This window comes from Pongo abelii, chromosome 20, assembly GCF_028885655.2.
Source record: "Pongo abelii isolate AG06213 chromosome 20, NHGRI_mPonAbe1-v2.0_pri, whole genome shotgun sequence".
Classification (NCBI taxonomy): domain Eukaryota; kingdom Metazoa; phylum Chordata; class Mammalia; order Primates; family Hominidae; genus Pongo; species Pongo abelii.
This window is the reverse complement of record NC_072005.2, coordinates 43,182,145-43,242,931: the sequence shown is the minus strand read 5'-3', so window position 1 is coordinate 43,242,931 and position 60,787 is coordinate 43,182,145. Positions and strand designations below refer to the sequence as shown.

Here is a 60,787-nt window from a genome sequence, read left to right as displayed (position 1 = left end):
CACCATCTTACCTCACTGAAGCCTGAACTCCCGGGCTCAACTGATCCTCCTACCTTTGCCTTTGGAATAGCTGGGCCCACAGGTGTGTGCCACTACACCAGGCTAACTTTCGTTTTTGGTAGAGTTTGGGAGGAGAGGGGTGTCTCACTATGTTTCTTAGGCTGGTCTTGAACTTCTGGCCTCAACTGATCCTCCTGCCTTGGCCTCCGAAAATGCTGGGATTAAGGGCGTGAGCCACCGTGCCCAGCCTGTATTCATCAATATTTTATTAAGCCAAAGAAACAGGAAATTCGGACTATTAAATATTTGTCCGTTTTAGCTGTTGTAAATATTTCCCCCAAATTTACTTACCTAAAAATTTTTCTTATTCATTTTTTACCATTTGGAAATTTTGGATGCTTATAAATAACTATCAAGATTTACAAAGTATTACATGAAGGATCAAAAAAATTTTTTAAATTTCTTATTTTATCTTTAAGAAGCCTATTCCAGAACAAAAATAATAAAACTATTTAGCAGTTATTTCTTCAGATGATTTTTGAGTCAAATTTTTAGTCAAATATATTCGTGTCCAAAGATGAAGAACATAATGTCATGTATTGAAGAATGTGATGGAACTTCAAACCCTCATATAGGACGTGAGTCCATTTACCTAGCGCTTGACGAGACAAGCTGGGCCTGTCGGGTGGTATTAAAAGTCCGGGTTCCATGTGTTACCAAGGAGGCCGGCGCTACCTCAGGGGCCATGAAGGTTTTGGCGCCCCACCCTGAGGAGCTCACACCCATCCAGCAGGTGATCCCTTCCGAGGCTACCTGGATCAGTTTCTACTCAGACTCACCTCCTACTGGCCCTGAGAACGCACTAACTCCACCCTAGGCCTTAGGCCACGGGCCCAGTAGTGGCCGATGTGCGCATGCGCACTCATAGGCAAGGCGGCCACTCCCAGAAGTCTCCGGGGCTCCGGCGGTGGGTGGGAGGTGCGGTCCCAGTGGTCGCCGCCGTATTTCTCGTAGGTTTTTTAGGATTCTGGACTCCATTTCTCACCAGTACCTGCGGTCCTGACTGTTCTGGCTTGGACTACATATTCCACAGGCAACGGAGAAAACTTGGACCCCTGGCTCCGGTTCCGGGACCTTTTGGTTCCACCTGAAGAAGGCCGCGGAGGTCACTGCGGGAGCCTCTGCAGCCCCAGCCCGCCGTCCGCGTGGTACCCTGCGTGGCGGTGAGAGTGGCGCTGCAGGAGGCGCTCAGAGCGCGGAGGCCCCCAGGCAGGCCGGGCGAGTCTCCCGCCTCCTCTGGCCCTAGGGTGCTGGAGCTGCGGAGGAGGAGCCCGTCTCTAGGAGACAGGCGGGGAGCCTGAGAGACCGCGCAGCGGCGACAGGACCGGCTTGCCTGTGTGACGTGGGTGCAGTTGTGGGTCTGTGAGGGGTGCGTAGTCGACCTTGTGTGACCTGTACATGCCGTGTGTGTCCTTTGCAAAGCGTGCTTCGCTGGGTTCTGTGGGGTCTATTGACCCTTGGCTCCAGGTTCCCTGCTGCTTCCTGTGCCTTCCTCAGCCTAGTACGACTACAACAGAGAAATGGTCCCAGTGGGAAATCAGATACTGAGTCTTAGATGAAGATTTCCAGTGAGAAGAAACAGATAGGATGGGAAGCTTAGAAGAGTAATTTGCCCTTAAGACAGATGTGATAGATTCTGTTAAATAAAGAAGTATTCAGTGACACTTGTTAAAGCATGCAAAGAAGCCTTTATTCAGGACCATAGTGGTAGGTATTGGGATCCCGGCTGTGAGATTTTGCAGTGGGTAACAGACATTGGGCTCAACTCCGAATTCAGCATGAACAAGTGGGAATTTATAGCCAAGAAGGTTAGGGATCACTGGATGAGAAATTACTAAGAGGAAATGTCTGGGTTAAGGAAGATTCTGACTAAACGCACCTAACAGGATTATTTCTGGAGAGAGAGACCTGGGTGATAAGACTTTATCACCTGGGGGACGGTGGAGGATGAAGATACGGAGGCGAAAGGGTCTTGCTAAACTGACTTAGAATAGTTCTTTGCTGTAGCCAGATTTTACAGTGAAGTGTACAGATGGGCCTAGCTGAAGGTGTAATAGCCTGACTAAAGTTTGGTCTGGCAGGGTTTGTCAGTTTCGAGTGTAGGATTCCCTCCTGAAAAGGGTTGTTACTCCGCCCCCACCTCCCGGTTCTTGGAGTTTCATTTACCTGTTTAACAAACACGGCCTTGAATTCTGACCCCAAGAACCTGCAGTGAAGGATGATTGCAGGTTCCATCCAACATACTTCCTTCTGGTTGTGTGTATGAAATCACGCGCCTGCAGCCTTGGAGGGGGGAAACATAAGCGCTAAGTATTATGAGGCAATTTTGGATATTCCGTTTTGGATTTCTGTAGATCAAAAGCAACAAGAATATGAACTTAGCCGTGATGTGAAGGAAGTGAGCCAGAATTTAAGTTTTCCAAAATAGGAATTCTCGGTCATTGGTGTACTGTCTGTAGACCAATGCCCTTATGGGCATAAGGGACATCACAAACCCCCTGAAATTCTATAAAGAATTCCTGTAACATGTTTGTTAATTTGCATTTTTCTAGGATGTCCATAATCCAAATTATTTAGACTCAGGTTTTAGATCTGGAATCAAAGGGTTTTATACCTTTGAATGGTTTTGCAGAAAACTAATGATCGAGATTATGGGAATGGTTAAGAAAATTATACAACGTCCAAGGGATTGGATATTATACAGATAATAAGATTTATGTTTGTAAAGAATCTGTCACAGGATAAATAGCTGTGATCTAATGTTTAACACTATTTAGAGTTATAGTGGTGGATCACAGTTCTCAAACTATACATGCAGCTCTTTTTCTTTCTTTTTTTTTTTTTTTTTTGAGACGGAGTTTCGCTCTTGTTGCCCAGGCCGGAGTGCAATGGTGCGATCTCTGCTCACTGCAACCTCCGCCTCCCGGGTTCAAGCTATTCTCCTGCCTCAGCCTCCTGAGTAGCTGAGATTACAAGCATGGGCCACCATGCCCGGCTATTTTTTTTTTTTTGTATTTTTAGTAGAGACGGGGTTTCTCCATGTGGGTCAGGCTGGTCTTGAACTCCCAACCTCAGGTGATCCACCCACCTCGGCCTCCCAAAGTGTTGGGATTACAGGCGTGAGCCACCACACCCGGCCGCAGCTCATTTTTTAAAAATGGAATTTTGGGCCCGGCACAGTGGCTTACGCCTGTAATCCCAGCACTTTGGAGGCCAAGGCAGGCAGATCATGAGGTCAGGAGATCGAGACCATCCTGGCTAACAAGGTGAAAACCCATCTCTACTAAAAATACAAAAAAAATTAGCCGGGCGTGGTGGTGGGCGCCTGTAGTCCCAGCTACTTGGGAGATTGAGGCAGGAGAATGGCGAGAACCTGGAAGGCGGAGCTTGCAGTGAGCCGAGATCGAGCCACTGCACGCCAGCCTGGGCGACAGCGCAAGACTCCATCTCAAAAAAATAAAAATTAAAATTAAACAAATGGAATTTTGCAAAAACTTTTGCAAGGATTGTATCCAAAATGATTATTTAATTGGTTTTTCAGAGAAGAATGAAAGGGTTGTGGCCACATTTACTGAGTATATAATGTGTGCCCCAAATTATTGGACCTATTTTGTGTACCTGTTCCCATTAAATTTGCAGAAGCCATTTCTCTGTCCATTAAGGAAAGAATCTTTACAGTGAATTGTTTCTAGTTATGTAGAAGAAAGACAGCTAAAGGCTGTTCAAGAAGACAAAGAGTTACATGTTTTAGTCATGCTGATTTTTCATTCTAGGCCTAATATTTAGATTTCTTTTAATGACACATGTACCCTCTCCCCATAAGGATACTTTTAGAAATAGTTTATTACTACTTTGAAATATCTTGAAGTTATATTTATGATGATGGAATTAAGGCAGGTTCATCACAAAAATTTCATTCCCTAAGATAGTTTCGAAGAAGAAATTTAGAATTACCCAAACCTCCCTGCCCAGAGATAATCACTTTACAAATTTGGGTGTATATGTTTTCAGTTTTCATGCGTGAGCACTTGTGTGTGGTTTTGTCTTTACAGAAGAGAATTAATGAAATAGACAGACTCCAACTTTTAGTTAGAAAAAGGAATCTAACCCAACCATGGGTATAAAACCAGTATGATGAGACACCGTTACTTTGGACTGAGCTTCTGCACTAGGCTCCAACAGACCAGACTAAACCAAAATGAAGTCACTCATGCTAAAAGCCACATTACAAAACTGAAACTTTAAGGGAGCAGGTAGAGTGCCAAACAGATCAGTTTTTCCTGAAAACAGGAGACTCCAGTCTACCCGAGTCAGCATAATGAGGAAATGACCTCTGCTTAACCCTTGCAGAAAAAAGTAAACTGAAGTAGCCTGATGGTCACCAATCAATTTTTTTTTCTATAGTTCTGTTATTTGTTTCCACCTTACAAAATCCACTGTTTCTCCATTGCTCAGTAGGAGCTCTTATGCCATTTTGTACAATGGAGGCTACCCCTTTCATGAATCACAAAGCCCATCAGATCTGTAAGTCAATGTGTTGCAACTAGGTCTTTTGACATGGGCTTTCATATATCTCTGCATTTTAAGAGGAGAGGGACCTCCTTCAGAGGTGAAAAACAATCCAAGTTTTTACACCTTTTAGGTATTAAAAATGGGATTTAAAACTTAACAGGGCACAAATGATGAAGACATCCTCTCAGAATTAGTAATTTAGAAATGCAAAGTTACTGCAGAGAAAAGCATGGTAATCTATGATTTCCAGATGTCTTGCAAGTATGGTAATATTTCCAAAGATAGTTCAGTAATAATAACAAATAGGTATTGTGATATTTACAAATACTCACATAAATGTTTGTATTTGGCAGGAAAATAAGATTCACTCTCCTTAATATTCTTGACCTAGCACTTTATTAGATCCAGTTCTTTGAATGTATGTGAGGCTGAGTAGTATCTTCCTTGTTTTCTGTACCTGCTGGGGAGTAAGGAAAGGGGCATTTTCTCCTTACTTATCTGGTCATCTTTTTTTTTTTTAGATGGAGTTTCATTCTGTGGCCCAGGCTGGAGTGCAATGGCACGATCTCAGCTCACTGCAACCTCCGCCTCCTGGGTTCAGCGATTCTCATGCCTCAGCCTCCTGAGTAGCTGGGATGACAGGCATGCATCACCATGGCCAGCTAATTCTGTATTTTTAGTAGAGATGGGGTTTTACCACGTTGGTCAGGCTGGTCTTGAACTCCTGACCTCAGATTATCCGCCCGCCTCAGCCTCCCGTAGTGCTGAGATTACAGGCGTGAGCCACCACACCCAGCCAAAAAAACCTAATTTTTTTTTTTAAAGAAGACTTGTATTTTCTTAAAGGTGGGCCATGAAATTTGTAAATTCGGAATTATGAGTAGGAGAAAGCCCATGAAGCACAAACTTTAAGAAACAGGAAGTGGCTGGGTGCAGTGGCTCATGCCTGTAATCCCAGCACTTTGGGAGGCTGAGGTGGGCAGATCACTAAGTCAGGAGTTCTAGACCAGCCTGGTCAACATAGTGAAACCCCATCTCTTCTAAAAGTACAAAAAATTAGCTGGGCATGGTGGCACACGCCTGTAGTTCCAGCTACTCAGAGAGCTGAGGCAGGAGAATAGCTTGAACCTGGGAGGTGGAGGTTGCAGTGAGCCAAGATTGTGCCACTGCACTCCAGCCTGGGCGACAGAGCGCGACTCCATTTCAAAGAAAGAAAGAAAGAAAAACAGGAAGCAACAGAATTAAGTTCCTTTTATTATAATGGATTAATGAGCATGTGGTATTTTTTATCTTTTAACATTTGATGATAATGTTATTACAGTAGCTATCATATTTTACTTTTTTAGTGTTTTATAGATCATCTTGATTAATCTTCAGAACTGTCTCGTTAAGTAGGATATATTCCTATCCCTTATTTGCCGATGGGGAGACAGGCACTGATACGTTAGCATCTCTCATAAGGCAAAACTCAGTATCACTTTTGAGAGTGAGAAGACAGCCTGTCTTAATTTCAGCAGGATACCACGTAACTAATTTTTGCATACTTTTTTTTTTTTTTTTTTGAGATGGGGTCTCACTCTGCTGTCCAGGCTGGAGTGCAGTGGCATGATCTTGGCTGACTGCAGCCGCGGTCTCCTGGTTCAAGCGAATCTGGTGCCTCAGCCTCCCAAGTAGCTGGGATTACAGGCACCCGCCACCATGCCCAGCTAATTTTTTTTTAAATTATTTTTACTGGAGACAGGGTGCATATGTTTGTTGTTGCTGCTGCTGCTGTTGTTGTTGTTGTTGTTGTTTTGAGACGGAGTCTTGCTCTGGAGTGCAGTGGCGCGATCTTGGCTCACTGCAAGCTCCGCCTCCCGGGTTCACGCCATTCTCCTGCCCCAGCGTCCCAAGTGGCTGGGACTACAGGCACCCGCCACCACGCTTAGCTAATTTTTTTGTATCTTTAGTAGAGACGGGGTTTTACTGTGTTAGCCAGGATGGTCTGGATCTCCTGACCTCGTGATCCGCCCTCCTTGGCCTCCCAAAGTGCTGGGATTACAGGCATGAGCCACTGCGCCCGACCGGGTGCATACGTTTTTAAACCTGTCTTATTTACTAACTCATCCTTGGTACTATTTTCCTTTGATTATATGATTTAAGATCAATCTTAGTAATCATGGCATAGGATGTTACCATAGTCCGGAGAATAATATGTTTAACCTACTCCCTATTGTGCTTTTAATATTTGTGTTTTTAATTTCGATAATCAAAAATTATCTTTGATGAATGTATTGTACATATTGGTTGTGTACTTCTATCGTTACTTCCTTTTTAAAAATTCCTACAAGTGTACCTGTGAATTTTGTGGTAAAAAAATCAGACTTTTGGGCCGGGCGTGGTGGTTCACGCCTGTAATCCCAGCACTGTGGGAGGCTGAGGCTGGCAGATCACGAGGTCAGGAGTTTGAGACCAGCCTGGCCAACATAGTGATAACCCCATCTCTACTAAAAATACAAAAATTAGGTGGGTATGGTGGCAGGTGCCTATAATCCCAGCTAGCTACTTGGGAGGCTGAAGCAGGAGAACCGCTTGAAACCGGAAGGCGGAGGTTGCAGTGAGCCAAGATCATGCCACTGCACTCCAGCCTGGGCAAAAGAGTAAAACTTTGTCTAAAAAAAAAAAAAAAAAAAAAAAAATCAGACTTTTATTAAATGCTTCTACTACGCCACACCTGAAAATTGCAGTATTTGAAATGGGACAATCACTGAAAAGATGAGTTGCTTCCTTTGAAATACTTTTACAATCTATGAAGGAAAGTCAAATCTGAATAGGAGGAAGTTTAAGGCAGTGTGTGATAGAGTCTGTTTGGAGAGATTCAGGTGAACTACTTGGTGATGTCACATAACAGAGACATCAGTCTGACTATAGCAATAGTCAGGCTATGAACAAATTACACTGAGTCTATGGGCTATGTATGGTGATAAACAGGTTTTATACTACATCTTTTAAACCTTGTAGTTTTCACTGTAAGGATACTAGATAGAAAGCAAAATTAATTGCATGAGGAAATTCAGCAGCTATCTAGAGGATATCCTGACCTACCTGCCAGATTTAGGAACGAAATAAACCCTTCTGTTAAGAAGACCTGAAATAATGCTGTATTGAGACCATCATCCATTCACAGAGGAGATTACTCAGGGACAGTTCCCCATGTTGTTGGAGACACAATTCTAACATATCTGAGAACCAGTGATGAAGTGAATTTAGGTTTGGGGACCCAAAGGAACCCACAGAAGATAAGCCATTCAGTAAGACGATTTTAAATTTAGAGAAAAAATAATTTTGTTGAAATTCCCACCTTAACAAATTGGAAACACATACACATTTCAAGTTAATATGTCCGTGCTTACAATAATCGTGAAGGAAGTATTAATAATGAAAAAATCAAGAGCCACACAAAAGTATAGGGAATGCTATTTATCAAACTCTGATTATGGGAAGTTGCTAAGCAAAGGTTTATTTACTTTTCCTTTAGTTTTATTTAGTTGTTTCATGTATTCAGCCAAAATGGAATACATGGTGAGATATAAGCACTATGACTATAAGCACTTTTTTGTTTCTTGGAGACAGAGTCTTGCTCTGTCACCCAGGCTGGAGTTCAGTAGCACAATCATGGCTCACTGCAACCTTGAACTCCTGGGCTCAAGTGATCCTCTCGCCTCAGCCTCCTGGGTAGCTGGGACTACAGGTGCATGCCACCTTGCCTATTTTATGATTATCTGTCTGCCAGCCTTTCTCTCTGTATTGATGGATATGTATTTATATATTTTACAAAAATAAATGTATTGGTCAGTCTGATCTTTCTGTTGACATTGTTTCTGATATTTTTCATGTCCTTGAATTTTTCTCAATTTCACATTTAATGACTACTTTGTATTCTAGGACAATGATAGTCTGTTATATATTTAACTAGGAAGCTTTGCTAGACTTAGAATGCTGAACACTCGCCATCTGTCTCCAATATCTTGACCAATTTCCCCAATTTCAAGACTAAAAAGAGGTTCTGGTATGGATGACGTTCCCTGTTTTTACCCTTAAAGGAGGGAATGGAAAGAGGTAGTTCTGCTCAAAGCAGGACAGGGCTGCCTAATCTGAGGTCCCCGTCTGCCTCACCAACATCGTACATTGGCCAGAAAATTTCCTACTGAATTATCTGGGTCTGGTTTCCATGACAGTATGTTTCTAATGTATGACTCTGTAGGTAAGGCCCTTGGGTAGTGGGGGAGGAAATGGGTTTATCCGGAATCTTAATCTTCCCAAATTGTATGTGAGAGGAGGTAGTTTGTAACTTGGAATGGAAGAGGAAAACAGTACTATTACCTTGAGTCCTATGGGGACCACTAAAGCACAGCTGGTCTCAAGGTCTTCTCTTCTTTCAGGTCTTGGTTCTTTTGACTTTGCTCTTCTGGTAGAGAAACGCTGAGGACTGATCAACTCTTGCCAGTCTCAAACCATGGCCTGTGTAAGTTGATATTTCTCGCCATGTTGAGGTTTGTGTGTGATTTTTTAGGTCATGTATGTCTTTTCATCATTTTTCCTGAAGTTACCTTCGTGAGACGGTGCTCAGTTAACCTAATCTCCAGTTCTCATTCTTCCTGTAAAATATGTACCACATCGCCCAGCATCCTCACTAGGTGGCCACTGCAAGTTCACCAGCATTCATGTTGTTATTGACCACATTACTCAATGTCCCCTAGGTGCCCATTCTTCTATTTTGGGCAGTGATACAGAGGAAAGGAGTCAAGTTCTTTGAGTACAGATAATATGCATTTCAGGTTGGTTTTGTCATTTGTTGTGATTGAGACAACAGTTCCATTTGACCATCCATGGGAAGTCTTTGAAATTTTCCAGACATCTGAATTTTTCAGCTAGATAAGGTGGAAATTGGCATTGAAGGATCTAAATCTTCAGGTAGGGTAAAATCTCATGTTTCGTGTGAATTAGTCTATTGGATTGGAACTTGTAAACACAGAAGTCGTGGATTTGGATAGAAAGTCCTGAAAAACAAATACCATAAAATAATGATGTCATGATAAAATCCTTTGTCAAAACAAACAAAAATGCTTATGGTAAGATTTAATGTAATGAAGTACTTGATGCTTGAAGAAATTATTAATTTTAAGGAAACCTAGTTTTCTGGAGTCAGATGCGTGAGTCAGATGTGCTATTGTTGCACCACGAGATCACAGGAAACCTAGTTTTCTAAAATTGAGAATCTGTACCATATTTTGCATAAAACATCTCTTGATTAAAAGTTTAAATTCTTTTCCAAGTCAAAATATTCCTCAGTTAACACGCATTGATTGAGAAGTTATGAGGCAGGCACCACCAGGGCATTATGTGCATAATAATGATTTAGTTTAATAGAAATACATTATTATTTTGTCATTTTCAAAAAGGTCAGATACCTAAGAAGTGTCCCAGAACAGGCAGAAAGTTTCGTTTGTGTTTCAAGCTTCTTCGAAAATATGTATAAATTCTGCTTCATTCCCCTCCCTGATAGCATAGATTTCTGGTCTGTGTGCTGGTTATATTGCTCTTCTGCTGCAATGCAGTCCTTCACCTCCTCCACTCCATTTTTGTTTTTCTTTTCTTTTTTTTTTTTGAGATGGAGTTTCGCTCTTGTTGCCCAGGCTGGAGTGCAATGGAGCATTCTCAGGTCACCGTAACCTCTGCCTCCTAGGCTCAAGCGATTCTCGTGCCTCAGCCTCCTGAGTAGCTGGGATTACAGGCATGTGCCACCACGCCGGCTAATTTTGTGGTTTTTTCAGTAGAGACAGGGTTTCTCCATCTTGGTCAGGCTGGTCTTGAACTCCCGACCTCAGGTAATCTGCCCGCCTCGGCCTCCCAAAGTTCTGGAATTACAGGCGTGAGCCACCGCACCCGGCCATCCACTCCATTTTCTTTTAATTTTTTTGAGAGGGAGTCTCACTCTGTCGCCCAGGCTGGAGTGCAGTGGCGCGATCTCGGCTCACTGCAACCTCCGCCTCCCAGGTTTAAGTGATTCCCCCATCTCAGCCTCCCAAGTAGCTGGGAGTGCAGGCATGCGCCACCACACCCAGCTAATTTTTCGTATTTTAGTAGAGACGGGGTTTCACCATGTTGGCCATGATGGTCTTCATCTCTTGACCTCATGATCCGCCCGCCTCGGCCTCCCAATGTGCTGGGATTACAGGCGTGAGCCACAGCGCCCGGCCCCTCCACTCCATTTTGTAACTTCCCCAGTAATACATGGGTTTGCTGTTTCAGGGATCAATAACATTCAGGGATGTGGCCATAGACTTCTCTCATCAGGAGTGGGAATATCTCAACCTGGTTCAGAAGACCTTGTACCAGGAGGTGATGATGGAGAACTACGATAACTTAGTCTTATTGGGTATGTTTATCGACCTGGAATGATTTAGAATAATTTAGAATCATCTGTATTGTAGGATACATTCTTTTTCTGTTATGATTTTCAGGGCTGCCTTTTAAGAAACTAAATTTATTTTCTCTATTTCTATTGAGGTGGTTTCAGCTTTGAGTCAGTAATGGCATGTCCTTTCAACACTTTCATCTTCTCTTTCAGTGACATTCACACCTTCCTCTGATACTTATTTTATTTGTCTCTTTAACCCAGTAAGTGGGTTGAACCAGTGGTTTAGCTTTGAATTTTCTGGTGTTCATTGTAGAACCATTGTCAGGGCATTCAGGTTTCTTATTTATTTTGTGCACAGAATTGCTATAGTGCTCCATTTTATTATCTGATCCATTTGCAGAGATATTAGTTTGAAAGAGGGTGCTGAATTGCCATTGTTATAGAAAGAGATAGACTGTTCATATAGGCATAGCGTGGTGGATTGGATAAATGAAACTTACTTAAAATTGAGGAGGAAGCAGTCCATTTCCTGAGACAGAATTCATTTGATTTATGGTTGAAGCTTATAATCCATGAAAATCACATGTAAAATGGGATGAATATGCTATAGATATCTCTTCTTGTATACTCTTAGTAAAATAATTGCAGTAGCGTAATGTGAACAGCTAGCATTGTGATTTCCACACTGACATTTTTCTAATTACTTTACTCATATATCAAGTAATTTAATACTCTCAACAGCTTTATTATTTTCCCAATTTTATAAGTGAGAATACTGAGCAGCAGTGTAAGTAACTTGCCCAAGGTCACACACAGCTGGAAGGTGACAGAGTCAGGAATTGATCCCAGGCTTTTTTTTTTTTTTTTGAGACGGAGTCTTCTGTCACCCAGGCTGGAGTGCTGTGGTGCGATCTTAGCTCACTGCAACCTCCGCCTCCCGGGTTAAAGTGATTCTCCTGCCTCACCCTCCTTAGTAGCTGGGATTAGAGGCACTACCACCACACCTACAGATAATTTTTATATTTTTAGTACAGACAGGGTTTTGCCATATTGGCCAGGCTGGTCTCCAACTCCTGACCTCAGGTGATCCGTCCACATCGGCCTCCCAAAGTGCTGGGGTTACAGGCGTGAGCCACCACACCCAGCCAATCCCAGGCTTTAGAGTGTGTGTTTTCAACCAATTTATGCTTGCTTTCTACAGTTAGAGGACATATAAGTTTAAATTTCTTTTGAGACTGGGCACGGTGGCTCACGCCTGTAATCCCAGTGCTTTGGGAGGCCCAGATGAGCAGATCACAAGGTCAGGAGTTCGAGACCAGCCTGGCCAACATGGTGAAACCCCATTTCTACTAAAAATACAAAAATTAGCCAGGCGTGGTGGTGCACGCCTATAATCCTAGCTACTCAGGAGACTGAGGCAGGAGAATCACTTTAACCTGGGAGGCAGAGGTTGCGGTGTGCCGAAATGGCGCCATTGCACTCCAGCCTGGGTGACAGAGCCAGACTCCATCGCAAAAAAAAAAAAAATTTTTTTTGAAAACCAGCAAACAAAAACATTGACTCTCCCTGGGTGATCTTTTTCTTTATTTCCCTCCCTCTTCTCTAAATTCTTATTCAGTATCACTTTGACCTTTCATTTATTGCAATTGTAATTTTAAATTTGACCTTCAAAGTTGATTTCCATATTTTGTGGCACTTCTTTTCTTTGTAAGCAGGACATTCCAAATCTAAGCCAGATTTAATCACCTTACTGGAGCAAGGAAAAGAGCCATGGATGATTGTGAGGGAAGAAACAAGAGGAGAGTGTACAGGTAAGAGCAATTCAGGGAGGGGCAGCCATTTTTGTATGTAAATAGCCCTCGTGGAAGTGGTCATCTCATTTGGTAAACGCATCCTTGAAACACTGGTCATAAAGTTCCCTTCTCAGCGAGGAGGCTTCTGATGTGGAGAAGAAATGGGTATCTCAGCATGAAATAGCCAGTGAAGGCCCAGCGCGGTGGCTCACGCTTGTAATCCCAGCACTTTGGGAGGCCGAGGTGGGCAGATCACCTGAGGTGATCCACCACAGTAGCTGGGACCCCAAGTGCATACCACCACACCTGGCTAATTTTTTTTTCTTTAGAGATGAGTTCTCCCTACATTGCCCAGGCTGTTGTCAAACTCCTGGGCTCAAGTGTTCCTCCTGCCTCAGACTCTCAAAGTGCTGGGATTATAGGTGTGAACCACCGTGCCTGGCCCAGAATTGTTCTATATCCCCCTGCCCAACCTTTTTTTTGTTTTTGAGATAAGGTCTCACTCTGTCACCCAGAGCAGGAGTGCAGTGGCACAGTCTTATCCTCTGAAGCATCTGGGACCACAAGTGTGCACCACTACACCCAGCTAATTTTTGTATTTTTGTAGAGACAGGGTCTCACTGTGTTGCCCAGGCTGGTCTTGAACTTCTGGGCTCAAGTGATCCACCCATCTCAGCCTCCCAAAGTGCCAGGATTACAAGTGTGAGCCATCTCGCCCGGCCTGTTCTATATCCTCATTGTGGTTATGAACAACCATATGCATTTTCCAAATCTCATAGAACTGTATATCAAGAAAAGTGAATTTTGGCTGGGCTCAGTGGCTCACACCTGTAATCCCAGCACTTTGGTAGGCCGAGGCGGGCAGATCACTTGAAGACAGGAGGTCAAGACCACTCTGGCCAACATGGCGTAACCCCGTCTCTACAAAAACTATGAAAAATTAACTAGGTGTGGTGGCAGTGCCTATAATCCCAGTTACTTGGGAGGCTAAGGTGGGAGGATCACTTGAGCCTTGGAGGCAGAGGTTGCAGTGAGCTGAGATCACAACACCACACTCCAACCTAAATATGAAAAATTAGCTAGGTGTGGTGGCACTGCCTATAATCCCAGTTACTTGGGAGGCTAAGGTGGGAGGATCGCTTGAGCCTTGGAGGCAGAGGTTGCAGTGAGCTGAGATCACAATACCACACTCCAACCTGGGTGACAGAATGGGACCCTGTCTCAAAAAAAAAAAATTAAGAAATTCTCGTCAAGGTTACACCCCAAGCCGTCTGGCCACGGTGGGGAAGAGAGTGCTAATCATAAGATTACAGAAAGCGTCCCCTCTGCAATACCTTGCCTCCTCATCAACAGAGCTACAGAGTAAAAATTGTGGATTCCAACTGAGAGACCTGCAAGACATGTCTCCATTTAAGAAAGAATTGCTAGGGAAACCCAAAGACAAAAGAGAAGACATAAATAAAGACTGGAAGAATTGAAGCTGCAACACAAACACAGCTACAGCACACAATGAACACGGCCTAACTCCTACGCAGACAAACCTCAAACTTTGCACTGAAGGTGTATTCACCTCAGTTCCTATTACAGGACACATGTCCAGCTATTTCTTTCTTCTTTCTTTTCTTTTCTTTTTCCCTTCCCCCTTCCCCTTTCCCCCTCCTTTCCTTTCCTTTCCTTTTTCCCCTCCTTTCTCCTCTCCTCCCCTTTCCTCTCCTTTCCTTTCCATCTTTCGAGACAGAGTCTTGCTCTGTTGCCCACGCTGGAGAAAAGTGGCGACATTTTGGCTCACTGCAACCTCCACCTCCTGGGTTCAAGCAATTCTCCTGCCTCCGCCTCTCGAGCAGCTGGAACTATGGGTGTGCTGCCCAGCTAATTTTTGTATTTTTAGTAGAGACAGGGTTTCACCATGTTGGCCTGGCTGGTCTCAAATTCCTGACCTCGGGTGATCTGCCCACCTCGGCCTCCCAAAGTGCTGGGATTACAGATGTAAGCCACCATGCCTGGCATCAACCTGTTTTTATAGGAAGTGTTTGGGTTATTGATTTAATCACTTTATGAGAACAAAAGAGAGAGAAAGAGAGAGAAGGGAGCAGGGGTGGGGGAGAGAAAGAGAGGAAGAGAAAGAAATATAGATTTTTTTCTTTTTCAGATTTTCAATTTCTTCTTAAGTAAAAATTGGTGGTTTGTATTTTTCTTGGAAGTTGAACATTCATCTAAGTTTTTTTTTTTTTTTTTTTTTGGAGACAGAGACTTCCTCTCTTGCCCAGGCTGGAGTGCAGTGGCACGATTGCAGCTCACTGTAACTTCCACCTCCCAAGTTCAAGTGAGTCTCCTGCCTCAGCCTCCTGAGCGGCTGAGACTATAAGCACCTGCCACGATGCCTGGCTAACTTTTGTATTTTTAGTAGAGACAGGGTCTCACCATGTTGGCCAGGCTGGTTTCAAACGCCTGACCTCAGATGATCTGCCTGGCTAACTTTTGTATTTTTAGTAGAGACAGGGTCTCACCATGTTGGCCAGGCTGGTTTCAAACGCCTGACCTCAGATGATCTGCCTGCCTCAGCCTCCCAAAGTGCTGGGGCGTGAGCCACCATGCCTGGCCCTGGCAAACTGTTTTCTGAAGGGCCTGACCAGCTTAAATTATTTACTGGATGGTAGTGTTCGTTGCTTTATCTACTTCTTGGTCAAGCTTTGGTGGTCTGCTTCTTTCAAGGAATTTGTTCATTTCATCCAAGTTGTCAAATTGATTGGCATGGGGTTGTTCATAATACTTTATGATTTATAGTGATCATCCCTTTTTTATTCCTGAAATGGGTCATTTATGCCTTCTCTCCCTTTTCTTCTCTTTGGGTGGAGGTTTATCAATTTCATTGATCTTTTCAAAGAGTCGGCTTTTGGTTTCATTGATTTTTTTCTCTATTGATTTTCAGTTTTCTATTTTATTATTTTTTCTGATGATTATTATTTTTATTCTTCTTGCTTTGGGTTTGATTTGCTCCTCTTTTTCTGTTAAGGCGAAGACTGAGTTTTGTTTTGTTTTGTTTGTTTGTTTGTTTTTAAGACAGAGTCTTGCTCTGTTGCCCAGGCTGGAGTGTAGTGGCGCAATCTCGGCTCACTGCAAGCTCCGCCTTCTGGGTTCACGCCATTCTCCTGCCTCAGCCTCTTGAATAGCTGGGACTACAGGCGCCTGCCACCACGCCCGGCTAATTTTTTGTACTTTTAGTAGAGACGGGTTTTCACCGTGTTAGCCAGGATGGTCTCTATCTCCTGACCTCGTGATCCGCCCGCTCGGCCTCCCGGTGCTGGGATTACAGGCGGCTTACAGGCGGCTTACAGGCGGCGTTAGCCACCGAACCCGGCCAACTGAGGTCTTTTTTTGTTGTTTTTTTATGCTAACATAGGTGTTAGTGTTGTAAATTTCCCCTAGGTAGTTCTTTATTAGTTAGTATTCCATAAAAGTTGATACATTGTGTTTCCATTTTGATTCAGTTCAGATTGCTTTCTAATTTCCTTCCTGATTTCTTCTTTGACCTGTGGTTTATTTAGAAGTATGTTGGTTTGTTTTCCAAACAGTTAAGGATGTTTCAGTGTTGGTTAGTGATTTATAATTAGTGCCATTATGATCAGAGAACATGCTTTTTATGACTTGAATCATTTTAAATAATAATTGAGATTTGTTTTATGTACTGTATGGGCCCTCTTGGCAAATATTCCACATGTGCTTGAGAATATTGTATATGTTGGTGTTGGGTGGAATGTTCTGTGAATATGTCATGTAGTTTCTTGGTTAATACTGTGCAAATCTTGTATATTTTTACCGTGTTTTTGTGTACTTGTTCTGGGAATTGTTTCTAGAAAAATATTTCCATTTCCAGTTATATATTTTTTTCTTTATTTTATTTTATTTTTTCAGATGGAGTCTCACTCTGTCACCCAGGCTAGAGTGCAATGGCGTGGTCTCGGCCCACTGCAACCTCCGCCTTCGGTGTTCAAGTGATTCTCCTGCTTCAGCCTCCGAGTAGCTGGGACTACAGATGCGCACCACCACACCCAGCTAATTTTTGTATTTTTATTAAAGACGGGGTTTCACTATGTTGGCCAGGCTGGTCTCGATCTCCTGACCTCGTGATCTGCCCACCTCGGCCTCCCAAAGTGTTGGGATTACAGGTGTGAGCCACCACGCCTGGCCAATTTCCAGTTATGTTTTAACTTACCTATTTTTCATTGCATTTCAATCAGTTTTTGTTTTATGTACTTTGAGAGTCTGTTATCAGGTGCGTGTTTGGGATTTTTATGTTTTCTTGATAGACTGATCCCTTTTATGTTATGACATGCACCTTCTTGAGTCCTCCTGTTTTTCTTTGTCCTGAAATCTATGTTGTCTGATATTAATATAGCCCACCATTTTTTTGGCTTGTTATATTGATTCCATCCTTTTACTTTTAATATTTTGTGTCTTTAAAGTATGTTCCTTGTAGCCATTACATAGTGCATAAGGGTTCCAATTTCTCTGCATCCTCTTCAACATTAGTTATTTTCCGTTTGTTTTTGTTTTTGTTTTTACCAGTAGCCATCCTGATGGGTGTGAGGTGATGGGTCATTCACTATGTTAATCTTTGCCTTTTAATTAAAGTGTTTTGACCCTAAACATTTTATGTAATTATTAACATGATTACATTTAGGTCTGCTACTTTACTTTTTTTCTCTATTTAGTTTCTCTGTCCATTCCTTTTGTAATTTTGATTATTTCAATTTTTTTTTCTATTTATTTAAATTTACCTGTTGGCAGGGCATGGTAGCTCACGCCTGTAATCCCATCACTCTGGGAGGCCGAGGCGAGCGGATCACCTGAGGTCAGGAGTTCGAGACCAGCCTCAACATGGAGAAACCCCGTCTCTACTAAAAATACAAAATTAGCCAGGCGTGGTGGTGCATTCCTGTAATTCCAGCTACTTGACAGGCTGAGGCAGGAGAATTGCTTGAACCTGGGAGGCGGAGGTTGCAGTGAGCCGAGATCGCACCATTGCACTCCAGCCTGGGCAACAAGAGCAAAACTCCGTCTCAAAAAAAATAAAAATAAAAGTAAATAAATAAATTTACCTGTTGACTTTTGGGTTGTATCTCCTTGAGTAATTTATTTTAGGGAGTGTTATAGGTATTATAGTACACAATATACATCACGTTTCACCAGCTAGAGGTGTTCCTTCTCAACAAATGTATAAACCTTGTATTTTTATAGGTTTATATCCACCTTACCCTTCATGTTATAATTTCCATGTATATCACATCTTCATATGTTGTAAACCTCACTAGGCAGTGGTATTAGTTTTACTTTTAACAGTCATATTAAAGAACTTAAGGAGCCAAAAATTATTTTATGTATTTACATCATCTTTTGTGATGCTTTTCTTATATTCTGATTCCGATTCAGATTTCTTATATTCTGATTCAGATTCAGATGCAGATTCTTATATTCAGATTCAGAATATAAGATTCTTATATTCAGATTCTTATATTCAGATTTCTTATATTCTGATTCAGATTCAGATTTCTCTGATATTATTTTCTTTGGGCCTAAATAACTTGTTAGCATTTTTTGTATAGTAAGTCTGATGGCAACAAACTATTTTAATTTGCTTTTATCAGTAAATGTAACATATCTTACTTGGCATTAAATGAGCATCTTAATTCTACAAATTTATTTCTTTCACTAAATTTGAGATGTTTTCAATTGCTATTTCCGGAGATATTTTTCCTGCCAAAATCTTTGTTTTTTAGTTTATAATTTCAATCATATCTTTTGATTTATTCCCACAGCTGTTTACAAATTTTTTCTTGTTTCTTTTTTTTTTTTTTTTTTTTGAGATGGAGTTTCGCTGTTGTTGCCCAGGCTGGAGTGCAATGGTGCAATCTCTGCTCACTGCAACCTCTGCCTCCCAGGTTCAAGTGATTTCCTTGCCTCAGCCTGCCGAGTATCTGGGATTACAGGTGCCTGCCCCCACGCCCAGCTAATTTTTTGTATTTTTAGTAGAGACAGGATTTCACTATGTTGGCCAGGCTGGTCTCAAACTCCTGACATCAGGTGATCCACCCGCCTCAGCCTCCCAAAGTGCTGGGATTCACACCCGGCTAAAATTTTTTAAACCATTTTTCTCACTCCATTTCAAGTTGAATAATTTCTATTGATCAATCAAGTTTACTGACTCTTAGTGATTATATGTTTCATTTGTATAATTTGCATTTTCATCCTTTTCTGTCTCCCCCCTCATGGTTGTATCTCCTATGTTGTCCATCATTTCCAGTGTGTTTTTCTAAGCTTTGTCTTAATGTTCTGATGTTGCACTCATATTAGCTAGCATGACAGGCATTAGCCATTGAGCCTGGCTCCAAGCCTTTGTATGCTACTGTTATAAATAAAGTTTCGATGCTGCAAAAGAAATAGCACTCAAATATAAAATTTTCTTTTTTTTAAATTCTTAGCAAGGTAAGGTACTTGTATAGAAGGGTACGCTCTCACTGATGGAGCAATGGTGGGCACATATTTGGACCAGGGAGGGGAAGGGGTTCTTATCCCTGATGCGTGTGTCCCCCTGCTGCTGTGTCATTCCCCTATTGGCTAGGGTTAGACCGCACAGGCTAAATTAATTCTGATTGGCTAATTTAAAGAGAATGACAGGATGAGTGCTTTGCCGGGAGTCAGGGCAGAGCAGGTAGTAGGTAACTGGAATGAGTTAGGGTGGAGCAGGTGATCAGAATGATTTAGGGTGGAGTAGGTAATCGAAAAAGGTTGCTTTAGAGGAAGTTAAGTTTAAATGTAGAAGGCAAAGATTGAACATACTGATACATTAATTCTTTGAAGAGAAATTTAGAATTCATATTCAACACTACTATTTTTATTGTTTTGTTTACTCACAACTCTAAGTCTTTGAAGACTTCCTTTCTTTTTTTTATTTTATTTTCAGGTTCATGTTACCTGTTCCCTTCCTGAATTGTTTCTCTGGAATATCTTATGTGCATATTTTTAAAATTTAGATATTGAGAAATTATAAGATAGGTGGTAAAATGTGCTCATTATAACTGTATTTTTAGCAGCTTTTTGTATTTCATCTATGACAATTGACTATTTAGACTTTTCACTTTTAGGGTCACCTTTGAAGAATATTCCTGCAAAATCATTCATTGTTTTTAATACTTTCAAAATATGTATATATACTCTTACAATTTAAATACAATCTCTGTTTCTTATTTTCCCTTGTTTCTTATTTTTATTTTTTATTCTTTTTTGGTTGCTTTAGCTCATATTTCACCCAGTGATTTTTGTAAACACCATGTCTTTGATTTAGGTGTTGACACTATTCTGTTTCCTAACCCATCACATTCTGCTTTTATCTTTATTTTCCTGCTTTCCTGTACCTTGCTCTTAAATTCCTAAATGTTGGGTAGTGATCTTTTACTTATTTTCTTTCCTTTTTATTGAGATAAATATTCGCCCTGAACTCCCTGCCTGCCGATACTGAATGCCCATGATTATGATGTGTACCCATTTTCTCCATCGTGATTTGCTTACCCTTTATGTTATAATTTCCATGTATATCACATCGACATATGCTGTAAACCTGATCATTCTTCAATGACAATCTTCCCTGAAATATGGGTGTTCCCACAACTGTAGTTTATTCCTTTCTATGCATGACCATATATACTACTTTTCTCTATATATTAAATAATATACTGAGTTTTTATTTAGTTATCTTACCCTGACATTTTCTTATTACTTCTGGTCCTACAGATGTTCAATCTGCTGGAATTCTTCCATTTTACTCTTCTATTTCCATATCGATACTTGCCTGTTTTCTTAGCATAGGATATAAATTTATATACAGGGGGTGTGGTACAGCTGGTCAGTTCTGTCATTCTAGAGCCAGTTATGCACGTATATTAATAAATCTGCATTAAATTGACAGCTTGAAATTGCCCTCAGTGGAAGTATTTACACTAGAGATCTTGGCAAACACTACAAAACAGGCCTCTGTGTGTGTGTGTGTCTTTGTGTATGTGTGCATGTGTGTGTAAGGCTGCACTCCACTGCACAAACTCATTTTTTGAGCTCTCCTTTCATTTTTTATATTTTATAACTGTATTTTCAAGTTAGTATCTGTAATAGGTGAGAATTTCTCTTAATTCTACAATACATTGACATTTTCTCATCCAATAAACAAAATGTTTTTATTTTATGTCTTCTAGATTTGGATTCAAGATGTGAAATAATCAGCGATGGGAAAATGCAGCTTTATAGGAAACACTCATCTGTTACTCTCCATCAGAGAATTCATAATGGACAGAAACCATATGAGTGTAAGGAGTGTCAGAAGTCCTTTAGTCATCTTACAGAACTCATGGTACATCAAACAATTCATACTAGTGAGGAACCTGATCAATGTGAAGAGTTTGGGAAGGCATTTAGCCATCTTACAGACCTTAGAAAGCATCAGAAAATTCATGCTCGTGAGAAACCTTATGAATGTGAAGAATGTGGGAAGGTCTTCAGTTATCCTGCAAACCTTGCTCAACATGGGAAGGTTCATGTTGAGAAACCCTATGAATGTAAAGAGTGTGGGGAAGCTTTTAGGACTAGCCGTCAACTTACTGTACATCATAGATTTCATTATGGTGAGAAACCCTACGAATGTAAGGAATGTGGCAAGGCCTTTAGTGTGTATGGACGACTTAGTCGACATCAGAGTATTCACACTGGTGAGAAGCCCTTTGAATGTAACAAATGTGGGAAGTCCTTTAGGCTCAAAGCAGGCCTTAAAGTACATCAGAGTATTCATACTGGAGAGAAGCCACATGAATGTAAGGAATGTGGAAAGGCCTTTCGTCAGTTTGCCCACCTTGTGGGTCATAAAAGAATTCATACTGGAGAAAAACCCTATGAATGCAAGGAATGTGGGAAGGGCTTTACATGTAGGTATCAACTTACCATGCATCAGAGAATTTATTCAGGGGAGAAACCTTATGAATGTAAAGAAAATGGGGAGGCTTTTAGTAGTGGCCATCAACTTACTGCACCTCATACATTTGAAAGTGTTGAGAAACCTTATAAGTGTGAGGAATGTGGGAAAGCCTTTAGTGTGCATGGACGACTTACTCGACATCAGGGTATTCATAGTGGTAAGAAACCCTATGAATGTAACAAATGTGGGAAGTCCTTTAGGCTCAATTCATCCCTTAAAATACATCAAAATATTCATACCGGTGAGAAACCCTACAAATGTAAGGAATGTGGGAAGGCCTTCAGTCAGCGTGCACACCTTGCCCATCATAACAGAATTCATACTGGTTACAAACCCTTTGAATGTAAAGAATGCGGGAAGTCCTTTCGTTGTGCCTCATATCTTGTTATACATGAGAGAATTCATACGGGAGAGAAACCCTATGTATGTCAAGAGTGTGGGAAGGGTTTTAGTTATCGCCATAAACTCACTATACATCGCAGAGTTCATACTGGTGAGAAACCTTATGAATGTAAGGAATGTGGGAAGGCCTTTAGTGTATCTGCACAACTTACTCAGCATCTGAGTATTCACAGTGGTAAGAAACCCTTTGAATGCAACCAATGCGGGAAGTCTTTTAAGTTCATTTCTGTACTTAAAGCCCATCAGAATACTCATAGTGCTGAGAAACCCTACGAATGTAAGGAATGTGGCAAGGCCTTTCGTCATGCCACAAGCCTCATATATCATGACCGAACTCATGCTGGTGAAAAGTCCTATGAATGTAAAGAATGTGGGGAAACTTTTAGTCATGCTTCACATCTTATTATTCATGAGAGAATTCATACCGGTGATAAACCCTATGAATGTAAAAGATGTGGGAAGGCATTTCACTGTGCCTCATATCTTGTTAGACATGAAAGCGTTCATGCTGATAGAAATCCCTATATGTGTGAAGAGTGTGGGAAAGCTTTTAATAGTAGCCATGAACTTAGTATACATCATAGAGTTCATACTGGTGAGAAACCCTTTAAATGTAACAAATGCAGAAGGTCCTTTAGGCTTAGATCCATCCTTGAAGTACATCAGAGAATTCATGTTTGATAGAGAAATTGTGGCATATACAGGTAGTAAAGAAAGCACATTGTGTCAATGGATTTATCCCACTGAACAATTTGAACGAAGACAATGTGGAATGGCTTTGAGATACAGTTCAGTTTTTATTAGGCATCAATTTGTATTGGTGTGAACTTTTCAAAATGTAAATAATATATGCAGTTTCTTTGGTATGACCTGTGTTAACTCAGATTCAGAGAATTTATAATGTATTTTTTTAATAACATAAAACTTTTCTGATATTCCTCTAGTTTTGGATTGCCAAAATATTCATAGTAGAGGAAAACAGAGAACGTAGGAAACCATTCTTTATACTTGCATGTAAACATCTTCCAGCAACAATCATTTATTGTTAAACGTGGGAAAAGCCATTACACAGGAAAGCTCTGTCAATATAAGCGCTGATGGGAAAGGCTATTTAGCTACTCTGCATATTTAATGCTCATGATCAACATCCGCTTCCTATAGCTGGGATGATATTGGGGAAGATATTTATCCCTTCTGGGGATCATATATAAATGATGATAGTAGTACCTACAGTATAGTGCTGTTAGAATTACATGAGTTAGATGTGGAGGTCAGAGTGGAAGCAGGTGTGAGAGGATCCCGCAGAAGAAAACATGGCTGCCAAAGTGTTTGAGTCCATCGGCAAGTTTGGCCTGGCCTTAGCTGTTGCAGGAGGCATGGTGAACTCTGCCTTAAGTAATGTGGATGCTGGGCACAGAACTGCCATCTTTGACCGATTCCGTGGAGTACAGAACATTGTGGTAGGGGAAGGGACTCACTTTCTCATCCTATGGGTACGAAAACCAATTGTCTTTGACTGCTGTTCTCAACCACGTAATGCGCCGGTCATCACTGGTAGCAAAGATTTACAGAATGTCAACATCACACTGTGCATCCTCTTCTGGCCCGTCACTAGCCAGCTTCCTCGCATCTTCACTGGCATTGGAGAGGACTGTGATGAGTGTGTGCTGCTGTTCATCACCACGGAGATCCTCAAGTCACTGGTGGCTCGCTTTGATGCTGGAGAACTAATCACCCAGAGGGAGCTGGTCTCCAGCCAGGTGAGCAACGACCTTATGGAGTGAGCAGCCACCTTTGGGCTCATTCTGGATGATGTGTCTTTGACACATCTGACCTTGAAGGAGTTAACAGAAGTGGTGGAAGCCAAACAGGTGGCCTCCCAGGAAGCAGAGAGCGCCAGATTTGTGGTGGAAAAGGCTGAGCAGCAGAAAAAGGCGGCATCATCTCTGCTGAGGGTGACTCCAAGGCAGCTGAGCTGATTTGCCAACTCGGCCACTGCAGGGGACGGCCAGAGCGAGCTGTGCAAGCTGGAAGCTGCGGAAGACATTGCATACCAGCTCTCATGCTCTCGGAACATCACCTGCCTGCCGGCGGGGCAGTCCATGCTCCTCCAGCTGCCCTAGTGAGGGCCCAGCCTACCTGCACCTCCGTGAGGCAACTGGGCCACAGCCCGGATGATTCGTAACACCACCTTCCTTCGCCCTCACCCCAGAAATCACTGAAATTTCATGATTGGCTTAAAGTGAAGGAAGTAAAGGTAAAATCACTTCAGATCTCTAAAAAACAAAAAAAGAATTACATGAGTTAGTACATGAAAAAATTACGGGAAACTACATGAAATATACTGTTACGTTCAATAAACATTAGCTTCTGTATATAATAATATCATTACTTGTGTTATTTTTAGTGCATTTTGATGAAATGAAAACCATTAACCATTCAAGTTTAATGAATTCAAAAAAGTTTTACGCTTTTTAAATTTGAATTCATTCTGGGTAAACAGATAATAAGTAAAAACCGTAAGAGGGCTTTCATTCCGATCTGTTTAGGTGAATCAGACACTTAATCCTGGAATGAAATTCAGATGTAAGCTGGGCAGTGTGGCTCACGCCTGTAGTCCCAGCACTTTGGGAGGCCAAAGCGGGTGGATCACTGGAGGTCAGGAGTTCAAGAACAGCCTGACCAACATGGTGAAACCCCATCTCTACTAAAAATGCAAAAATTAACTGGGCGTGGTGGCAGGCGCCTATAATCCCAGCTACTCAGGAGGCTGAGGCAGGATAATTGTTTGAACCCGGGAGGCGGCAATTGCGGTGAGCCGAGGTCACGCCACTGCACTCCAGCCTGGGTGACAGAGCAAGACTCCATCTCAAAAAAAAAACCTGCCTGAGAAAGCTCAATACTGTTCTGAAAACATACTGTTCCAGCCAAAACCTGTAAATTGTGATAGGTCCTTAAGCCCCCTCTTAAAGCAGTTACTTTAGAAAGCTTGCAATTATAAACCATTTCTCTGCCCCTTTGAGATGTAAATCTACCACCAAGAGCTGTCTCCTCAGAGAGCTGAGTTTGAAATGCAAACATTCAGAGAGCCAGGTCTTGCTCCAGCCTCTCAGTTCCTGTGGAAGTGTAAGGGCCTAACTTTGGTGGCTGTCTTGCTCCAACTTTCACAACTACCTCAGTCGTAAAGATACAAGAAGTTTGTTTCTACTCTGGATAAATATCAATTAGTTAAAAAAAAAAAAAAAAAACCTGATGCCTTAGTCATATGGACCAAACTCCCCCTTAACACCTTTCAGTGTCTCCTTTAGTACACCCCAGCATTTTCAACAACTCCTGATTTTTGTTTCCCAAAGTGGAGCTCAGTTCACACTGGATTCTGTTCCCTAATGCAGTAGTTGTTACTGAATAAAATCTGTCTTTACTGCCTTTTACTATTGTCTCACTTTGTTTCTTTTTCTTTTCTTTTCTTTCTTTCTTTTTTTTTTTTTTTTTTGAGATGCAGTCTGGTTCTGTGGCCCAGGCTGGAGTACAGTGGCCATGATCTCGGCTCACTGCAACCTCTGCCTCCTGGGTTCAAGTGATGCTCCTGCCTCAGCCTCCCGAGTAGCTGGGATTACAGGCATGTGCCACCACACCCTGCTAATTTTTGTATTTTTAGTAGAGATGGGTTTTCACTGTGTTGGCCAGGCTTGAACTCATAACCTCAGGTAATCCACCCATCTTGGCCTCCCAAAGTGCTGTGATTACAGGTGTACGCCACCACACCTGGACTCTTTTCTTTGAGATGGAGTCTCGCTCTTGTCACCCAGGCTGGAGTGCAATGGTGCAATCTCAGCTCATTGCAACCTCCGCCTCCCAGGTTCAAGCCATTCTCCTGCCTCAGCCTCCTGAGTAGCTGGGATTACAGGTGCACACCACCACGCCTGGCTAATTTTTGTATGTTTAGTAGACACAGGGTTTCACCATGTTGGCCAGGCTGGTCTTGAACTGCTGACCTCAGGCGATCTGCCCACCTCGGCCTCCCAAAATGCTGGGATTACAGGTTTTAGCCACTGCGTCTGGGCTTTTTGTTTCTTTTTTAAGACAGGGTCTAGGTCTGTGGCCTAGGCTGCAGTGTAATCATGTCATCATAGCTCTTGGGCTCAAGTGATCCTCTGGCCTCAGCCTCCCGAGTAGCTGGGATTATGGGTGTAGACCACCAGGCCCAGCTAATTAAAAAAAAAAAAAAAAAATTGTAGGCATGGGGTCTCACTATTTTGCCCAGGCTGCTCTTAAACTTCTGGCCTCAAGCAATCCAGCTGCCTTAACTTCCCAAAGCACTGGATTACAGGCATGAGCCACTGCGCCCAGCCCCACTGTATTTCTCTTTGACAAAACCTAAACATTCTGTTAATTTGAACACCACTTATATTTATGTTAATGTTCTGAGTAAATGTAAATGAATACTGACAAAATAATAGTATAACATCAGAGAGATTTTTGTTTGTTTGTTGAGATGGAGTCTCACTCTGTCACCAGGCTGGAATGCAGTGGTGCAATCTCAGCTCACCGCAACCTCTGACTCCCTGGTTCAAGCGATTCTCCTGCCTCAGCCTCCTGTGTAGCTGGTATTCTACTGGTATTAGCTGGGTGTGGAGGCATGTGCCACCACACCCAGCTAATTTTTGTATTTTTAGTAGAGACAGGGTTTCACCATGTTGGCCAGAATGGTCTTGATCTCCTGACCTTGTGATCCGCCCACCTTAGCTTCCCAAAGTACTGAGATTACAGGCGTGAGCCACCACTCCCGGCCCAGAGAGATTTTTTAAACAAAACGAATATGTAACTGATATCTTGTATTTTAAATCTAAGAGGGTATATGAAATTGAATGCATTCTGTGAGAGGAGAGTCAGAGTATTGATAAATTTGGACTTATTAAAATTCCTGGAGTAATGACTAAAACAACCTACAAGCTATTAAAGAGAAAATTGGAATAGTAATACATCAATCCAACATAAAGAAAGGAGAGAAAAAGGAAACATGCAACAAAAAGAAAACAAATTGAAATGCCAGGAGCTAACGCCTGTAATCCCAGCACTTTGGGAGGCATAGGCGGAAGGATCGTTTGAACCCAGGAGTTCAAGGCCAGCCTGGGCAACATAGGGAGACCCCGTTTTTAAAAAGTAATAAATAAGGCTCCGAAGCGGAGAATGGGGGCAAGATGGTTTACATCTCAAACGCACAAGTGTTGGACAGCTGGAGTCAGTCTCCATGGAGATTATCTTTGATAACAGATTTCTTCTGGGGAATAGCTGAGTTTGTGGTTTTGTTTTTCAAAACTCTGCTGCAGCAAGATTTGAAAAAAAGAAGAAGCTATGGAAACTCATCTGATTTCAGATACGATGATGATGGAAGAGGGCCACCGGGAAACCCTCCCGGAAGAATGGGTCCAATCAATCATCTGGGTGGCCCCAGTCCTCCTCCAATGGCTGGTGGATGAGGAAGGTAAATGTCTGCTCTAAGAAGCAACTGGACATGCATATTCATAGCAGAAGGAAACCATTAAGAAGTGGAGTGCTGACCATGCTGGAGCAGTAGATGAAAGTGTGTGTCTAAACAAGGACTGCTCTGTGTCCTCGCAGATGAATGAGGTCATGCTGGGAATTCCCTCTGCAGGGAACTGGCCTGACTGACATGCAGTTCCACAAATGCACGTTTGTCTCATTATCTTTAGGGTATTAAAGTGTTAATATAGTTTTTGTTGTTGTTGTTGTTGTTGTGGTTTTGAGACAGTCTCACTCTGTCGCCCTGGCGAGTGCAGTGGTGTGATCTCGGCTCACCACAACCTCCACCTCCTGGGTTCAAGCGATTCTCCTGCCTCAGCCTCCCGAGTAGCTGGGACTACAGGCGCACGCCGCCATGCCCAGCTAATTTTTTGTATTTTAGTAGAGACGGGGTTTCACCGTGTTGCCCTGGCTGGTCTCGAACTCCTGAGCTTGGGCAATCCGCCCGCCTCGGCCTCCCAAAGTGCTAGGATTACAGGCGTGAGCCATTGCCCCCGGCCTCCTCATCTTTAAATTCATAAAAAGATTGAATATGAAGAAGATAAATAAAAGGCTGTGTATTTAGCACACACACAAAAAAATAAAATGGCAGCTTTAAATCTATCAGTGGCTATATTAAATGTAAATAAATTAAATACTCCAGTTAAAAGAGATAGACGTTCGGGGTGTATTTAAAAGCCACGGACACACACGGTCTTCCGACTGCCCTATTCACAGGCTCAGCCCCTGACAGCACTGGCTCTGAGACTAAGCCCCTCGGGCAGCTCTGAGCCTCCCAGGGCTGAGCACCGCGCTTTGAGCAGCTCCGCTAACGCATCCTCCGGTTGGGAGGCGGCTGCGTTCCTGCGCGAAGCACGTCGGCTGCGAAGCCTCTGGGAAATGTATTCCGGGCTACGAGCCCACAAACATGGCGGAACCGGTTGAGGGGAGGTTGCTTGAATTCTCTCAGCTGCGCCCCCTGACCTAATAGTCGCTGGCACAAGCTGCGCCCGGAGACGTGGGAGCGTTCTCTTGTTTTCCGAGTGCGCAGACTCATCGAGTCACAGTTTATGCTTTTGTGACGCGGTGAGTCCAGCCACTGATTCCTAATGGTTTAGAGTGGGGAGGTTATGCTTGGGCGTCCTGGACGCTGGCCCGCGTGGTGGCTGTAGAAGACGCACGGATCCCGGGATGGGGCTGGAAGTTTGCAAGAGTCCATCCGAGGGGATTCTGGCTGCGAGTGTGACAGAGTATATGAAAGCCGCATGGAGGATCTAATTGTAGTGTGAGCGAGAGTGAGTGCCCGCGAGGGATCGTCACCTGAATGAAAGTCTCGGATTCACCGCCTCTTATCTTCCCTTCTTCGACTGTAAAATGGTGAAAATAAGGGTGCTTCTTCCACGACGTCAGTTTACTCGAAAATTTGGAAAAGAAAAGGCTAAATAATTGATCTGATAAATACTATAAAACAGGATTTCTGTATAAAAGATAAATTTATTATTGTATAGAATACCAAATCAGTGTGACTTTTAAATACAGGAAGAAACATTTTAAAGGAACTTATTTTGTGGGACTCCTGCTTTTGTGTCAGACCCTCAGAGTAGGCATTTATTCTGTTGTTTAGGGAACACAACAGATTTGAGAAGCCTCGGATTAAGGAATAATTTATGAAGCCCTGTTGACTACCGTGGAGAGATCATAATTTGGGGTTCAAGATTCCAGGTGAGGCGCTATAACTCCACTTTCTGAAAAGCAAACCTTGGCTCAGAGAAGTCCTGGAGACTTTTAAGGCTTCACCATTCCTCAGTGAGCCTAGTACCAGATTCATTCGGCTAATTTGTTCCAGTTTCCCCAGGCCAAAGTGTCTTTGGGATGTAAAAAAGCCTATGCTTCTTTCAAAGATCCTCCAAGTATTTCAAAACATTGACTTTGCACATAAATTTAAATGATAAAATTATTATTAATTTTTTTTTTGAGGTGGAGTCTCACTCTGTTGCCCAGGCTGGAGTGCAGTGGCATGAAGTCAGTTCACTGCAACCTCAGCCTCACGTGTTCAAGCGATTCTTCTGCCTCAGCCTCCTGAATAGCTGGGACTACGGGCGCGTGCCACCATGCCTGGCTAATTTTTTGTATTTTTAGTAGAGACGGGGTTTCACCATACTGGCCAGGCTGGTCTTGAACTCCTGACCTCGTGATCCGTCTGCCTCAGCCTCCCTAAGTGCTGAGATTACAGGCATGAGCCACCTCGCCCGGCCCAATGATAAAATTATTAAGAAATTGAGTACAAAATTAAGATCTGGAAATTTGTAGTCTTTATTTATGTATTTTTTAAAGCCAACTAAAAGATGTAATGAAAGACAATATTTAGCCGGATGCGGTGGCTCACACATGTAATCCCAGCACTTTGGGTGGCCGAGGTGGGAGGATCGCTTGAGCCCAGGAGTTTGAGACCACCCTGGGCAACATGGCGAGAGCCTGTCTCTACAGAAAATAATTTAAAAAAAAAAAGTTTAGCCAGGTGCAGTGGCATGCATCTGTAGTCCCAGCTCACTGCACTCCAACTTGGGTGACAGAGTGAGACCCTGTCTCTAAAAACATTAAATAAAGAATATTACTTAGCAATTCTGCATGTTACAACATGGATGAACATTAAAAATTCTAAGAGAAAGAAGCTAGATGCAAAATACTACATAGTATATGATTCTGTTTATGTGATTCAAAGATAAACAGACACTAAAACAGTGAGATTTTATTTTATTTTATTTGAGACAGAGTCTTGCTCTGTTGCCCAGGCTGGAGTACAGTGGCACGATCTCCGTTCACTACAACTTCCACCTCCCAGGTTCAATTGATTCTCCTGCCACAGTCTTCCAAGAAGCTGGGATTACAGGCGCTCGCCACCACACCCACCTAATTTTTGTACTTTTAGTAGAGGAGATTTTGCCATGTTGACCAGGCTGGTCTGGAACTCCTGACCTCAGGTGATCCGCCCGCCTCAGCCTCCCAAAGTGTTGGGATTATAGGGGTGAGCAACCGCACCCAGCTGAGAAGAGATTTTATTCAGTACAGATTGAGCATTCTTAATAAAAAAAATCTGAAATCCAAAATGCTCTAAAATCCAGAGCTTGATGTGCACTGACGTGATGCTCAAAGGAAAGTTTTCAGAGCATTTCAGATTTTGGAGTTTTGGATTAGGGAAGATTAACTGCTGTATAATGCAAATATCTCAAAATCTGAAAAAGTCTGAAATCTGAAACACTTCTGATTCCAGGCCTTTCAGATAAGGGAAATTCAACCTGTAATAGCCACTGCAATGGGGAAGTGAACTGAACTGGACTGGAGTGCAGTGGCATGATCTCGGCTCACTGCAACCTCCACCTCCTGGGTCCAAGCGATTCTCCTGCCTCAGCCTCCCGAGTAGCTGGGCTTACAGGTGTACAACACTATGCCCGGCTAATTTTTGTATTTTTAGTAGAGACCAGGATTCACCGTGTTGGCCAGGCTGCTCTCGAACTCCTAACATGAGGGAATTCGCCCGCTTTGGCCTCCCAAAGTGCGGGGATTACAGGCGTGAGCCACTGTGCCCAGCCAAAAGGAGACCTTTTAAAGGCTGGGGTGTGCTAGGGAAAAGCCACTGAAGGGTGCAAAGGGGAGTTTGGTCCATGTAACTAGTTTGTTAATTGCCATTTATCTGGAGAAGAAACAAAGAAACAGGGTTTTTTCTTTTTTTTTGAGACGGAGTCTCCCTCTGTCGCCCAGGCTGGAGTGCAGTGGCACGATCTCGGCTCACTGCAAGCTCTGCCTCCCGGGTTCCCACCATTCTCCTGTCTCAGCCTCCCAAGTAGCTGGGACTACAGGTGCCCACCACCGTGCCCAGCTAATTTTTTGTATTTTTAGTAGAGACGGGGTTTCACTGTGGTCTCAATCTCCTGACCTCATGATCCGCCTGCCTCGGCCTCCTAAAGTGCTGGGATTACAGGAGTGAGCCACCATGCCCAGCTCCCCCCCCCCTTTTTTTTTTTTTAAGACAGAGTCTTGCTGTGTTGTCTAGGCTGGAGTGCGGTGGTGTGATTTTGGTTTCCCGTAGCCTCAAGACCCTGGGCTCAAGTGATACTCCCATGTCAGCCCCCTAGTAGCTAGGACTACAGGTAAGTGTGACTAAACTGGTAATTAAAAATTTTTTTTTGTAGAGGTAATCTCACTATATTGCCCAGGCTGGTCTCAAACGCCTGAGCTCAAGCGATTCTCCCACCTCGGCTTCTCTAAAGTGTTGGGATTACAGGCATGAGCTACCACACCAGCCAGTTCTCAGATCTTTTTAATTTTTTATTTATTTGTCTGTTTTTTCATAATTATCAAGCAAAGTTCTCAAATCTTTATGACAGAAGGCCAAGTGGTGCAGCTTGGAACGCTGCACCCACCAAAGTTAGGCCGTTATTCTTCCAGAGGGTCTGGGAGTTATGTCTCTGAATGTTTGCATTTGGAAGAGACTCTCAGGTCCTTGAGGAAATAGTTTTGAGTGGCACATGGTAGATATACATCTCAAAGGGCAGAGAAAGCATTTATAATTATAAGCTTTCCTAGTGGTAGGCAGACAGGCCCCTGAACTCCCTCTTTAAGCAGTTACTTTTTTTTTTAGACAGAGTCTTGCTCTGTCAACCAGACTGGAGTGCAGTGGTACAATCTCGGCTCACTGCAACCTCGGCCTCCTGGGTTCAACAATTCTCCCTCCTCAGCCTCCAGAGTAGCTGGGACTGCAGGCACACGCCACCACACCTGGCTAACTTTTGTATTTTTAGTAGAGATGGTGTTTCACCATGTTGGCCAGCCTGGTCATGAACTCCTTGCCTTAAGTGATCCACCCACCTCAGCCTCCCAAAGTGCTGGGATTACAGGCATGAGCCACCACGCCAGGCCAAGACCAGTTACTTTTAAAAGGGAGTTTAGGGGCCTGTCTGCCTAGCACTAGGTTTTTAGCTGGAACAAATAGTAAATTCTCCAGGCAGCATTAAACTTTGTCAGGCAGGCATTTCAAGGGGGACTGGGGTCAGCCTAGGAACATGGTCTTAAACTGCTGGAAACTATTCTAGAATTTGGGCAAGTCTCTTAGCATAGGGGTTTGGATAGAGTTGTTATGTGCTATGTGCGTGAGTTTATAGTTTACAGAGGCCGTAGGACCTGAAATCAGCAGGGAGATCCAGTCCTCCTTTTTATTTCTATGAGGTGGACAAATCCAGAGAGAAACCTCTTAGGGTAATGTTGAAAGCTCTCTACAGTCAGTGGCACCCTGAGATTACTGTCTCTGTAGGGGTGGGAGGCATGGGATGAGGTATGGGTGTGTAGGGTGTGGTTAGGGTTGGGGGATAGATTAATATCGGGTAGGGTGATGCTGTGGGGTAGGGGAGACTCTCAAGATCATTATCTACAGGGTGAAAGTAAACAGCTAATAGTGATTGATTAACCCTGACCCACAGCTCTGGTCTTGGGCTAGAATTTTAGAGCTGGAGGAGATTTGGGGAGAACGCTGGGAGCGGTGGCTCACGCCTGTAATTCCAGCACTTTGGGAGGCTGAGGCAGGTGGATCACCTGAGGTCAGGAGTTCAAGACCAGGCTGGCCAACATGGTGAAACCCCATCTCTACTGAAATACAAAAAACAGCCGGGTGTGGTGGCAGGCGCCTGTAATCCCAGCTACTGGGGAGGCTGAGGCAGAAGAATCACTTGAACCCAGGAGCCAGAGGTTGCAGTGAGCCGAGATCGTGCATTGCACTCCAGCCTGGGTGACAGAGCAAGACTCCATCTCAAAAAAAAAAAAAAAAAAAAAAGAAAAGAAAAGAAAAGAAGGGGAGACACCTGAGAGTCACCAGAAATCGGAATTCCCTTGTCATGAATCCTTCTGGAAGCTCTGTGGAGAAAATTACACTTCCTAGAAGCCTGACCATGCCTGGACTATCTCAGTTAGGTATCTGAGACCTCTGAGAAGTGGCAGCTCCAGGTAGCTTCCATCCTGACTTTTCTTTTTGACACAAAGATAAGTAAAAGATGCTGGTCTCTCTCTGACTTCTATCTGTGTACACAGGCAGAGGACCTGGAGAGCAGGCCTCAGTTTATGTTGACACAAAACTGGTTTCTCCTAATTCCATTCTCCTTCTCCATTCTGTGTTTTTCCAGAGGTGCCCTGAGGAGCAGGGAAGCATGGCTATTGTGGATGTAAAAGCCATGTTCAAGGTGAGGGGAGATTTCTTTCTTCTGTTAACTACTTTCTTGTTTGTTTTTTCTTGGAAATGCACTTTCCACTTTGTTATAATGATCAAGTTTGGCTTGAGATTTGCCAGCATGATTTGTTTTAGGCCATATATCTACCTGGACCATAAAAGGTGGTATGCTTTTCTTTTTTTACTCAAGCACCTCCTAGGCCATGTGGGGACCTTAATATCTGTGTGTTCTAGAGAAATGTAATTCTCTGCATCTCAGTTTCCTCATGTGTAAAATGGAGGGAATGATAGCACTCACCTGTAGGTTTGTTAGAAAGACTAAATTGATACATGTAAAGCCCTTAAGTATATTGGCACATAAAATATATTCAATTTATTAATACATGAACTGTTATGATTATATTTTGTACTAAGTTATCTATGGATCAGGAAAAACAAAAATATAAAATTAATTGTGATAGATATTTGCAAATAAGAAAAAGAGCTAGATGCTCAAGTAGTATAAAACAGGAGTTTTTAATCTGCAGGTCATTTACTTCATATATTGGCCACAAATCCCTTGAAAATTTTTTTCCTGAAAGAGGTGTAGAATTTATTCTGACTTCAAAGGTATACCTCTGTGGCCTAAAAAGATGCCTGGTTTAACCATAGATGTGACCTTACAAAAAATTTGTGCCTCCCAAATGAAAAGAATTAGAAAAATTATTGTCCATTCATGTGCTAGAATATTTAACACAAAGATATGAAGTAACTTGCCTAAGCTGGTGCACAGCAGATCTGGAGTGCAAACCAGGCAGTTTGGCTTCACTCGAGCCCTTCCCCACTGTGCTCTCTGTTTCTTCATTTGGTGACTTTCTAAAAATCCACTTATCAAGAGTTACATCACAGGCATCTATAAGCATAGCTGCATTTTATTTTATTTTATTTTATTTTTTATATTTTTTATTTTATTTTATTTTATTTTATATTTTATTTTATTTTATTTTATTCTATTTTATTTTATATTATTTTATATTATTTTATTTATTATTTTTTTGAGACAGGGTCTTGCTTTGTTACCCTGGCTGGAATGCAGTGGTACAATCACAGCTCACTGCAGCCTCTACCTCCTGTGTTCAAGTGATACTTCTACCTCAGCCTCCCGAGTAGCTAAGACTACAGGTGTGCACCACTGCACATGGCTAATTTTTGTATTTTTTTTGTAGAGACAGGGTCTCACTGTGTTGCCCAGGCTGGTCTCAAACTCTTGGGCTCAAACAATCTGCCCCCCTTGGCCTCCCAAAATTCTGGGATTACAGGCATGAGCCAACGCATCTGGCCTCCAAGCTGCATTTTAAATTATTGTGTTATATGCTCTTCTAAAATTATAGTTTTTTTTGAGACGGAGTCTCACTCTGTCACCAGGCTGGAGTGTAATGGCGCAATCTCACTGCAACCTCCACCTCCCGGGTTCAAGTGATTCTCCTGCCTTAGCCTCCTGAGTAGCTGGGGCTACAGGTGCATGCCACCACACCCAGCTAATTTTTGTATTTTTAGTAGAGACAGGGTTTCACCATGTTGGCCAAGATGGTCTCGATCTCTTTTTTTTTTTTTTTTTTTTTCTTTTTTTTGAGGTGGAGTCTCGCTCTGTCACCCAGGCTGGAGTGCAGTGGTGCTATCTCAGCTCATTGCAACCTCTGCCTCCTGGGTTCACGCCATTCTCCTGCCTCAGCCTCCGGAGTGGCTGGGACTACAGGTGCCCGCCACCACACCTGGCTAATTTTTTTTTTATTTTTAGTAGAGATGGGGTTTCACCGTGTTAGCCAGGATAGTCTCGATCTCCTGACTTCATGATCCACCCGCCTTAGCCTCCCAAAGTGCTGGGATTACAGGTGTGAGCCACCGCTCCCAGTCAAATTATAGGTTCTTTTAAAGACCTGCCCCCTTAACGTAGTAATTTGTCTTGTATATCTTTCCTTTTTACTTAAAATGTTTGGTCATAGCTGTTAATGGTAGTGCAGTCATCTGTCATGTAACTGTTCTGTGATATATTCTTGTGTTCACTAAATTTTGCACTTTTCTAGGTTTCGTTTATTGATAACTTCCCAAGTATAGAATTTTTAGGTAAAATATTAAGCATTTATTAATGCCAGGAATATCAATGACTCTATACTAATACTTGGGAGAAATGAAGTGATTAGAAAGCCCTAGTTCAGTTTCTCTCAATCTAGCAAGGGACATATAATCTATACAGAAATAGATTAAAGTGTGACAGGAACTAGAGAAACACAGATGCTTTTCCTTGTGGGCTCATGGGAAGGTGACATTCTGACCACAGTAACCTCTGCCATTTTATGAGAAAACCATCTTGAATACGTAGAAACTCTGGAGATAAAGAGATTTTGTGTCATGAGCGTTATGCCACGTATTATTATTATTATTTTTTTGAGACTAAGTCTTTCTCTGTCATCCAGGCTGGAGTACAGTGGTGCAATCTCAGCTCACTGCAACGTCCACCTGCTGGATTCAAGCAATTCCCCTACCTCAGCCACCCGAATAGCTGGGATTACAGGCACCCGTCACCATGCCCTGCTAATTTTTTTTCTATTTTTAGTAGAGACAGGGTTTCACCATGTTGGCCAGGCTGGTCTTGAACTCCTAACCTCAGGTGATCCACCCACCTTGGCCTCCCAAAGTGCTGGGATTACAGATGTGAGCCACTCCACCCGGCCTTATGCCATGTAATTTTTAAATAAACTTTTTTTGTAAATAAAGTTTATTTTTGTAAATAAACTTTTAATGTTAGATGTACAGTCAGACGTCACCTAAGAACAGGGATACATTCTTCTGTTGTTAGGTAATGTTGTTGTTAGGTGATGTCATCATTGTGTGAACATCAGAGGGTGGACTTACATACACCTAGATGGGATAGCCTACTACACACCCAGGATATATGGTATAGCCTAGAGCTCCTAGGCCACCAACCTGTATAGAATTTTACTGTACTGAATACTGTAGATAGTTGCAACACAATGATTTTATGTATCTAAATATATCTAAATACAGAAAAGATACAGTAAAAATATGGTATAGGCCAGGCGCAGTGGCTCACGCCTGTAATCCCAACACTTTGGGAGGCCAAGGCAGGCGGATCACGAGGTCAGGAGTTTGAGGCCAGCCTGGCCAATGTGGCGAAACCCCGTGTCTACTAAAAATATAAAAATTAGCTGGGTGTGGTGGCAGGTACCTGTAATCCCAGCTACTTGGGAGGCTGAGGCAGGAGAATCGCCTGAACCTGGGTGGCGGAGGTTGCAGTGAGCCAAGATTGTACCATTGCACTCCAGCCTGGGCGACAAGAGCAAGACTCCATCTCAAAAAAAAAAAAAGGTATAAAAAGTAAAAAATGGTACACCTGTGCAGGGCATTTACCATGAATGGAGCTTGCAGGACTGGAAATTCCTCTAGGTGAGTCAGTGAGTGAATGGTGAGTGAATGTGAAGGCTAGGACAGTACCACACCCCACTATAGACTATAATCACTGTATACTTAGGCTACACTAAATATGTGAAAATTTTCTTCTTCGATAATATATTAACTTTAGCTTACTGTAACTTTTTTTACTTTATGAACTTCTTGATTTTTTAAAACTTTTTGACTCTTCTTTTTGGAAATGGGGTCTCACTCTGTCTCCCAGGCTGGAATGCAGTGGTGCGATTATGGCTCACTGCAGCGTTGACCTGCTGGGCTTAAGCCATCCTCCCGCCACAGCCTCCTGTGTAGCTGGGACTATGGCATGCACCATCATGCCCAGCTAATTTTTCTATTGTTTGTAGAGATGAGGTTTTACCATGTTGCCTGGGCTTAGTGGTGTTTTTTATGATGGTAAAAGATAGTATATCCTCAATGCAAAAATTCAGAAAATATGGAAAATCACAAAGTAAAGATTACCTATAGTACAACAACAACGAAAAATCTTTCCAGATCTTATATATATCCACACACATGTGGGTTTTCTGCTAAAAGGTGGTTGACAATCACTATTCTGTTTGATAACTCTAGGATGACAATGACTATTCTGTTTAATAATGCTCTCTGTTATGACAATGACTATTCTGTTTAATAATGCTCTCTGTTCACTAGAAAATTGAGGTAAAAGATTTTCCATGTTACAAATTAAGGAGAAACTTTTTTTTTTTTTTTGAGATTTGAGATGGGGTCTCCGTTTGTCACCCAGGCTGGAGTGCAATGGTGCAATCATAACTCACTGCAGCCTCAATGTCCTGGGCTCAAGAATTCTCCTGCTTCAGCCTCCCAAGTAGTTAGGACTATAGGTGTGTGCTACCACACCTGGCTAGTTTATATATATATTTTAGAGACACGTGGTCTCTCTACATTGCCCAGGCTGGTCATGAATTCCTGGTTTCGAGTGATCCTCCCACCTCGGCCTCCCAAAGTACTGGAATTAACAGGTGTGAGCCACTGTGCCCCACCCCAAAGCTATCTTTTTTTTTTTTTTTTTTTTGAGATGGAGCCTCACTCTCTCACCCAGGCTGGAGTGCAATAGCATGATCTCGGCTCACTGCAACCTCCGCCTCCCGGGTTCAAGCAATTCTTCTGCCTCAGCCTCCTGAGTAGCTGGGACTACAGGTGCACGCCACCACACCCAGCTAATTTTTTTTTGTATTTTTAGTAGAGACGGAGTTTCACCATGTTGGCCAGGATGGTCTTGATCTCCTGACTTGGTGATCTGCCCGCCTCGGCCTCCCAAAGTGCTGGGATTACAGGCATGAGCCACCGTGCCTGGCAAAGCCATCATTTTTATGATTATCTTGTTTTTCATTATATGAATACAATAATGGTTTATTAAACTGTTTCCTCTTTGTACACATTTAAATCTTCACTTGAATAGAATCTAAGATGTATAATTGCTGAGTTTAAGGCATGCCTGTACGTGCTCATACATTTTTCTAAATATATTCTTATGTGCAGGATGCCCTGAGATTATTTCTCATGTAATCATACGGGGTGTAACCAGTTGTCTCATTTTGCTAATCTCATAACTGGGAAATGATATTTCTTTGTTGCTCTACCATTCAAATCCTTGATTTTAAGTAGCATCTTACCTCTCTATTGAAATTTCTTTAGTAGTTGTTGTTTTAGAATTCTTCAAATTTATTTGCATCTTCTGCAAGGAAGTCTTCAAATTTATTTGTAGCCTCTTTATTAAGATCGAGCAGGGGTCCCCAAAACCTGGGCCACAGACCAGTACTGGTCCTTGGCCTGTGAGGAACCAGGCCACACAGCAGGAGGTGAGTGGCAAGCAAGTGAGCAAAGCTTTCTCTGTATTTACAACCGCTCCTTATCACTCACATTACTGCCTGAGCTCCACCTCCTGTCAGATCAGTGGCGGCATTCGATTCTCATAGGAGCACGAACCCTATTGTGAACTGTGCATGTGAGGGATCTAGGTTGTGGGCTCCTTATGAGAATCTAATGCCTGATGATCTGTCACTGTCTCTCATCACCCCCAGATGGGACTGTCTAGTTGCAGAAAATAAGCTCAGGGCTCCCACTGATTCTACATTATGGTGAGTTGTATAATTATTCCATTATATATTACAATGTAATAATAATAGAAATAAAGTGTGCAATAAATGTAATGCACTTGAATCATCCTGAAACCACCCTGTCCCCACTCTGTGGAAAAATTGTCTTCCATGAAACCAGTCCCTGATGCCAAAAATGTTGGGGACCACTGAGATGGAGGTACTCCCTGCCCATCTTTACTGAGGTATAATTGACACATAAAAATTTTATATATTTAAATATATATTTATATATTTAATCTTTTGAGAGAAATGTACATTGTGAAGTCATTGCCACTATCAAGCTAATTAACATATTCATTACATGATAGAGGTTTTAATAAGATATTTTGGGAAGATTCCCTCAAATGTTCCATTTTATTTTGTAAAAAGAGAAACTGTACTAAGAACTTTAGAGACTATCAGCCTCGAAGATTTGCTAAGATGCAGAAAAGCTGTTATTCTTATAGTTATGGTTTATTCTAGTAAAAGGATACATACTAAAGTCACCAGAAAGAAAAGGTACATGGACAAAGGTTAGGAGAAACCAGGTACAAGCTTTCAGGTGGCTGCTTCCAGAGGAGCTGTACAGGGACACACTTAATTCTCCTAACAATGACATGTCACAACAGTGTGTGAACTATTGCCAGCCAGGGAAGCTCACTTGAGCCTTGGTTTCCAGGGTTTTTACTGGGGAGTCAGTCTTGCAGGGATATATCACTCAATGCCTGACTTTAGCTACTCAGTCTCCAGTTCCCCAGATGTCAAACTGATACAGCATGCTCCAAGGCCTGTGGCATAGAAAAACAATCTTAGAAAAACAATCTTATCAGGTAGGATATTTTAAGGGCTCAGAGGTTATCTCCCAAGAGCCAGTCAAGGGCCAGTTCTTTCTTTGGAATGTGCAGGATTTGAGCATTCCAGGTGTACTGAGTTACCTGTCCACTCACCCAGGCCTTGGCTTAGGCTCTCTTGTAGCAAAACTATCTGAGCATCTACACAGAAACAGCAATAGTATCAGGATGTAGACGGCTGTCATTTCAAGGAGCCAGTATGGAGTAGCAATGGATTTAAAGAAACAACTAACCTATCTGATAAAGCCATTACATGCATTCTCATATTTTTGTATTAATTTGATTACTCATTTCCCTCCTTGAATCTACTGTTATGTGCCACATGATAAACTTGTACAGAACTATTGAGTGTAGAAATTAGCTGGTGGTTGGCTAAATTCTCCTTCAAGCCAGTCTTTTTCACTGTTACTTCATTAGCCAGGTATGGTGGTATGTGCCTGTAGTCCCAGCTACTCGGGAGGCTGAGATGGGAGGATCCACTTGAGCCCAGGAGGTCAAGTCCAGCCTGGACAACTCTCAAGACCCCATCTCTAAAAATAAATAAATAACATTTTTAAAAAGATTGAAAGGTAAAATTCCAGTTTCTTGTTTAGGGATCATCCCTGCTTCTGTCACTTGGAGTTACAGTCATAGTTCCAGGGTCACTGCATCAGGTAGGAAAAAAGAAAGTTGAGGTTATTTGGGGAAGATTTGTGTAACTGTGCCAGCATTCTGCCACACACCCTCTCCTCCTAATCGCCCAGGAAAGCAGAGGAATCTATCTAGTGGAGACTGTCCTTGGCTTTCCCCATCTTGAGAGTAAGCACACCCTCATGAAAGAATGCAAGCCAGCCCATACTTTACTTTCCCTTACTTTAGCCAACAACTCTATCACTCTTCTATTCTAATTGTCTACCAAACCACTACTTTGAGGATGATATGCAACATAGTATATCCAATTGATGTGAGAACTCTTTGGACATTGTTGGACACTGTGGGGTGTAAAGTGTTTCCCTTGGTCTGAAGAAATATAACATGGTAATGCCAATTGGCACGTTTCTATTCAAGGTGTTTTATAGTATTTTGAGCCTTTACATCTACCACAGGGTAAGTGTGTCTGTCCACTGCCAGGATCCTTTTGTAGGCTCCCAGGGCTACCAGTGGCCATCGGATAGAGTCTACATGCTGTGCTACCTCTCTGCGTGGGCATTCCCTGCTGGAAATCAGTCCTAATTTGTTCTTCAAGTTCTGATGTTATCATTATCATCAATGTAGTATATTGTTACACTTAGGACTGGTCTCAAGTCCACGCTTTCCTAATCAAATTGTAATAGTAAGCCAGTGAATTCAAATAACCTGTGAGAATACAGTAGATATAAATTGGGATCGTCCCCTCATGAAGGCAAACTATGCTTGTCTCTTTCCCAAGATTGGGATAATGAAAAAAGCATTTGCAAGATCAGTCAGAGTACTGATGTCCTTTAATTCGGTGGTACTACTTCATTCAAGCCTCGACAATCTACTGTTAGTCTCCCTCTTTGGCACAGACCTAACAGGGTTATTGTATAGAGAATTTGTTGGTACCAGCACTCTAGCTTCTAACATGTTATTAATGAAGTGGTAATCTCTTGTATCTACCAGGTATTCTATACAGCTTCAAATTAACAACCTATGTTGGCCGGGCGTAGTGGCTCATGCCTGTAATCCCAGCACTTTGAGAGGCCAAGGCGGGTGGATCACCCAAGGTCAGGAGTTCAAGACCAGCCTGGCCAACATGGTGAAACCCCGTCTCTACTAAAAATAAAAAAATTAGCCAGGCGTGGTGGCGCACGTCTGTAATCCCAGCTACTTGGGAGGCTGAGGCACAAGAATTGCTTGAACCCAGGAGGCGGAGGTTGCAGTGAGCTGAGATTACGCCACTGCACTCCAGTGTGGGTGACAAAGCAAGACTCCGTCTCAAAAAAAAAAAAGATTAACAACCTATGTGGGCTTCAGCAATTCTATAGGTTCCTGTTTGGCCTGTCTAATAACATTGATTGAAGGACAAACTTACATGCCTTTAGTTTTAAAATACTAGGTAGGAGAAGTGTGAGAAGTGTTCCTCAGTCAGACATAATACCCTTCCCCATTATGTATTCAGGCAAGGAGATGCAACGACTTCACATAAGGTCCATTCAGACCTTCTGGTTTTCATTTAAACTTTCACCTTAATAACGATCAACCACTGCATCCCCATATCCTCCCAATCTAACTGTAGTCTCTATTAGGGTGTCACCAACAGATTTTGGAATCACAGTGCACTGGGCTCCATGTCAAGGAGTCCTAGAAATGTTTCTTTTCCATCCTTGGTCTTAACTCACACACATGGATATAGCCTTGGTCCTAGCTTGGTTCATCATCCTGATTAATTTGTCAGGCTGTTGCCTTAGTGATTCAAGATCAGGTTTCTCAGTGTCATCTTTGCATTTCAGCCTTTTAAGTTCCTTCAAATTAGGAGAAATAAAACATGGTGCTGGGATTACAGGCAAGAGCCACTGCTCCTGGCCCAGTTTCAACTTACATTGTTTTACACTGTTGGCTTCTCAACACATTCTGATTAATAGAAATTTCCCACAGTGGCAGGATGTTGTATCCACCTCACAGCACAGGACTGCTCAACAATATGTGTGTATTCATTTCCTTATTGCCCCCTCCTGTGTTATAAGTTTCCAATTTCAACCTACTGCTTACTATAGAATGCCTTCTAGGAAAATCCCTTTTTATATCCTTATCATTCACCTAAAATATATTTTCTTTATTATTACATATGTTAAATGGACTTTTCCTTTAAAGGATTGATGACATTCAGGGATGCGGCTATAGATTTCTCTAAGGAAGAGTGGGAATGCCTGGGCCCTGCTCAGAGAGACTTGTACAGAGATGTGATGTTGGAGAACTACAGCAACTTTGTGTCACTGGGTAAGATCACCTGTTCCCTGTAATTCAGAAAATATTCTCTCCACTGGGAATTCTGGGGCTGCATTAAATATCTAAATTTCTGTTCCATGTTCCAAAAAACTGGTTTGAATTTTGTTTTCTTGGAATAGATTGCTACTCTCAGGCACCTTCGTATTTCTTGTTCTTCACTGACCTTCACTCTTTCCCTGGGCTCCTTACGTAACTGAGTTTTTTCTTGATTTTTAAGGAGCTAGATGATGGTCGAGGGACATTTATATAATAACCTGTAGGATTTAAGATGTGATGGTTCATCTAAAATTTAGGAAAACACATAACCCTGTATGTTTATGTTTGAGACCTACATTCTAGGAATTTGACATTTCACAGGAAGACGCATGGATTCTGTCTTGAGGCTTCTTGCTTTTTCTTACCCAAATAAGTAGAGATAGAGCCCACGTAGATTTAAATTTAACTAAGACCTTTGTGCCTCATTTGTCTCTTTGTTCCTTGTGCTCCTTAGGTCAGCTTAATGTGAATGTATTCTGACGTCTTCATCATTCTTTTATCCAAAAGCTTCTCTGGGGCCCATTTTAAAATTTTATTTTATTTATTATTATCATTATTATTTTGAGTCAAGGTCTCACTCTGTTACCCAGGCTACAGTACAGTGGTATGATTGTGGCTCACTGCAGCCTCAAACTCCTGGGCTCAAGTGATCCCCTCACCTCTGCCTCCCATGTAGCTGGGACTACAAGTGTGCCACCGTGCCCAGCTAATTTTTAAAATTTGTGTAGAGATATGGTCTTGCCATGTTGCCTAGGCTTATCTTGAACTCCTGGCCTCTAGTGATCCTCCTGCCTTGGCCTCCTAAAGTGCTGAGATTACAGGCGTGAGCCAATATGCCCAGCCAAACTTTTTTTTTTTTTTTTTTTTTTTTGAGACGGAGTCTCGCTCTGTTGCCCAGGCTGGAGTGCAGTGGTGCAATCTTGGCTCACTGCAATCTCCGCCTCCCGAGTTCAAGCGATTCTCCTGCCTCAGCCTCCCAGGTAGCTGGGACTACAGGCATGTGCCACCACGCCCAGCTAATTTTTTGTATTTTTAGTAGAGACGAGGTTTCACTGTGTTAGCTAGGATGGTCTCGATCTCCTGACCTCATGATCAGCCTGCCTCAGCCTCCTAAAGTGTTGGGATTACAGGCATGAGCCACCGTGCCTGGCCAAAACATTTTATTTTGAAATGATTTCAAGAGCTAGAACTAACCAGTATGCCAAATGTCCATCTACTCTTCAGTCAGTTTTCCCTAATGCTAACAATTTACATAAGCATAGTACAAACATCTAAACCAAAAAGTAAAATTGATATAATATTATTAAGTTATCTATATCCTTTTTTCAAATGTCATTAATTACCCTGGTACTGATCCAGGATCCTATTTGTACTGATCCAGGATCCCACATTGCATTTAGTTGTCTTGTATCTGTAGCCCTCTTCAATCTTGGAAATGTTCTTTCTCTTTTATGACCCTAATTAACACTTCTAAACTGTACTGGCCTGTTATTACATAGATTATTCCTGGATTTAGATTTGTCCTTTTTTTTTTTGAGACGGAGTCTTGCTCTGTCGCCGAGGCTGGAGTGCAGTGGCGCGATCTCAGCTCACTGCAAGCTCTGCCTCCCGGGTTCATGCCATTCTCCAGCCTCAGCCTCCCAAGCAGCTGGGACCACAGGCGCCCGCCACCACGCCCGGCTAATTTTTTTGTATTTTTAGTAAAGATGGGGTTTCACTGTGTTAGCCAGGATGGTCTCAATCTTCTGACCTCGTGATCCACTTGCCTCAGCCTCCCAAAGTGCTGGGATTACAGGCATGAGCCACCGCGCCCGGCCTTGACCCATATGTTTGTGATTACTTTAAAGTTATGTATTTTGGGGAAGAATACTACAGAAGTGATGCCTTTTTCAGTGCATTGTATCAGGACATAAATAATGGCCAATCAAAAACAATATCTTGTTTTGATGCTTGAAATGGTATCCTCTAGGGTTCCGCGTAGTAAAGCCACTATTTGTACCTTTGCAATCAGTAAGTAACTTGTAAAGAAATTTGAGGCTCTACAAATACCCTCTTGCTCATGACATTTTTATCACTTTAGTTTCATCAATGATTCCTGCAGAGAACAGTTATGGTTATTATTTTTTTGAGACAGGGTCTTACTCTGTGACTCAGGCTGCAGTGCAGTGGCGTGATCTTGGCTCACTATACCCTTGACCTCCTGGATTCAAGCAGTCTTCCCGCCTCAGACTCCCAAGTAGCTGGGACCACTGGCGTGTGCCACCACACCTGGCTCTGACAGTAGTTATTTACTCTGGTGTTTGCCAGATTATGATTTTCTGTTTCCATCAGTCTTCAGAGGAACCTGAATTAGCTTTAGATTAAACCAATTCTAAATAAGAACATTTTTTGGCTTATTTATTTTTAATATCCTATTTCTTTGAGCAGGACTTGCCATTTCTAAGCCATCAGTGATTTCCCTATTGGAACAAGGGAAAGAACCCTGGATGGCTGGGAAAACAGGACGGTATCCAGGTGGGTAAGGGTGTTGGGGTACTCCCAGCAGAAGTGCATTTTAGGGAAGCCCAAACTGGTCAGAGTGGTGATGTCTTTTGTTTGAGATATTGTGTGGAAACCTTCCCTCAGAGGCCCAAAGTCTTGGGAGAAAAAGTTTGACAAATGGGAAGTATTTCAAATATTTACAAAGAACTTTTTTTTTATAGCAGATGTATTGAGGCATAATTGACCTATAATGAACCACCTATGTTATAAAGTATATGGTTTGACAAATTTTGATGTGTCAAATGGTATACTTTATACGTGTACATGTTTGCTTATGAAACCATCACCATAATTAAGATAAAAAACCTATTAATCACTCCCATTGCTTCTGATCTAAGGAAAAAAGACTTCTTTATTATGATGAGACAGAGTCTCACCCTCTTGCGCAGGCTGGAGTGCGGTGGCATGATCTTGGCTCACTGCAACCTCTGCCTCCTGGGTTTAAGTGATTCTCCCGCCTCAGCCTCCCGAGTAGCTGGGACTACAGGCGTGTGCCACCATGCCCAGCTAATTTTTGTATTTTTAGTCGAGATGGGGTTTTACCATGTTGATCAGGCTGGTCTCGAACTCCTGACCTCAAGTGATCCGCCCACCTCAGCCTCCCAAAGTGTTGGGATTATAAACATGAGCCACAGCGCCCAGTCAATATTTTTTTTACTGACTATGATATTTCTTGTAGATTTTTGAATGATGTCCTTTACTTGAGAAAGTAAGTTCCCTTCTGTTTTTAGTTTGGCAAGAATTTTTATGATGATTCTGTGTTGAATTTTGTTAAGAGTATTTTCTGTTTTTATTCAAGTGATCATGTCACTTGACTTTTAAAATATGTTAATATGTTGAATTACATTAATTGATATTCAGATGCTAAGCTGACTTGTTCATGAGGTAAATGCCATTGGATGTTGTGTTATAGATTTAATATATATATTATTGGATTCTATTTGCTATTATTTTAAACGGATTTTTGTGTGATCATTCATGAGGAAGATCTGTAGTTTTTGAAAGCTTTTTTGGTTTTAGTTGCAGGGTAGTGGTGGGCTTCTGTAATTAGCTGTGAGTCATTTCTGTCCTCCAAAAGATTTTGTGTAGCATTGGTATTATTTCTTCTTTGACTATTTGATAGGATTTGCCGTTAAAGTCATTGGGCCATGTTTGTCCTTGGGGCAATGTTTTTACTATAAATTCAGCTTCAGTGATAGACAGCTATTTCCTTCCTTCCTTCCTTTCCTTCCTTTCCTTCTTTCCTTTCCTTCCTTCCCTCCCTCCCTCTCCTTCTTTCCCTCCGTCCCTCCCTCCCTTCCTTCCTTCCCTCCTTCCCTCCCTCCCTCCCTCCATCCCTCCCCCCTCTCCATCCCTCCCCCCTCTCCATCCCTCCCCCCTCTCCATCCCTCCCCCCTCTGCATCCCTCCCTCACTCCCAGGGTCTTGCTCTGTCACTTAGGCTGGAGTGCAGTGGCATGATTACATCTCACTGCAGCCTCAACTTTCTGGGCTCAACCTCCCATGTAGCTGGGACTACAGGCATACACTACCATGCCGGGCTAATTTTTGTATTTTTTGTAGAGATGGGGTTTCATCATGTTGGCCAGCCTGGTGTCAAAGTCCTGGGCTCAAGTGATCCATCTGTCTTGGCTTCCCAAAGTGCTGGGATGACAGATGTGAACCACTGCACCTGGCTTGTTTTACTTATTTCTTCTTGACTGATCCTTGGTAGTTTGTGTCTTTCAAGGAATGTGTCCATTTTCACTAACTTCTTATACTTCTGGATATTAAATGGTTCATAATATTTTCTTATGTAATTATCTGTTTATTACTTTTATTATTTATGTAGGATTTATAATTAGAAACCCCTTTTTGTTCCTGATATTTGTGTTTTTCTTCTTGTTTTTTATTGGTAGTTTGGCTCCAAAGTTTATCAAGCTTGCTGATCTATTCCATAAACCAGTTTTTGACTATTAATTATCTGTTATGGTCAGTTTTCTCATTCATTGATTTCTGCTCTTATCCTTATTATTTCTTTACTTCTACTAATTGTAGATTTACTTTGCTTTTTTTTTTTTTTTTGAGATGGAGTTTTTGCTTTTGTTGCCCAGGCTGGAATGCAATGGCACGATCTCGGCTCACTGCAACCTCCACCTCCTGGGTTTAAGCGATTCTCCTGCCTCAGCCTCCTGAGTAGCTGGGATTACAGGCACCCACCACCACGCTCGGCTAATTTTTGTATTTTTAGTGGAGACGGGGTTTTACCATGTTGGCCAGGCTGGTCTCGAACTCATGACCTCGTGATCCACCTGCCTCGGCCTCCCAAAGTGCTGGGATTACAGACATGAGCCACCTTGCCTGGCCAGCTTTGCTCTTCTTTATCTACTGTCTTGCAGTAAAACCTTAGGTTGTTTATTTTATACGTTTTTCTTTTCTAATATAAGCATTTAAAGCTATAGGTTTCACTATAAATGTTACCTTAGCCATATAACATACATTTTGGTGTGCTATACTTTTATATTGTTCATTTCTAAGTATTTTCTAATTTCCATGTGTATTGTTTAGTTTTCAAGTATTGGGGGACAGGTTCCAGATATTTTAATAATTTCAAACTGAGTTCCATTGTGATCAAAGAAAATATTCTGTGTGACATTGATCCTTTTTAGTGTATTGAGACTTGTTTAATGTCCCAGCATATGGTCTATTTTGAATGTGTATAGGTGTTTGAAGAGAATGTACATTCTGCAGTTTTTGATATTGTGTTTTGTATATATCAACTAGTTGAAGGTGGTGGACAGTGTTACTTATATCCTCTATTACTTTACTAATTTTCTGGGGGAGGGGGATGTTCCAGTCGTTCTATCAGTTATTGAGAGATGGTTGCAAAATCTCCCAACTATGATTGTAGTATTATCTATTTTCTGCTTTACTTTTGTTAATTTTTGCTTCATATATTTTCAGGCTCTGTTATTCTGCACTTACACATTGCCAACTCTTCCTGATGAGTTATTATAACTCTTTTATCATTATGAGAAAATTATGTTTGATAATATAGAGTAACTTGAAGTCTGTTTCATCTGATATTAATATAGCCATTCCAACAAATTTTTTCTGCAAATTAAATGCCAAGATTTAAAAGTTATCTAAGCCATTTCTTGCTTAAGGGCATTATTATCTGTTTGACTGCTTCTATGCAGTTTTATTTCTCATAAAAGAGGAAAACGTGATGTTTATTTTCTTTCAGATATGCTGTCTAGGTATGAGACCAAGGAGTTACGTCTTAAGAATGGCACTTTTTAAAAGGAATCATTAAAATGGAAAATAATAGAAAGAGTCAGAAGTTCTTGCCTTGAGGAATCTTTTTTGGGAAATGATTGGAAATGCAAAGGACTCTTTGAGAGACAACAGGAAACTACAGAGGAATGTTTCAGGCATGTAACTGTGCCATTTGAAAAAATATTATCTGAATTCATTCAGCCTACATATTTTCTTCTAAATCAAATAATTCATACTGGAAAGAAACTCTATGAACAAAAAAAATGTGAAAATGTTACTCAACAGGGAAGAATTCATATCAGTGACAAGCTTGATGAAATGTGTGGGAACACCTCTGTATTTTGCACAAATCATATGAAACATCAGACAAATTTTAATTCAAAGAAATGCAATGTATTTAAAGAATGTGGCAGAGACTGCTTGTAACTTTCAACTAATTCAATATCAAATAAGTCATGCTAATCAGAAACCCTATGAATGTCAGATATGTGGAAAGCCCTTTAAAAAGCGTGCCCACCTTACCCAACATAATCGAATTCACACTGGTGGGAAACCATATGAATGCAAAGAATGTGGGAAAGTGTTTATCTGTTGTTCAACATTGATTCAACATAAGAGAACTCACACTAATGAGAAACCCTATGAATGTCTGGAATGTAGAAAGACGTTTAGGCGGAGTACACATCTTATTCGACATCAAAGAATTCATACTGGTGAGAAACCTTATAAATGTAAGCAATGTTGGAAGGCCTTTGCTTCTGTTTCTGATTTAATAGACATCGGAAAATTCACACTGGTCAGAGACTTAACGAATGTAAAAAATGTGGGAAGGCATTTAACAATCGCTCAACTCCGGCATCAGAGAATTCACACTGGTGAGAAGTCCTTTGAATGTAAGGAATGTGGCAAAGCATTCAATAATTGCTCAACACTTACTCAACACCAGAGAACTCATACTAATGAGAAATCTTATGAATGTCAGGAATGTAAAAAGGCTTTTAGGCAAAGTGCACATCTTACTCAACATCAAAGAATTCACACTGGTGAGAAACCATGTGAGTGTAAGCAATGTGGGAAGGCTTTCACTTGTGTTTCTGATTTTAACAGACATCAGAGAATTCACACTGGTGAAAAACTGTATGAATGTAAAGAACGTGGTAAAGCCTTTAACAGTTGTTCAGCTCTTATTCAACACCAGAGAATTCACACTGGTGAGAAGCCTTATGAACGTAAGCAGTGTGGGAAGGCTTTTGTCTCCTGTTCAACACTTGTTCAACATCAGAGAACACATACTAATGAAAAACCTTATGAATGTCAGGAATGTAAGAAGGCCTTCAAGCAGAGTGCACATCTAATGAGACATCAGAGAATTCACAGTGGGGAGAAACCCTATGAATGTAAATGAATGTGGGAATGCCTTCATTTGTTTATCTGATTTTAATAGACATCAGAGAATTCACAAAGGAGAGAAACCCTATCAGTGTAAAGAATGTGGGAAGGTTTTTAATAATTATCCAACTCTTACTCAACATCAAAGAACTCATACCAGTGTGAAACCCTATGAGTGTAAGGAATGTGGAAAGACCTTTACTTGGCTTTCAAACTTGAATAAACATCAGAGAATTCACACTGGTGACAAACCCTATGAATGTAAAGATTGTAAAAAAGCTTTTCTTTGTTATTCAACGTTTATTCAACACTATAGAACTCATACTAATGAGAAACCCTATGACTGTCAGGAATACAGCAAGGCCTTGAAGCAGAGAGCCCATCTTACTCAACATCAAAGAATTCATACTGGTAAGAAACCTTATGAGTTTAAGGAATGTGGGAAGGCCTTTGCTTGTTTCCTACTTTAATGGACATCAGAGAATTCACACTGGTGAGAAAACGTATCAGTGTAAAGAATGTAGAAAATCCTTTATTGATTGTTCAACTTTTATTCAACACCAAAGAATTCACACTGGTGAGAAACCCTTTGAATGTAGGAATGTAGGAAGGCCTTTAGGCAGAGGGCACATCTTACTCAACATCAAAGAGTTCATACTGGTGAGAAACCCTATAAATGTAATGAATGTGAGGAGGCCTCTTCTTGTCTTTCACAGGTGAAAAAGCACCAGAGAATACATACATGAAGGGATAAATCTTATGTATTTGAATAGCATCTTTTTATTTAACAATCCTTATCTAACATCACCAAATTCACATTGCAGAGAAACTTCAGAAATATAAGAAATGTGGGAAACACTTTTACCTGTCCCTCAGGCATACTTTTTCATAACAGAATTTGTACCAGTGAGAAGCCTTATGAAAGCCAGATATGTGTAAAGATCTACTCTCACAATATACTCAACATTATATAATGTATAGTGTGATTAATATAGGAAATCCTTGATTTTGAAATTATCAATTATGGAATAGCAAACAATTTGTAAGTGAAGAAAATCCAGTGACTGTGTGAATTTTTTTGCCTCATAATTCACAATTTTCACAATTTATTAAGCATCAGAATTTATATGGGAAAAATAGAATATCAATTATTAATAAAAACATCATTACCACTAAAATATTTGACTTATCATAAAGAATAGCATATAGAGAATAATCATGTTGACTTTGTGAATGTAGAAAAGCTTCTATCTATAATATGAATCTTTTTCAGCATCATTATACTTTCACCAGTTTCCACGTCTGTTTTATTACCAAGTAATTTAAACTGTATACTTCAGATTACACATTTCTTACATTGTGATAAGGTTATTGTGAAGATTAAATGAGTTTATCCAAAGACTTTTGGAATAGTTATTGGCAAATAGAAACTATTCAGTAAATATTGGCTGTCATGATTATCACCTTCATTACCACTCTTGGAATATTTATATAAGAACATTTAATTATGCAGATTTTATTAATATAATGAAATCCACCATCACAATTTCTCTGATTGCAAATCTATGATAATTTATTCTGGAATGAAAATTATTAGAATATAGTGAGTATGAGGAAACATTCACTTAAATTTATTTTAGTTGAATCAGAAAATTCACTCTGGAAACACTGAATGGATATAGTAAGTAAATTTTTTAGAGTAAAGTTGATATGAGAAGTGATATATCTGAAGCAAGTTTCAAAAAGCAGTGTACATTTTCTGACAGTAACTCAAGACAGGCTGGGTGTGGTGGCTCATGCCTCTAATCTTAGCACTTTGGGAGGCCAAGGCAGGTGGATCACTTTAGGTCAGGAGTTCGAGACCAGCCTGGCCAGGGCGGGTGCGGTGGCTCACGCCTGTAATCTCAGTACTTTGGGAGGCTGAGGTGGGTGGATCACGAGGTCAGGAGATCAAGACCATCCTGGCTAACAGTGAAACCCCATCTCTACTAAAAATACAAAAAATTAGCCAAGCGTGGTGGCTGGTGCCTGTAGTCCCAGCTACTCGGGAGGCTGAGGCAGGAGAATGGTGTGAACCTGAGAGGCGGAGTTTGCAGTGAGCTGAGATTGTGCCACTGCACTCCAGCCTGGGTAACAGAGCAAGACTCTGTCTCAAAAAAAAAAAAAAAAAAAACGAGACCAGCCTGGCCAACACGGCAAAACCCCATATCTACTAAAAATACAAAAATTAGATGGGTATGGTGGTGTGCAGTTGTAGTCCCAGCTACTCGGGAGGCTGAGGCAGGAGAATTGCTTCAGCCTGGGAGATGGAGGTAGCAGTGAGCCGAGATCTCACCACTCCACTCCAGCCTGGGCGACAGAGTGAGACTTTATCTCAAAAAACAAACAAATAAGACAAGTAGATACAAAAGGTGAATTTTAAAAATTTGCAATTTATAAACACCACCATATATAGTTCTTGGATTAAGTGAAAAATGTAATCTGAAATAACAGGCTATTTAGATATGAAAGATAGTGAGAGTGTTGCATAATAAAACCTGAGGTATGTGGCTCATTTGAATAAATAAACATTCAAGCAGAAAAGTAACAAACCCAAAATTGACACTGGAAACGTATTACACAAATCAATCTGTTTATTCAATGAATTTGAATTTGAATGGATTACTTAAAAAGAAAAATTAATGAGCTAAACAGAAAGTGGACTTTATCTAAAAGTGGTTTGAAATAACCAGTAATATAGACTAGATTTGCCAGTTATGATTGAGATGAGTAAGAAAAATGACATAAATGCATCAGTGCAAATGGGAACATGGAAATTTTATGGGCATTTTTAATAGTATGAAATATTTTGTTTAATATTTCAATTAAGTTTAAAATATCTATGGTAAACTTCATTTTACAGGAATATGTAAATGTTTCTAGTTGGTTCATTAAGGTATAGAAAATTTGAATGAAGCCAAACTTGAAGCTACAGGAAGTTTGAATGAAGCCAAAATGTGAAAACTTTACTCCACAAGGAAGAATCCATGCCAGTGATAAGCTTAATGAAATGTGTGGGAACACCTTTATATTTTGCACAAATCATATGAAACAGAGAAATTTCACTGGAAAGAAATGCAGAGAATATAAGGAATGTGGCAGAGACTTTGGTCATAACTTTCAGTTAACTCAGTATCAAATAAGTCATACTAATCAGAAACCCTATGAATGTTAGATATGGGGAAAGACCTTTAGAAAGGTCTTTCAAAAAAAATTATCCCTTCAAAAACATTGAAAAATTAATCAAAGATAATTACCTTTAAAAGCTATTACTTAGGCCAGGCATGGTAGCTCACACTTGTAATTCCAGTGCTTTGGGAAGCCATGGCTGGTGTATTGTTTGAGGGCAGGAGCTTGATACCAGCCTGGGCAAGATAGTGAGACCTCAACTCTATTAAAAAAGTTTTTTTGGCCGGGCATGGTGGAGCAGTTCCTCAGTCTTTTTGTCGTTTATGACATTGACATTTTTGGAAAATACTGGCCATTTGTTTTATAAAATATCCTTCAATTTGAGCTTTTCTAATGTTTCCTAATGATTAGATTCAGATTATGTATGCTTTGGCACCCATATACTGTATTACGTTATACCATACTATACTATATACACAGTGCTTTTCCATTTTATTTTATTTTATTTTTGAGAGGGAGTTTTGCTCTGTCACCCAGGCTGGAGTACAGTGGTGCGATCTCGGCTCACTGCAACCTCTGCCTCCCAGTTCAAGCAATTCTCCTGCCTCAGCCTCCCGAGTAGCTGGGACTACATACAGGTGCACGCCACCACGCCCAGCTAATTTTTGTATTTTTAGTAGAGACGAGGTTTTGCCATAGTGGCCAGGATGGTCTCAAACTCCTAACCTCAGGTAATCTGCCTGCCTCGGCCTCCCAAAGTGCTGGGATTACAGGCATGAGCCACCATGCCCCAGCCTTTCCCTTTTTATTAATAGTGCATCACATTAGGGCGTCAGTGATGCTAACTTGTATCTCTTGATTAAAGTATTGTTGACCAGGTTTGTCCATTCTAAAAGTATCATATTCCCCTTTTTAATTACTAAGTGTTTTGTGGGAAGATACTTTGAAACTGTAATTATCAAAACTGCTAATTTTTGTATTTTTAGTAGAGATGGGGTTTCACCATGTTGGCCAGGCTGGTCTCAAACTCCTAACCTCATGATCCGCCTGCCTCGGCCTCCCAAAGTGCTGGGATTACAGGTGTGAGCCACTGCGCCCGGCCCAGATTAGTATTTTCTAATTAAAAAAAAATTTCAACTATAACAGTCCACTCACTTTTGGAATTACTGACAAGGTTTATGTCTATCAATGCTTTTATGTAATTTTCATTTAAGTTGCCTATTCTATATTCATTTTTCTTTCCTTGTCTTCTCATTTTCATTGATTACTGGTAATTTTTATAGCTAGCTTCACAAAAAGACACAAAAGACATAAAAGTGTATCATAGAATTTTGGGATGCTACCATTGTCCATTTTTGGAAAAGGTAATTTAATCTTATAGAAATAATTGATAAACATTTAATGATGATTACCTGTTCCTTCCAAATTTGCTTGGTAAACACTATGTCATACTTAAAAATTTTTTTTTTGAGATGGACTCTCGCTCTGTCACCCAGGCTAGAGTGCAGTGGTGTGATCTCGGCTCACTGCAACCTCCTTCCCCCGGGTTCAAGCAATTTTCCTGCCTCAGCCTCCCCAGTAGCTGGGACTACAAGTGCCCACCACCATGCCTGGCTAATTTTTGTATTTTTATTAGAGATGGATTTCACTATATTGGCCAGGCTGGTCTCAAACTCCTGACCTTGTGATCTGCCCACCTCAGCCTCCCAAAGTGTTGGGATTACAGGTACATGTACATGCCACCATGTCTAATTTTTTATTTTTTGAGACAGAGTCTTGCTGTGTCACCCAGGCTGGAGTGCAGTAGCACAATCTCAGCTCACTGCAACCTCCACCTCCTGGGATCAAGCAATCCGCCTGCCTCAGCCTTCCGAGTAGCTGAGACCACAGGTGCATGTCACCATGCCCAGCCGTTGTTTTTGTATTTTTAGTAGAGACAAGGTCTTGCTATGTTGTCCAGGCTCGTCTCAAACTTCTTGCCTCAGGCGATCTGCCCACCTCAGCCTCCCAAAGTCGTGGGATTACAGGCATGAGCCACAGCACCAGCCATGCCGGGCTAATTAAAAAATATTTTTTTGTAGTGAAGGGTCTTGCTATGTTGCCCAGGCTGGTCTCAAACTCCTGGCCTCAAGTTATTGTCCTGCTTCAGCTTCCCAAAGCACTGGAATAACAGGCATGGGCCCTGTTCCCTGACAGTATTGGTTAATTGTAACAAATGTATCATATTAAGGTAAGTGTTACTACTAGGGGAAACCGGGTGTGGGCGTATGAAATTGTCATATCTTTGTATCTTATATAAATCTAAAACCGTTGTAAAAAATAGTTCATTTAGAAAAAAAATTAATGACTTTTTTTTTTGGCTTTTGTAACCGAAAAGTCCAAAGATAAATGGAGCTTCAGGTATGGCATGATCAAGATGTTCACTATGTCATCAGATTTCAACACTGAACACTCAGCTCTCCCTTTGCCAGTGTTTTGGCTTTGGCTTGAGGCTAATTTCCTCATGACTGCATCAGTTCCAGGCCTCCTATCTGGACATATCCCCTCTAGTACAAGAGGGAGAGCACCTTTGCCTGGCATTCCAAAATAAACCTCTGAGATTCACCTTGTCTGGGTCAAGTTAATTGATATGCCCAATCGTAAACCAAGAGCTTCAGCTTAAAGGGAGCCCGGCCTACACGGAGGCACACACAGTCCCACATCTTTTGAGCTCCAGATGTCAAAGCTCTGAGTGTGGCTCGGACCTGCTTCCCTTCTCTCTCATCATCTTGGGTCCAGTTAACCCCATCACCAACAACCTGGGAAAGGGGAAAAAATGGGACCTCATGGCCAAAGGCTGTTCACTGCTTATGGCACCCCTGCAACTGGACCGGAGACTCTTGCCAGGTCTGGCATGTACAGGTACAAGCCACACTTACACTCCATTCATGACTCAATAATGACTTCACTTCGATCTCACAGTGAAATCCCCAACTGCTTCCACACCACCAAGTCCCCAGCACAGGCAACACCTCTCCTAGGGAAGTCTCAGCCAACAAGCTCTGCCATTCTTCTACCTGCAATTCTGCCCTGAAAATGTCTGGGCCTCAGTTCTGTGAAACAGGTAGGGCAATTTCTGCCCTACTCTGTAGCCACTTGAGAAATCAAGTCAAAGAATTTACTAACATACTGACATCCTGCAGGGTACAGCTGTACCTTTTTTTTTTTTTTTTTGAGATGGAGGCTTACTCTGTCACCCAGGCTGGAGTGCAGTGACACGATCTTCGCTCACTGCAACCTCCGCCACCCGGGTTCAAACTATTCTCCTGCCTCAGCCTCCTGAGTAGCTGGAATTACAGGCGCCTGCCACTATGCCTGGCTAATTTGTGTATTTTTAGTAGAGATGGGGTTTCACCATAATGGCCAGGCTGGTCTCAAACTCCTAACCTCAGGTGACCCACCTGCCTTGGCCTCCCAAAGTTCTGGGATTACAGACGTGAGCAACTGTGCCCGGCCAAGGCTGTACCTTTTATGGGTTGTCAGCAGCTCAATGTCTTGCTATTAAAACGAGGTTTAGTAGATATATCCAAACATGAGAAGAGTGGCACACAGGATTCTACTCCAGACAACACCACCAGCTGTGCGGGCTCCTTCCCCACAGGGGTCACAGCAGTCCTGGGACGGATCACTGTAGAAGAAACCAGCACTCACAGACCAGGACTCTGTTTATGAGCTCACTCAGAGATCTACCTGCCCCAATCTCCTACTCCAAGAGAAGGCTTATCATTGGTCCTGCATCTCGCACCTTGCATGGAAATTCTGTCTGTCTTCAAAGGCAACCCTGTAGTAATTGAAGAAAAGCAGATGTCTGATGCATCAGAGTGACCCCGGACCAGGCCGCATCCCATTGATTGGCAATGCCCAGCTGACCATGGGGCTTCTGGGATGGAAAATTCATGGAACAGGACAGTACACCAGATTCCTGTCAAGACCCCTCTCCATATACTTAGTAATAATAATAATAATAATAATTTTATAGTTGGTGAAAAGGTAACACATGTTCATAGTTCTTTTCAAAAGCAAATCAAACTGTTAAAAAGGGTGTCCTATTAAAAGTAAGTTTCTCTCCTGTTCTGACCAGTCCTTCAGTTCTACCCCAGTCCCAGAAATCCACTTAATCATTTTCTTGCATCTCATTCCAGATATCCCATCTGCACACAAGCACATGTATGCATCTAAGTATACTTCCTATTTTTTGCACATTTCTAGTTTTTTTTTTTTACTTAAACAATTGTTATTCAATTCCCATATTAAACTTTCTTAGCGACTATTTTATTTTTATTTTTCTATTTCTGAGACAGGGTCTCACTCTATTACCTAGGCTAGAGTGCAGTGGCATGACTACAGCTCACTGCAGCCTCAATTTCCTAGGCTCAAGCCATTCTCCCACTTCAGCCTCCTGAGCAGCTGGGACTACAGGTGCATGCCACCATGCCTAGCTAATTTTTAAAATTTTTTGTAGAGATGGGATCTTATTATGTTACCCAGGCTGGTCTCCAACTCCTGAGCTCAAGCAATCCCCCTGCCTAGGCCTCCCAAAGTGCTAGGATTACAGGCATGAGCCACCACTCCCAGCCTCTTAGAGACTTTTTTTTTTTTTTTTTTGAGAGAGAGAGAGAGGGTCTCATAATATCCCCCAGGCTGGAGTGCAGTGGCATGATCTCAGCTCGCTGCAACCTCCGCCTCCCAGGTTCAAGCAATTCTCCTGCCTCGGCCTCCTGAGTAGCTGGGATTACAGGCATGTACCACCACATCTGACTAATTTTTGTGTTTTTAGTAGAGATGGGGTTTCACTATGTTGGCCAGGCTGGTCTCGAACTCCTGACCTCAAGTGATCTGCCTGTCTCAGCCTTCCAAAGTGCTGGAATTACAGGTGTGGCCCCCGGCCTTGTAGAGACAATTTTATATATGTATAGACCTAAAGAGTAACCAGATTATGTAACATTCAAAGCAGTATGCTTTTGAGAGTGAAAGTGGGTGATATCATTTACTCCAGGACAAGGACATAAACCAGGACTGTCCTCAACAAATACAAACATACAGTTATCCTAGATAATTATAATCTAATGCACAAAGGTATCCAATTTTTATAACGAGTGACCCATTGATAATTGTAGGATGCTTTCAGACTTCTGCTATTGCAATGAGTATCCTTGAATGTATACTGTGTGTGTCTTTGCACACGGTTCCCAATGCCTGACATATATTAAGTAACTTAACCTTACAACAGCCCCATGATTTACCCATGCAATAGGCACTAATATTATCTCCACGTGACAGGTAAGGCCTCTGAATATTTCCAAATATGAAGAGTGGTTGTTTGCGGAAATGTTTCTGGTTGTTATGGCGTTTAGGGTGAGTCGGGGGAAGAGGGAAGACGTGATGGTCCTGCAAGCCTAGGATGACCTGATGTCCTGCTTTGCCTGGGACAGTCTGGCCCATGCCTGCTGTCCACATGTTAATGACAGCATCTCCGTTGACTTTTTTTTTTTTTTTTTTTAAGACAGAGTTTCCCTGTGACACCCAGGCTGGAGTGCAATGGCACGATCTCGGCTCATTGCAACCTCCATCTCCTGGGCTCAAGTGATTCTTGTGCCTCAGCTTCCTGAGTAGCTGGGATTACAGGCGTGTGCCACCACACCTGGCTAATTTTTGTATTTTTAGTAGAGATGGGGTTTCATCATGTTGGCCAGGCTGGTCTTGAACTCCTGACCTCAAGTGATCCTCCCAAAGTGTTGGGATTACAGGCGTGAGTCACTGTGCCCGGCCTCCTTTGACTTTTAAAGGTGTCTCAGTAGGCAATATATTAAATAGTCAATTACCAGAGGGTGAGGCTCTGGAGACAACAGCCAGCTATGGAAAGCCATCCAAATAATCTCACCAGCTCTTCTCTCCCTTCCAGTGAGCAAGGAACATCCCAGTGAGGGTGAGACAGACTGCAGAAGCAGCCCAGACACTACCAGTGAACACCTCCAGTCCCATCTGTCCATCAAGGGGGCAGTGGGCAGCCATGTCTCTCCTTTAGGAGCCAAGTGGAACAGCAAAGGGTCAGCAGCCAACAGAACCTGGTGGACAATGGGATCTTCTCTATGGTTTCATTCAAGTGCTGAAAACATCACTTCTTTGAAGAAATCAAGTGCCAGACCAATTCTTACATCACCAATCCTGATGAGTCCATCTGGACTTAGTAAGAAAAGACAGATACAGCTGGAGGACCTCGAACTGTGGACCATATACTAAAGTTCCAGCCTCATGCCAGTGGAAATGCTGCAGCCTCAGAGATCTGCAGATCAAAGACTGTGACGCCATCATGCTTATTTAAAGAGGCTGACAAGAGCCTGTAAGTTTAAAGAGGCTGACAAGAGCATGTAAGCCATGCCCAGGCTAACCATGATCTAGATGCCCAGTGGTCCTGTCTCTACTTCGCACTCTATCAAGACCATTGTGATCTTTCTGAAGCATAAATATGAACCTACCCCTCCCCTGTTTAATTCCTGCTCCCCATTACTTACAGAATGAAGTTCAAGTTCCTGTGCTTGGCATTCAGGGTCTTTGAAAATCTAGCCCTTGTTTACCCCTATAGTTCCCCTCCCACTCCCTAAATGCACCCCACACTATGGCCATGCACAAGCACTTGCGAGTCCCTAAATGCTGACTGCCAGGTCATACTTCTATGACTCTTGAGTCAACAATCCTCTCTTTTTTTTTTGAGATGGAGTCTTGCTCTGTCACCCAGGCTGGAGTACAGTGGTGCAATCTTGGCTCACTGCAACCTCCGCCTCCTGGGTTCAAGTGATTCTCCTGTCTCAGCCTCCTGGGTACCTGGGATTACAGGCATGTGCCACCACGACCAGCTAATTTTTGCTTTTTTTTTTGACGGAGTCTCGCTCTGTCGCTAGGCTTAAGTGCAGTGGCGTGATCTCGGTTCACTGCAACCTCCGACTCCCTGGTTTAAGCTATTCTCCTGCCTCAGCCTCCCAAGTAGCTGGGATTACAGACATGTGCCACCATGCCCAGGTAATTTTTTTATTTTTAGTAGAGACGGGGTTTCACCATGTTGGCCAGGATGGCCT

General features: G+C 42.0%; 2 protein-coding genes and 2 pseudogenes across 11 annotated transcripts; all 4 read left to right on the top strand.

The window, feature by feature from the left end:
• The first annotated feature begins 1,341 nt into the window (after positions 1–1,341).
• On the top strand, positions 1,342–24,563 carry ZNF607 (zinc finger protein 607). Of its 3 annotated transcripts, none has more exons than XM_009232548.4 (5): positions 1,342–1,429; positions 8,994–9,076; positions 10,864–10,990; positions 12,688–12,783; positions 21,009–24,563. In XM_009232548.4, exons 2-5 carry the CDS (start codon positions 9,068–9,070, stop codon positions 22,862–22,864), a joined length of 2,088 nt encoding a protein of 695 aa, XP_009230823.3. In that variant the 5' UTR covers positions 1,342–1,429; positions 8,994–9,067; the 3' UTR covers positions 22,865–24,563. The 3 variants fall into 3 exon arrangements, with proteins under 3 accessions (XP_009230823.3, XP_024094120.3, XP_054396274.2); XM_024238352.3 differs by having other exon boundaries at positions 12,685–12,783; XM_054540299.2 differs by lacking the exon at positions 10,864–10,990.
• LOC103888599 (prohibitin 1-like) lies at positions 23,497–24,563 on the top strand (annotated as a pseudogene).
• Positions 27,361–27,925, top strand: LOC100436360 (selenoprotein K pseudogene; annotated as a pseudogene).
• LOC112130223 (zinc finger protein 420) lies at positions 28,092–60,484 on the top strand. 8 transcript variants are annotated; one of them, XR_010138612.1, is made up of 6 exons: positions 28,092–29,428; positions 33,877–33,933; positions 43,150–43,275; positions 45,748–45,834; positions 49,087–50,918; positions 59,617–60,484. XR_010138612.1 is itself a non-coding variant. In XM_063720068.1 (5 exons), exon 5 carries the CDS (start codon positions 49,510–49,512, stop codon positions 50,521–50,523), a length of 1,014 nt encoding a protein of 337 aa, XP_063576138.1. In that variant the 5' UTR covers positions 28,092–29,428; positions 33,877–33,933; positions 43,150–43,275; positions 45,748–45,834; positions 49,087–49,509; the 3' UTR covers positions 50,524–52,698. The 8 variants fall into 8 exon arrangements, 5 of the variants coding, with proteins under 5 accessions (XP_063576138.1, XP_063576140.1, XP_063576137.1 ...); XM_063720068.1 differs by lacking the exon at positions 59,617–60,484 and having other exon boundaries at positions 49,087–52,698; XR_010138613.1 differs by lacking the exon at positions 45,748–45,834 and having other exon boundaries at positions 28,455–29,428.
• Positions 60,485–60,787: the final 303 nt, after the last annotated feature.

Bases quoted from the DNA above. Each gene is read 5' to 3' on its own strand.
- ZNF607 (XM_024238352.3), top strand. The intron at 10,991-12,684 runs GTATGTTTATCG...TTTCTTTGTAAG, and splicing joins CGATAACTTAGTCTTATTGG to CAGGACATTCCAAATCTAAG. The intron at 12,784-21,008 runs GTAAGAGCAATT...TATGTCTTCTAG, and splicing joins AACAAGAGGAGAGTGTACAG to ATTTGGATTCAAGATGTGAA.
- LOC112130223 (XM_063720068.1), top strand. From the start codon at position 49,510: ATGTATTTAAAGAATGTGGCAGAGACTGCTTGTAACTTTCAACTAATT.